The sequence below is a fragment of the Argentina silus genome, assembly GCF_951799395.1.
Source record: "Argentina silus genome assembly, chromosome: 8".
In the NCBI taxonomy this organism is placed as follows: domain Eukaryota; kingdom Metazoa; phylum Chordata; class Actinopteri; order Argentiniformes; family Argentinidae; genus Argentina; species Argentina silus.
The window spans coordinates 11,901,015-11,973,103 of NC_139662.1; the positions used below are offsets into that span (position 1 = coordinate 11,901,015).

The following is a 72,089-nucleotide window of genomic DNA, read 5'->3' on the forward strand; positions in this document are numbered from 1 at the left end:
TGGAGTATAATTTAAGTTTATGCCCCATACTTCACCTGTTGTGAATACTTAATTGTGGTGGTGGAATGTGAACCTGCATTTCCTTGCTCTGCCTGGCCTGGCTTATAGTCGTGGCGAAGGATACCCCTTCCTGTAACTCTGTAGGTACATGTTATAACATTTCAGGGTATGTCAGAATAAGATCTAAATTGTAGCATAAAGGTTACATCAAAACCTTTACAGAGCAAGTAAGCTATGTTTAACAAAGAATCTGCATATTAAAAATAGTCTAATTAGTTGGCTATATCGGTAGCTCTTTTGGAGGGAGTCCAATGTTGGCAACAACATTTTAGAAGGACAGAATAGCCTACTTAGCCTGCTTGTTAATGACTAACAAACTTTACTCCTGTCAAGTGCAGGAAAAACATACAAATAATTTTGGCATGATGGAAGTGTCATCAATGTCGAAATTATGCTTCAGTTACGTTAACTTAGCTAGCCTAGCTACATTGTGTAGTTTGAAGCACTAGGTAACCAGGTAATGTTAGCAAGCTGACTAATTACTGACAGAAATTCGGAATTCAAATAATCTAACTAGCTATAGCTAGCTGTCATAATTTATACTATCACTAAATATTATGCTGTGTAAAACATAAACATGCATTATTGACCCAAATCTCTCGCTAAAAGCTGCAGGGCCACTTACCAATGCACGCTAAGGCTGCTTGGTGCACTGCATATGAGTTGACTCAAAAATATTACGTAGAAGTTCGTCAGGAGTGGTCGTTAACCCACTAGCTAGCTTAGTGGCTAGCTTTTGTGACAAACCTTAGACCCCTCTAAAATGCAGAAACAGCATTTTGGCAAACGATAGCCAAATCAAATCTATAGTTGGCTAGCTAATTAGCTAGCCAACTATAGTTAGCTAACAGTTAGTTAGCTAATAATCACATTCCCCAATGCTTCCCTTGACATTTAAATTATAAATCCTAGCAAGATTACGGCAACACCAGTGTGTTGCAGTGTGAGATCACTGCATGACAAGCCACAAGAGAGATTCATGCAGCAAGATATGGGGGGCAGGGGACAGTGCATGGCCATCATTCAATACAAGTTAGCTAAAAGCTGCAATCGGTTTGCAGGCTTGTAATGCAAGCATGATACATCTGATCGTGTCTATTAATAATGTAGGCCGACTACACAGCAGTCATTGGTATATCACTTAATATAAAGTTGTATACGGTACATGGTTGGCAACCTTTTTTTTTTGGGGGGGGGGGGGGGTTGTCATTTTATAATTTATGCCAGAAAGGCCTGAACGCAAAATCGTCATTTCTATGACTGTTACGACTCTAGATCAAAACTCGTCTACGTCTAGGGGGGTGTAGAGTCGCAACAAAAGGGAGCACACCAAACTTAAACATGCTACAAGCCAACTAAATTTTAAGTATTTATTTGCTCTGGACAAACACAAGACACACGCCAAGGGGAAAAGGGAAGTACGAGCGGTGCCAAAGCAAAGAAATCATAAAGAAAAGTGATCCCCTAAACTAGTGCAATAGTAGGCTATACTATCAAGGCTATGCTATGCTACGCTACAATAGACTAATACATACAGAGGGAGGCACCCACTCCTAACCTGGTGAATTGTAACAGAGGTGAGCCTACGTGATGGAAATGTAAACCCATGGGTCTCTTACCTATTCACTTTACCCCTATGGCGTACAAATAACAAAGAGACAAACTACCTGAAAACAAGATGAGCACTAGAAAAAAGAATAAGTAAACAAAGACTTAAACAACCACTGACTACAACCTAACAAAAGAAAACACGACACAGATGAAGGTGATTCAAACAAACAGTGGAACAGCGAGTCTACAGCTAATACATGAGTACAAAGAAACAGGTCAACTCTCAAAGGGAAGAAACATGCAGTTCTTATGGCAGTGGCAGCAGAGGGCGCAGCTCAGTAAGGACAGTTAAAAGTGCAGTCCAGTGAAAACTGGAAACAACTGGAACAAGGCAGATGAAATTAGCATCCCCTAAGCATGGAAAATCAATTATTGCTGTGTCCTTTGAGCTTTACCTGAATGTAGAAGGACTTGTCCCAAGTCTGAATTGGTCAGGCTTTTTTGGCTGAGTGCAACCTGACATCATACAGTCATTAACATATACCAAAAACCTGTTGATCTCAGTTTTCTAATCCCTCCCATGATTGCCACCACAAAAAAATAGGATTTTCTCCAGGTGGATCAACATGACTTTGGTAGGCGAGCTACTTGTAAACTACATGAGACACATTCAAAATGCCCACTCAGGTTAAAACAAATAAACAAGCAGCTTTGAAAAGAATATTGATTAGTCAGGCCCATATGAACAATTGGAAACTCTGGATAAAAAGGAAATTGATAGCTAGCAGTCCTCATCAATGGTCGATCTGAGGAGAGAAGGATGACGTTTTTAGTGCAGCTGTTATCTAGCTAGTTCACATTAGCTCGGTATAAAGCTAGCAAGCATTTTGTTCACAGAGGTAGAGCTAGAGAGGTAATGTGATAGCTACCTTACTTTGTTTTGGGTGGTTAATATGCAGAAGTCTAGCAGCAGTTGATACCGCAATCGCCTATCATGTGTTCGGTTAACGTTACGTTGATGCAGAATATTCAATGCAATAGTCGACATACTCTGTTGTTTGTTGTTACCTCGGAAAAGTGTGTGGGTACATCTGAGGAACTGGAGTTGGCTGGACTGCCACTTTAACATTGAACATTGCTATCAATCAATGTATTCAATAACTGTGTGCCTTATGATTCCTAAATTATCTGTCCACTGATACAGAAATATAGATGATGCCCCATCTACCTGCCAATCAGTTTTCTGACCAACTCCTGGTACCTGTCATTCATGGCCAGCACATTCTCCTTATTCGACAGAGCGTCCTGTATCCACCACCAGTTTGCCAACCAGGCCCAACGCTACATTAATGTAAATCTACATTAATGTCGCCACGACCACTGTTGACTACATCCTGTATCATTTCACGCGGTGTGCCAAATGTGCACTGGTCAGAGCCAGATGCCTGCTCTCTCAAACCTAAATGCAACCTGGTGCCATCCTTCAGAAACACACCAATTGTGCCATATTTGTGCCCAAATTTACTTATTGCATCAGTGCAGAGAGTTAACTCATTTTCAGTAAGAAGGGCACTCTGAGCATGCTGTAATGAGACCTGCCGTGCCTCCAAAACCAGACAATATGCTTTGGTTGAACTAACCTCCATGGACCCATCTCTTTTGGGTACACCTGGGTTCTTTTTCCTCAGAACTCTCCACCCTACAATACCGTAAAAAAAAAGAAGTAGGTTTTAGTTACGATGATTGTTGTGTAGTTGTTCACGTACTTAGACAAATGTACTTATTGTGACTTATAAGTCACTTTGGAGGGGAAAACGTCTGCTAAATTACTTAAATGTAAAATGTACTCACCAAATCCATGTAAACTTCCCTAACAGCTTCAGAGTACCTACCTATTCAAAAGTTGGGACCCACCCCTGCAGAAACTGATCTAAATCCTCTGTTGCAGCTAAGCGCTCAACCTTCCAAAACTGAACATGCCGATTTAAATTCTCCACCTGCTCTGTCAAAGTACTCGCCTCACTGTTTGACTGTTATTAGCTTATTATCTTTATTACATTCTGTTGTTGTTGTTGTTGATGTTGAGAGCTGCTCTGCCCAAGGCATTTCATTACATTGTGTACTTGTGTTCAATGTATTCACAAATAAACAGAGCTTGAATTTGTTCTGTCTTCCTCTTGTCAAAGTGTGCCTTCATTGTCCGTTTTTTCTTGTCTAATCTAAGTCCCTGGTTACCTTGACCTCTAACTCTGCCATGGCCTTTTTCCAATTCCCTGTTTCTATTGCTAAGTGCTTTAGTTCCCGCTGTGTCCTCTTTATCTTGCTCTCCCTGCGCTTCAACTTTTTACACAGCAATCCTGATGATTGCTGAGACAATCTCTAACAACCTATATCTAATTTCGACTGCAAACCCTGAGTCTTTAGCTCTGCGTGATACAGCTTCAGCCCCTCACTTTCCTATCTCTGTCCAGCTTGTCTCTCTCTGTTTTTGTGGGGATCACGTCCTCCGTGCATTTCCTAATGAAGCTGGTCTGTGTAGTCATTTATGTTGTCGTTTGCTATCCTGAACATCTCCCAGTCCACGTGGTCAAAGCGATCTTGTAGGATGGCATCCCATTGGTCTGACTAGCGGTGTACAGTCCAATAGGTTGGGGGTTCCTTTTTCAGCCTTTGCCTTTCGGCGGGGAGGAGTGGTCTCCACTCTTGCTCTTTCCGTCTCCCTCCATCTCCTTTGTGACATTATCTCTTTCTTCCATCTCCCTCTTCCAACCCTCTTGCTCTTCCTTTCTCAGTTTGCCACTCTGGCCCTCTCTCTCGTGTGCCTGGCCCGTCTCGTTGTCCTCTGTGGGAGTAGGGTGTAGGCTGCGAACGCTGCTGGTCCTGCTGACTCCAACATCAGGGCAGGCTGGGCCTCTTTACACTCCTGTGTATGGTACATACAATCAACACACTACAGGTGCATCCATTCAATATCCTTTTCGTTCTCCTTCTCAATCTTCTCCCTCTCTCGGGGCGGCAGGTAGCCTGGAGGTTAAAGAGGCCGGCCAGCAATCGGACGCTCCAGGAGGGATCTGGATGTGAGCTGGTGACAGGAGGGTTGCTGGCATCATATCCAGGTCCCTACCACCTACCCTACCCCTACCACCTTGAGCAAGGCACTTAACCCCGAATTGCTCCAGGGGCGCTGACTTGGCTGACCCTGTGCCCAGAGCCCAGCGCTCTGTTCTTCCTGGGGGGGTGGGCAAAAAGACCCATTCCAACAATTGATGTGAATTGATTGCCTTTTGAATGCGACTGAGCAATCATTCACTTTCTCAGTGTCTCTATCCAACACTTTCCTCTTCCTCTCCATATCATCTTTAAGACGGTTGACTATCTCGCTCTCCACCGTTTCTCTGTCCTTGTCCACCGTTTCTCTGTCCTTGTCCAGCCTCTCCTTCTCTGCATCGGTGTGCTCCTTCGCCTTATGCAGAAGGTTTTGGGCTTCCTCCACCTCTTTCGCTCTCTCCTCCATCTCCCTTGTCCAACCCTCCTTCTCTTCCTTTCTTTCTTTAGCCACTCTAGCCTTCTCTTTCATATGCCTGGCCCGTCTAGTTGTCCTCTGTGGGAGTGGGGTGTAGGCTGGAAAAGCCGGCGGACCTTCTGCCTCCAATATCAGGGCAGCCTGATCCTCTTTACACTCCTGTGGACATACAGTGAACACACTACAGGTGCAGTCTCGAGAATGTCTCTGAATGTATTTGGCAAGAGGGAACCCTTGTCTTTTCTGAGAATAAAATCATTCAGTTGTCTCCACTCATACTTGCGTATTGTCTATGTTTAGACATCCTAAATGGGGTGATAGGGCAGTTATCAAATACACTAGCATAGTAACACTAAATTTATGTTGTTTCAAAAACTGAGCCTCAAGAATAGGCTATTGTGTTCCCAATTTCCCAAAAAGGGCTCTAGTTTTACAGTAAGTAATTATTGGCCCTTTGTAAAGTTAACTTAGTTCTGTCGATCACGACCTAATAGTGCCAACTATTTTTTGTTATACTTTTGATAGGCTCTACCTGAAAACATCAAATTAACAATTTTTATATTTTTCTGTCAATCATTGTTCTTCGATAGTCCCTTGTTTATAGGTTATTTGCTGCAGTTTTGTCAAGCTAAAAACAGGGAGTTGTCTGGATTTGGTGCTGATCAACCATCAAAATGTTTGATTTAGCAGCCACATTTCTCACATACAAACAAGTGTACAGTAAACATGTTGTCACCCACAAATGTCATCCCTCCTTGTGTGAATTGGTAACAGCTATTCAAACGTATGACTGAAAAGTTAATGGAACGTGTAGTGCTGATTTGATTCATTATCAGTCTTGCTTCTTATAGCTTTGCGTTTACTTGAAGGCAGTTTACGGATTTGAGGTGGGCTGAAAATGTACCTGAGGTTGTAGTACTTATTTGAAAACAGTCAAAAGGTGTGTGTGGTCTGAGGTGCGCTCTCCTCTTTGCACCCTATTATGACGTTTTAAATGATAACCTACTGTATCACTTGAGCCGCACCATCGCAAGATGAATCGTCATGAATCGTCACCTCGATTCAGCTTGACTCCAGTCAGTTCTTTCACAGAGCATCTTCATCTTTTCTTTCTTCTGCTGGGTTTCTACTGTCTCGCTGAGTGGCATGAATTTCACCTCCCAGTTAGCACATCCATAAGTATCCTGAACAACTGCTCTCTGTTCAGCTGGGAGTTCCTCAGTGTCACATTCATCAGACCGATGCTTGCGCTTCCTTATTTTTGGTGTACTAGATATTTTTGGTGTACCAACTCGGACTTGTAATTGTTTGACCAATGAGTGATATCCCAGACCAAGCTGGAGAGGAAAACACTGACAGACTGAGGGCTTCAGCTACTTTTCGCTGTAAAACACAAAACAAATCAATAAAAGGTATTCAGTGATCATGTGCTCTTGATTGTACTCTTACCACAATACATATCTCATACACTGACTGTATGTGGACTGTTCTGAGGTTCATTCTGAAATACATTGTTATATATTTAAAAAATGATATTGTCTATATACACTCACCGGCCACTTTATTAGGTACACCTTGCTAGTACTGGGTTGGACCCCCGTTTGCCTTCAGAACTGCCTTAATTCTTTGTGGCATAGATTCAACAAGGTGCTGGAAACATTCCTCAGAGATTTTGGTCCATATTGACATGATAGCATCATTGCTGCACATCCATGATGCGAATCTCCCGTTCCACCACATCCCAAATGTGCTCTATTGGATTGAGATCTGGTGACTGTGGAGGCCATTGGAATACAGTGAACTCATTGTCATGTTCAAGAAACCAGCTTGAGATGATTTGAGCTTTGTGACATGGCGCTTTATCCTGCTGGAAGTAGCCATCAGAAGATGGGTACACTGTGGTCATAAAGGGATGGACATGGTCAGCAACAATACTCAGGTAGACTGTGGCGTTTAAACAATGCTCAATTGGTACTAAGGGGCCCAAAGTGTGCCAAGAAAATATCCCCCACACCACCACCACCAGCCTGAACCGTTGATACAAGGCAGGATGGATCCATGCTTTCATGTTGTTTACGCCAAATTCTGACCCTACCATCTGAATGTCGCAGCAGAAATCGAGACTCATCAGACCAGGCAACGTTTTTCCAATCGTCTATTGTCCAATTTTGGTGAGCCTGTGCGAATATTAGCCTCAGTTTCCTGTTCTTAGCTGACAGGAGTGGCATCCGGTGTGGTCTTCTGCTGCTGTAGAGATGGTCTTCTGCATACCTTGGTTGTAACGAGTGGTTATTTGAGTTACTGTTGCCTTTCTATCATCTCGAACCAGTCTGACCATTCTCCTCTGACCTCTAGCAACAACAAGGCATTTTCGCCCAGAGAACTGCCGCTCACTGGATATTTTCTCTTTTTCGGACCATTCTCTGTAAACCTTAGAGATGGTTGTGCGTGAAAATCCCAGTAGATCAGCAGTTTCTGAAATACTCAGACCAGCCCGTCTGGCACCAACAACCATGGCATGTTCACTTAACAAGTCACTTAAATCACCTTTCTTCCCCATTCTGATGCTCGGTTTGAACTTCAGCAGGTCGTCTTGACCATGTCTACATTCCTAAATGCATTGAGTTGGTGCCATGTGATTGGCTGATTAGATATTTGCGTTAACGAGCAGTTGAACAGGTTTACCTAATAAGGTGGCCAGTGAGTGTAGATGACCAAGCCAAATCTGTTTATCGTCCAACAGTATCTTCAAGAGGATCCACTTACCAAACATATCTATTAGTACAGTTTGAACTATGGGATCAAAGTCTTTTTTAATAATATCGTCACTCCTTGTGATTTTGTTTGCCCACGATAAAAGTACCTTTCTCCCCCCCCCAGTCCCTTTTCCACACAACTTCATCTAACACTGTGGAATGTTTTTCTTGTAAACAATAAATCTGATACTCTTTCTCCTTTCTCCTTCTTTTCTTATGATCTGCTAAACTGTTACAGTTATAGGTAGCTATACTTATTTCTTCAATTACCATAATAATACACTGGTTTCTATAATAATTAGCATTAATTCTGCTAAAAACCTAGTGCTCAAACCTAACCAATTGTTCATTCACACAGAGTGTATGGGTTGTGGACCTCCATTGACCTTGTTCATTATGGGTAGTGGTGTGTTCAGGTTCAATGGAGTCTAACTTCAGAATGATTTAGGCCTACAATGTTAGGTAAGCTGTTTGTCTAATCCATTATGAAGTGAAACTTGTGCTCTAAAATGTATTTCTTCTTGGGAAATTGTGTTCCCCAGTCACAAATAGCTCCCACTTTATCTAATTAAACTAAGCTCAAACAACTCTGAAATGCAATAATCACATAATAGGCATTTATTAAGGTGATTTATCAACAACTGATTTGAATAACATACAAATCCCATATTTTCTTTGAGAGACCATAGTGTGTATGTGTGCATGCGAAGAAGGATCATGGTAATAATAACAGCAAACCACTTGCATATATTACAATGTCATTGAAGACCAGAAACCCAAGATTTGAAACTTCCATTTACTAGTGATCTTACAACAACGTTATCAGACCTTGAACTGAAAAAGAGAAGCACAGCAGAAAGATGACTTCTAAAAATAATTAGTCTATGTTGCCATCCAGTGGTTTGATTTAGTATGATATGTCTTAAACTGCAACAACAAATGAAACATTTTCATTCTTCAAGTTCAATGTTTGTTAAAACTAAAACAGTAAAACAGGTTAATTTACAAAGATGTCCTTCTGGAAAAATAGACATAAATATAGTCACAATAAGAAAAACACAATTGTTTGGTTGAAGAATGGCGGCAAACGAAATATTGGTTTGCATGAAGATTAATGAGAGAGACCTAGAACTAATTCTGTTTAGTCACCTATAATAATAAACCGCTTAATGAAGATCCATATTGTGACAAGTAGACCTAACCAGCCAAGCAAACAAACAGTGACTCAGGTACACAACAGTAAGCTGAAAAACAAACAAACAGGTAATGTATGCATCTCTATTAACTTAGCCTTCTTAACATAGCACACTGCTGCACACATTTCCACAGAAAAGATCTAGCTGATCTAGTTTGGCTCTATAGATAGTTTGTGGATTGTTAAAAATAGACTGAACTCCGCACAGGGCACAGGCACAAATGCACTCATTAGAAATCCACCAACAATATTATTGTCAATAATGTATGGAATGACTACACAGTCTGCAAAATGAATGACTGCATTACTTGACAACTGAACAATGTTTAGTGGGATCGAAACATTGCGTTTCAATGGATGTATACAGTGCCTATAGAAAGTCATCATACCCCTGTGAAATCTTTACCTTTTGTCACATTACACCCTGGAAATTAAAATAAATCAAATCTAACTTTTTTGAGCTGTATGTACACATTATAACCCTCATCATCAAAGTGAAAATAATTGTTTTTAAAATTCTGGACAATTATTAAAAATGAATTAGTGAAATACCTGGTTTGGTTAGTGATCAGCCCCTTAGAGTGTACCATTATAAACTTGCTCAGGTGCAACCAATCAACTTCCAGATCAAACACCAGGCTAATTGCCCCCCACCTGACATCAATTGTAGTGGTTTTGATTACTTCAGAATAAAACCAGCTGTTTCTTGAGGATTCCACTACTAGAAGTGCATGGTTCTGCAAAGAATTCACCATGGTTGGAAAAGTACAAAATTCCTCCGGGATAAAGTTGTAGGAAGGCACAAGTTAGGTGAAGGCTACAAAAAGATTTCGAAGGCTTTAGCTATCCCTCTGAGTACCGTTCAGAGCATCATTAAGAAGTGGAAGGCGTATGGCACCACCAACACCTTGCCTAGATCAGGCCGTCCGTCCAAACTGGATGACCGAGCCAGGAGGACATTGATCAGAGAAGCTACCAAGAGGCCAAAGGCAACTTTGAAGGACTTACAAGTCTTTATGGCTGGGACTGGTCTGTCTGTGCATGTGACAACAATCTCACAAGCTTTACACAAAGCTGGCCTTGTATGGCAGGGTAGAAAGAAGCCTTTTCTGAAAAAGTGCCAGACTCATTTGTGCTATGCAAAAACACACCTGGAAGATTCTGTTGCCATGTGGAAAAAGATTTTATGGTCAGACAAGACTAAGATTTAACTTTTTGGACTGAACTCCAAGCGCTATGTTTGGCGAAAACCAAACACAGCACACCACCCAAAACACACCATACCTACTGTGAAGCATGGTGGTGGCAACATTATGTTGTGGGGATGTTTCTCTTCAGCGAGGACTGGGCAATTGGTCAGGATTGAAGGGAAAATGGATGCTGCCAAGTACACCCGAATTCTTGAGGACAACCTGCATCCCTCTGCTAGACAGCTGAAGATGGGCAGGTCATTCACCTTCCAACACGACAACGATCCTAAACATACCGCCAAAAGAACAACGCAGTGGCTTAAGGATAGAAAGGTGAATGTCCTTGAGTGGCCAAGTCAGAGCCCTGACTTAAATCCGATAGAAAATCTGTGGATGGACTTGAAGAGAACAGTCCATTGCTGCTCACCACGGAATTTGACTGAACTCGAACAATTCTGCAAGGAAGAATGGGCAAATATTCTCCAATCTCGGTGTGCAAAGCTAGTAGAGACATATCCGCCAACAGATTGATGGCTGTAATTGCAGCAAAAGGTGGCTCTACAAAATATTAAATCAGGGGACTGATGACTTTTCCAACCCTGTTATTCTTGTTTTTCATTTTTTTATACATTTTCAGAACTGTTGCCTTTTTTTTTTTTTAATGGGTTTTGATTTCAGGCTGTACGACAAATATAGTAACTATTTCAAAGGGGTATGATGACTTTCTATAGGCACTGTAGCTCTGATTCCCATCCAATGGTTAATCATGATGTATGATAACTATAATCATAACTTATTAATATGAATCAATTATACTGTAGGTAACATTTAATCAGACACAGATTTATTCCACTGTATTTGAGGTTACAAATACATTTCCATTAAGACAGCCTGTCCAGGTCTCCCATACGCAATGGTGCGGGACAGGGGAAGTTAATATGAATATATGACTGGAAGTTGGATCAGGAACATAATGTTGAGTTTTCATTGTTTAGAGTTTTAAATAAAACTGTAAAATAACTTGTTTAGAAGACTGGAAAAGATAGCAAAAGATGAAGTTGAAGTAAAAAAGGTTGAGAAAGAGTTTAAACAGCAAATTCTGTTATTAAGAGAGAAAGAAAGCAGGAGAAGTCATTGCTGATAGAGGTTTTCCGTTGTTTTAAGATTTGGGGTTTGATTATTCTTATTTTCTTTAGGGTGATATCTGTACTGCAAGATTAAGAGATTCGTTGATCCACATGAGTTGATCTGCAGTGATGCGATGTATGTTTTTCACATATGTAAGGTCCGTAAAAATATTTGTTTGTGTAAACCTGAAAGTGTTTAGTTCGAAATACATATAATTTCCCCTAGATAGATTTATGTTTTTGAATACCTGAAGGAAAATGTGTCCTGTGTCTGTGATTCAAAACCTCAGTAGAACATAGGGGAATTGATGGAAATTAACCAATATAACCTGATGAATATGTGCCTCTGTATCTTTGTTACTCTGTATGTTAGACTCCACCACTTATACATGAGTCTGTCCTCTGAATGACCACGACAAGAGAACATCTGGTTTACATTTTTGTGACATCTTAATATAAATTGGGGTTCTTTATGGTGTGCCTTAAACACCATCGTCCCAAACGGACATCCACGGGCGTGATGTGACACTATAATATAATAACTCTGCTGTTGTGAAACGCATGCCTTCCTCCTTCCCTGACGTTTCCTAAATGTCTGTTTTTTTAAATAATAGCATTGTTACAATTTCAAAATCACACACAGAAACAAATCTTGAAGCATTTTCATGACTACCGCAGCTTTTTTATAGCTAACATCTCCAAGTCACATCCTGAGGCGCGATTGACACCTGCTCCCAATAGTCCATTTCCTAACCCTAACCCTCACAGTAGCTTTTACCCTCATCATGGTGAATCGAAACTGACCTTACAGACCCTGTATCATTTAGAATTGACTTCAAAGTCCTTCTTCTCTGATTTAAAGCACTAAATGAACTGGTACCATCCTACCTTACTGATTCGCTGACAATCTATACACCCTCAAGAGCACTCAGGTCCTCTGCTGCTGGCTTATTGAAGGTTACTAACAAAACCCAAAAGAAAGTTGGTGATGCGGCATTTATTAACTATGCCCCTAACCTGTGGAATACGGTACCTCAAGAAATCAGGGAAGCAAGCTCAGTAAGCATCTTGAAGTGCCAGTTAAATTGAGCTTTCAATTAGCATTTTATCTATGCTGCTATCTCTGCTGATTTTATTGTATTGATCAACTATCTATGCAACTAGATTGAGTGATGCTGCTTTTTATTGTATTGATTAATTATGTTATAGTTGGGGGGGGGGTTTAATCTGCTCTTGCACTGTATTGTACAGCACTTTGTTGATGTTTTGGTTGTTCTCATTTTTTAACCTGTTCCTTTTTCTTTCTTTTGCATGGTATTGTACAGCACTTTGAGCTGCATTCTTATGCATGAAAGGTGCTATATAAATAAAAGCTTATTAAGCTCATTATGAATGGCTTACCCATTTCAACCTTAACACACACCGACAACAAGACTAACAGTTATTTGCATGATCATAACGTGATTACATGTGAGTAGAATAGAACCCAGTACGCTCCCTCTAAAGAAGAGACACTCGTATGTCAGTTTTTCTCTCTGTCTATTTCGACCTTGTTTTCAGTGAGCATCCTTGGATCGCTCCTTCCGTGTGTGTATGTAGGCTACAGTGTGTGTGTCTGCATAAAGGCCAGTGATGTTGATAACAATACCGAAAGTGTGGATAATGTATGAGAGAAACAAACTCTTCTGTGTGTGTGTGTGTGTGCTTGTGTTTATGAAATGTACCTTACAGTTATGAATGGCTTTCCCATTTCAACCATAATGGCGATATCAGCAACATAGACAAACTATAATTATTTGCATGATCAAACCGATAACATGTGAATAGAAGCCTGTGCAGTGCCCATCCAGTCTGCGAAGAACAGACACATACCTTTCATCATACCCGTAGTTCAAAATGTAGGCTTATTACATTTGTTTTACTTAAGCCAGAATTTTGCTCTATTAGTCTTATTAGAACCACCATATTTTCTCCACCTATGTGTGTATGTAGGCTACAGCAGCCTGCAGGTATGTGTGTCTGATAAGGGCACGATATCCATTTGCAGGGAGATGTACAAATTTGCCCTGATTACAGACATTAGGAACACTTTCGTGAGTAACTCGATAGGTCAAATACAAAAAAATGGATATTCGAATGATTCTTAAGTCCTGACTAAACACAACCAGTTCATTCTTTTTTACAATAAGGTCAGGATGGTCAATTTTATTGAACTTACGGGAATTGAATACACCTCTTTCCTGTCTGGTTCCAAAACTGCAAAGCAAAGCAGAAAAGCCTGCTTAGAGAGTGGACAGAGAACAGTAAGGAGTCAACTAAAAAATGAAAATCGTCTGGTTGACTTAGACATTCTTATTGCTGATGACCATCAAGGAATCAGGTGAGTGTCTAAACACAACCAGTTCATTCTTTTTTGCATGGTATTGATCTAATTAAATGATTACACTGTTACAATAATAATAACGTGGGTACTTTGGTTAGTAATGAAGGTCCAGGCCTTCTAGTGTTAAGTTTTAACTAAGACATTTTAGAGAGCAATTCACATGAAAAAAATTAACAAATTAGCTTACACAATGAATGTATAAGAGACCAGTGCAATTTCAGGCGGCATGATTGTTACTAACGGCGACCATACATATTTGATTCAATGGTCTGTGCATGGGCCTGTAGCCTGTATTCCACAGGTAAGGGTTAAATGGGATGATATTGTGTACATCACATGTTGTGCAATAAGGTCAGCATGGTCAGGTTTATTGAACTTACGGGAATTGAATACACCTCTTTCCTGTTTGGTTCCAATAAACTGCAAAGCAAAGCAGAAAAGCCTGCTTAGAGAGTGGACAGAGAACAGTAAGGAGTCAACTCAAAAATGAAAATGGTCTGGTTGACTTGGACATTCTTATTGCTGATGACTATCAAGGAATCAGGTGAGTGTCTTTACCTTTTGCAATTGTTGTTTAAACAAACTCCTCTTATTACACATTAATAACTTCAATAGAATAGATTGTATATTCATTATCTCTTAATATATTATAATATATTGAATTGAAAATTAATTTACTACCTTTCCAAGTCACTGTTTGTAGATCTTAAATGTAAGAAGTGATACTGTCTGACTCCTTGATATGTGGTAGCGCTCTGTTAGAAAAAGACCTGCTGGTGGCTCTTCCTGGTCAACACCTACAGAAGTCCATAGAGGACATGTTGTTCTGTTGTTCTGTCATTCATTGTATTTGGACAGTACATTATGGTCTGTCATAAATTATCAATGGGAATTGTTCACTGAAAGTTCTGTTCATCACCCATAAAATAGGTACCGGGGCGCCTAACTACACACTTGCTGGGTCAAGATATCGGCAACTTCCTCCACCTCTATTTATATAGTTTATCTTGTGATCTTGACAAAACAACTTGTTGATATAAGAAGAGAATTTTTTTTTATTCATAGTCTTTATTCATATTTCCTGTGGACGTCTGTAAACACCATACTTTAGTTGTGAAGATAACTGTAGATGCTGCTATTCATCGATATGTTCAGTGAATCGAACAGAAAGCAGTACCACATTTTCATTACTGTTGAAATCAATCAACATCATCTTGCTTGAATCGACCGTCAGGACTATTCCTCATATTCCAATTCACTATGGCATCGTAGCCTAAAATAAACATTTGGTTTAATAAACTGTTACATGCAATAAGCATACATTCAGGACAATGTGGAAGTAGCCTGCCCCAGAGTGGATTAGAGCTTCAGGATTCATTGCCAAACCAATTTACCTAGCTAAAACCACCTTTGAGACATGGGTTAGCCCGAGTTGGGGCTGAATTTGACCCAAGTTAGCTTGTGACATACCCCTCTAGACAGCGCAGACAGACGGATTCCTACAAGCTACTCTATGTACAAGAATTTGGTGATCAACTGTATCAAATGCAGCACTCAGATCAAGGAGCACAGGGATAGGGAGTTATGGTCAGGGGCTAACAATTGCAACAAAAAGTCATTTAGCATTGATTAGGGCAGTCTCTTTGCTATGTTGAGGCCTTAGAAAACTTAGTAGAGCTCAGAACAGCTGTTAAGCAACAACTTGTTCTAATATTTTTGACAAGAATGGTAAATTAGAGATAGGCCAGTTGTTTTTTAAGACATCAGGGTCAAAGGTTGGGCTTTTTCAGCAGAGGCTTTATTATTGCCACTTTCAGCGAATTTTTTCAGTTGTCTGAGGAAGTAGAGCCATTGGTGAGCCTTTCTGTCCACAGGGTCAGTGTTGGAGTGTCTGAGTTGCATGACTATCCAAATAAAGTGGGACCAAAGGGTAAACATGTTCTCTGTTTGCAGTCTCCCAGGCAGTGCAGTGTTACAGCATGTTCAATGTGGATTCTGGTAGTTGTGTCAATCTCCTGGGAGACACAAACAAGGATGACTGTTGTATGAACCCTCACTATGGCTACCTGGATGAAAACCAAATATGCAGGGCCTGTAGGTGAGTCTTGATTGATTCCAAATATTTGATGATGTGCCTGTCTACACTGGCAACATGTTAGCAACCCTGTTTCAGAATGCACAGTACAACTGAGTTAGTGAGTCCAGGTTTCGCTGTCAATTTTCTGGATTAGGATACTGTGCACTTGGTGAAATTGCTTGATTTCTCTGAACTAGGACTGCAATAGCATAGCTAGCTGTTGTTTAATGCTGTTAACTAACAAGGTTAAAATATTCAGAACGGTGCTTGAACTTCTGGCACTGTTATTAAAGGAAGAGTTCAATATGTATAGTCAGATGGTCAGTTTTTCCTGAAAAACTGTAATCCATTGAAAAAAGTTCGACATTTATGGCCTCAATCACCTCAAATGCACTCTCTGACTTGGTTGGAAGTTACTTTGAGGTGATATTTTGTTCCTCAATCCCTCCCATTGTATTTTTGTTAGCGGCAGCTAAAGTTACCGAAAAGGAAGGTTAATCAATATACTGTATTTCCACTAATCTAACGTAGGTTGATGATATTGCATCTAAACTGTCTATATATCTACATACAATTAATGATCAGTTAGTTGAAGTTAGTAGTGGCTACTAAAACATTTCTGGACCATTCTGGATTACAGTTTATCCTAGCCCATAGACTACCAGCTGACTATAAATTGAAAATTATTCAACTAGCCCTCTATGTAAAAGTGGACTTGTAATGCCTCTGTACATGAAGTGATTGTTGTGTTTTTTCTAACATCTGTAGCCCAGCCTCGTGGTCTGAGTGGAGCGAATGGGACCGCTGCTCTGTAAGATGCAAGGAGGGAGTATCACAGAGAAAACGAGAATGCCACGGAATTGGAAAATGCCCTGACCCCGACAACCTTAAAAAACTACAGACCAAACATTGCACTGAATCAGACTGTTGCCCTGGTAAAGAGACCTTGGGAGCACTTTACTTTACGTTATTGTTGGTATTTACCAGGTACTCATTAGGAAAGGATGTGTTATGGTAATGAATATGGATATTGACAGTTTAATTTTCAGGTGCCAAATGTAAATAAAAAGAAATAGAAAGGATAGACACACAATGGTGTATGCTCCCATGTAGTTTATTGAAATGCATTGGTAACTAACTGCTTTGTACCAAATGGTACTTAGTGGTGTCCCTTTCAATGAACACCGAAGAAACAAGTAATTAATATGTTCTCAGTGTGTAATTACCATTTTACCATGTAATGTAAGTAAGTAAATACCTGGTTAGGTCTGTAAAATGAAGTGCTACAGACAGCAAAACTGATTTTTTAAATCATACGTGATGAGGTAATTAGTTAATTGTTTGGTCTTTATCTTACAGTACAAGGACAATGGGGAGAATGGAGTGAGTGGCAGCCATGCTCTGTGACTTGTGAAAAGGGAACAAGAATAAGAGTAAGAGAATGCACTGGTTCACAGTGTGGAGGCGACTGCGACGGGTCCAGTGAAGAATTTGAACCCTGTGTGGTAGATGGCATCTGTCCAAGTAAAGTTTTCAACCATGACAATGATACCCTTCTGCCTTCTGTCAATGCAATGATTACGGCACACTTAGAAATGACATTATCATCCGAATAAGTGCCCTGTCTCTTTTGGTCCACTTTTGGCTGTAGCCCATGGTGATTGGTCAAACTGGGAAAACTGGCAGCCATGCTCAAGCACTTGTGAAGGGGAGGGTTCCATACGTCCTACAAAGAAGCGCTACAGATCATGCACCAACCCCCCACCTTCCATCGAACCCATTGGCAACCAGTGCCTCGGCTTTAACAATGAGATTGACACCTGTGATAGCCTTCCTTTTTGCCCTGGTAAAAACTATTATTACTACTACGTCCTTCTGATGTTCTGATATCCTAAGTTGGTGTGGGTGCAGGCTTTTGTTCCAACTAAGCAGTAACACACCTAGTTCAACTAATATGATTAGTTGTTGCGTTGAATAAGGTGTGTCAGAGTGCAGCAGGAATTAAGGTCTGTACCCACACTAGCCCTGCTAAGGTCTGTACTCACACTAGCCCTGTGCAGATAAGATTGGCCAAGCCTGTCTTTAAAGCTATTGCATGCATGCACAAACAGAATATAAGAATAGGATTTACGCAAGATGCATTGCAAAAAAAAAAGTGAATGACTGATGGAAAGCAAACCCCTCCCTCTTTCTCCTCGACAGTGAATGGTCAATGGGGAGAGTGGGGCTCCCTCGGTGACTGCTCTGCCACTTGTGGAGTAGGGATTCAAGAGACACAGCGGCACTGCGATAACCCGGCCCCTAAATATGGAGGACAGAGTTGCTCCGGGGCCGAAACAAGAACCGGCATCTGCAATACCAAAAAACATTGCCCAGGTAAAACATTGACAGCATGTAGTCTCCCCCCCCCATCTGTCAACTTAGTCACTTATTAACCTTTGAGCAAACTTTTCTGAGGATGTGCCTATCATTTGATCAAATGGTAACCCTTTATTTAACAGCCCTGTTTAAGCTGGTATTTACCCAGTATTTACTGAGAACCTATGTTATAATAAGGTGAACTTTCTGGTGCAAACCTACATTCAGCACAATTAATAATTTATTAATCTGATGTGGAAATGTGAACATTTTCTGGCTTATTTTTCACCTTGGGTGGTCAGAGATGTTATTTGCATTTGTACTCAAGAAACCCAAAGTGGTGCCGAAACAATGAGTAAGGCAGTAATAGGGTATTTTACAAGTTTACAATGAAATGATTCCCATTCCTATAGATTAAGACAAAAGGGTGCTAATTGTTTGAAACAAGCTTACTTGGTACAACACTCTTGCTTACTTGGCAACAAGTCACTCACTCTAGCTTTAACTTCTTGTGTCTGATATTTAGAAATCCAATTAACTTTTTTCAAAAATGTGTAACCTACATTGATTGATGTTTGAAACATTGATCTTTGAATAATCAATTAATCTGTACAGCCCTATTAGTAACTATAACTATTGGTATACTTGGTACTAAATGGCGCATAGTGATGTTTGACTCAGTGAATCTAGAACCAGCAAGCATAAATAATATGCAATCATCAGGTAATACCCAGCACTTTTTAAGTACCTGCTTAATACTGAGCTGTAAAATAAAGGGTTACTGGTCAAATGTATGTCAGGAATGCACTGTACAATTGTGGGTGAATATGTCATACTATGTGTAATGACTGAAAACCATGTGAGTATAACAGAAACTGATTCATTAGCTAGTGTATTCTCCACCCCACATGAATTAAGGAGGGCCCTGAGGATCAGCTGTAACCACTTAACATATCATATAACACTACGCCATTTAACAGAGTTAGAATCTTGATGATTCATGGTACAGTGTGTACTGTACACACTGTGCATCAAGATTTACTCTATCTTAATGCAATGTACACTGCACAAGCAGACCCAATGGCAGCTCTCATCCTGGGCGACCAAGCGCCTTTTCAGCCTCCTCTTAAATATTTGTTCACTGCCAGGACAACGGCAGAAATGGCACTGGCCATGAAATACTATAAGTCATTTCAACTGTAGCCAGATAGTCCTCTTACGCACTGAGAAAAGGCAGAGAAAACACATAAGGAGAATTTGGAGACAATATCCAGGCACGGAGAGCAGGGGCTGTCTATACTTATTAATTTTATTCGTTTTTTTTCTGTATTTCTGTATATATATCAAAAAAGCAACTTTGGTCGTGCCAGAGCTCTACAAGTCTTTCTTCAATTTCATGGTTCCAAAGAGACAATGAGAACGTATTATGTAGCTATTTTTTAAGTATTCTCTGGTCCCAAATGCAACTTGTGCATTGTCATTGTTTACAGTATCCTGGATTCCCATTGGTTGACTTTCTTCTATCGCCCATAGTACCTCTCACACTGCACGTGTAGAAATGACCAAAATATTCAGTCAGAATTCAAATTGGACGCAATCATGTCTTCTCTTCATGTCCTTGACCAACTGTCACTGTGCGAGTCGAGGTGTCACGTTCTCCATAGACCACCTGCTTTTAGTCGATATGTACATTTAGTCGTGAGAACTTTGCTCATGTCAAATTCGTGGCTCTTCCCAGCTTTAATATTAGTACAATGAGAACCAAATAGGTGCTCAGACCTATCAATGCTCAGACAAGTATGGAATTTGCTTTGTGGATTGGATACAGCACAATATACAGTGCCCTGTGTAATTATTGGGACAGTGAAGCATTTCTTCTCCTTTTGGCTCTATATTGCAGAAGCTTGGATTTGAAATCAAACAATTACTATGAGGTTTAAGTATAGATTGTCAGCTTTTATTTGAGGGTATTTGTGTGCACTTGTACATAGTCCCCCTATTTCAGGGTACCAAATTATTAGGACAGATTAATACAATGTCCAAATTAAGCACTCATGTCTCATCTTCAGAAAATGAAATGCATGTCCAATTGGATTTAAATGTGGGACTTCCCACTTCTTATAAAAAAGTGAAAGATTTCCCATAGGACTAATAGTTATTGCTTTATCCCTGTGGATGGTCAGTGGATGGTCAATGGACGCAATGGGAGAGTTGGGAAGAATGCAAGACGAACAGAGGGAAAATTAACTGTCTGCCAAGGGGAGGACTCCAGAGACGAAAAAGACAGTGCCTTCACTTTGCTCATGGTGGAACCGTGTGCGAGGGAGACTTGACAGAACACAGGCCCTGCTATCACATTCAAAACTGCCCCTGTGAGTAAGATGCTTGTTCTTGGGTTGACTGTAATTGAGTTGTGTTTGTGACTCTTTCATGAACATTGGCATGTATTTCAACCTGTATGTTTTTTGCAGTGTCCCACATCTGAGTAAGACCACACTAACAGTAAAACTAAATTGTGAATATATAATTTTGGTTATCTCATGTCCCTCATGTAGAGTTTCCTCTGTGTTTAGTTAACGGCAATTGGGATGAGTGGAGTGAGTGGGGTCTGTGTCTGCCCCCCTGTGGAGAAAAATCTGAAAGGACCAGAGTACGCAAGTGCATACCAGATCTGTCAGAATACCCGTAAGCAAATTAAGACTTTTTTTAGCCTTGCTTTTAATAAGCCAACCCTTATTATATTATTCAAGAATTTATTTATTTTAATGTCTGTATTGTTGGGCCATACAGTTTCCTATTATTCCTATGATGTCTTGTTTTTTTTATTGGCATTTGATATTATTTATGAAAAGAAATGGTCATGGCATCATGGTGAGATTGCGGGTGCGGTGGGGTCTCCATTTTTTTTTCTCCTTAGGGCCCCATAATAGGTTGAGCTGGCTCTGCCTGCAAATGATATTTAGGCGCATTGCCTGGGCTCATAGTCATTCAGTCCATGTTCTGAAGCAGACCATTTTCAAATCTTGTGTCAAATCCATGTTTTATTTCGATGTGCTGTGCTTGAATCAGGGTGCACCTAATGGTAACCAACATCCACATTATTTGCTGTGTATTTCCTGTCAGGATCCATATTAGGGGGTATAATAAACGTTTGGAGGACGCATTGTTTTATGGGACACCAAACGTGAAATGCCCAGATTTGACGGAGACATCACAGAGTTTGCCCTGTCAGAATGTCCCTCCATGTATCGAACCATAGGTAATGCATTATTATCAGTGCTGTTTTCATAGTTGTGATTACAATTTCAAATAATGGTCTTTTAATGTGCTATTGTAACAAAAAATGTATCATATGTTCCAGAACAATTTAGTGTTTTAAGGGGGCTTCATCATCCAACAACTCAATGCAACAACCACCGAGTCGGATGGGAGAACCTGATACTGTTGACTATGAAAAAGGATCCTGTACAGCTGGCTATCACATCAAGTTGACATCAAGATGTGTCTTTCCGTATGATTTCACTATTTTGCAGAAGCTTTGGTCACATGTGCACACAGTTCTCCAGAGACATCTGTAACAAAATGTTTACATGACAAAACATTTCATGTCCTCTCAGACCCTGAAGAAATAAAAACTACCCTCAGAGTAACCACACACACTGCATCTACCCCACCAAGCTTCATCTACTCCTTAATTACAACACCATAATTACCCCAATCACTACAGTTAAGTAATACTTACACAAATATGCATAATTATGAATTCACTGAATTCACTAAAAAATACTTTTTACCTTTACATTCTATTCTATTTTCATCACACTTATTTCCATTTCAATTCTCTTTCATTAAAGTCATATTCAAAGGCAAACTGTGTTTCATGTTTGAATTGCTGTATTTTACAAGTTCCATAGCTGTGAACTATGTTGAGTGATGATGAGATTAGGAAGAAAAGTTGATCTTCAGGCTAGACTGAGGTTGGAGCACTTGGTCTCTTACACTTGTGCCATCATCTGATTTCCATTAAATATGTCAAATGATTCATAGCTTATATGATTGATATAACACATGCTATTTTCTCAACCTTCATAAAAACTCATAAAACCTATATTACTAAGTTCCCCTAATTGCCCTGAAAAGGAAAATGTATTACACTTGATAGCTCATGTTTATTGGATTGTTCAGGAGGTTATTAATACTGCGTTCCAGCAAATCACTGATATCAATATGCAGTCTACTGAACATGTGACATTTTTATTTGGCATAGTACAAGTAACTGTGCACATAATATCAATAAATGTTGCTCTATTTATCAATGGAGATCATTTCAGGTCATTATTGAGATATAGATGTTTGCTTAATCAGCATTAGGAGCATATTTCTTGCCATTGTTTTCTTATGAATGATATTGGTTATTGGTGAATTTTGTACCCCATAAATCAACTGTGCTGAGAACTTTACTGATTTGCTCAAAATACCTTTTTTATATATATAATCTGTGCTTTTTAGTGGACAATAGATGCAATAAATACCTTTTTTACATAAGAACCTCCAATCAGAATGGGTTAGCCCTAGCCTCTGACTGACACACGCGCGCGCACACACACACACACACACACACACACACACACACACACACAGGGTCACATTCAATGGGTACAAAACTGGAGCAAACGTGTGCAACACTGTACGCTAGGCTCCTTTCCATTCCAAAAGAAATGTGTGCATTCTTTTCCCTTCACTCAAATAGTGTGGATGACATGTACATAAAGCTACACACTGGTGCAGGTGTGATGTAATGAGAGCTTCAGCATTTAGCATTTCCTGTGTCCAGGCGTTCTATTCACTACAACCTACACTTGCCTCCTAAGGCTCATACTTGTTTCATTTGTCCTATTAGCTCCTACTGACCTCACTTTACACAGACACAGAGGAGTAGAGACTCACTCATTAAAAGTTTATTCCTGGATCAGTTTACAAAACAAAACAAAACTGCATGGAATGTACAGTACTGCAGAGTTTGGAGTACCAGACATGACCTTTTAACCCTGACGGTTTTTCAGGCGCTCAGTCAAACGTTAGGTGACTTGGTGAGCAGATCCCCCTGTGGGTCATTAAAGGTACTATCCTCCACTCATAGCCTATAAGCACGATGCGACGATCTTTAAACCAGCTCCGCCAAGCCATTGACGAACGAGTGTATGGCTAACTCTCGGTATATAATACTCCGGTACTCCCTAATATCATAATTAGTAGCCTAAACTTTCTATACTGTAGCGAACGGTTCGATACCCGCTTAAGGCAAGCTGCTCTGCCCCGCCGTTCGCTACAATACTATGAGAAATGAAGCCATTGCAAAGACAAAACTGTTTTAGCATCACTCCCAATTTTGATTTAATGTGAAAATACAACATTAAATGTCACGTAAGATGCCCGACTTTGATCATAAAACCGCTATGATATCATTTTAGCGCTAATAGTTGCCTAAGAGGTTTTTAAAAGCATGTTGTCATCTGTAGAAGAAAAGACAATAACATCGGTAAGGGATCTGGCATATATAGTTATGTATTTAACCGATGGTCGGCAAAGGAGCGGCTGGAGATAGAACTTTTCCTGACGTATTACTGACGGAGGTCCTCCAAATAAATATCTCCTGCATCACAATGCTATTGTCTTGATGACGCTGCTAGCAATGACGTAAATTAATGTAAAAGTCACTTTGGTCACTTGAACCACCAGTTGTTGTCAAATAGCCTTTGCTGATTGTTATTTGTAATGTGGTACGCTCATTAGTGGAAATAGATTCAATTACATTTCAACACAATGGAGAAAAACTGGTGGGACCCGCCGCAGGTAAGTTTGCCTTGCTCTATTTCAGGTTTAAATAAACGGGAATACTTTACATTAAATTGCCCCAATACTTGGCCCAAATGTGCAGGGACGTAGGAAGTATATTTCGCGAGGGGATGCTGCCTAAATGTTGTGAGGGGGGTGAAGGGAAGAGAATTCCTGTGGGCTGGGGGGCCGGTGAGCGACGCGATCTGTGGGATTCGCGACGATCCCCCCTGCGTTAATCAAATAAGCACTAGGTCTACAAGCTCCGGTAGATTTTCAGCCTACCTCAAATCCGTAAACTGCCTTCAAGTAAACGCAAAGCTATAAGAAGCAAGACTGATAATGAATCAAATAAGCACTACACGTTCCGTTAACTGTTCAGTGATACGTTGAATAATTGTCACCAATTCACACAAGGGGCGCTACATCATCTGTGGGTGACAACATGTTACTGTACACTTGTTGGTATTCCTATGGCATCATTCAGTCAAAGTAGCCTACAATTCAAAGAAACATTTTCCCCACAATCAGGGCCTAGGCCTACTGCGAAAAATACCCCCTTTCATTCATCCGACGCGGAAGACAGTTTGACATCAAGTCAAATCGCGGTAATTTCGGTGAGCGCGCAATTCCAAAAACAGCTGTTTGTCAGTGAAAGAGCAGCGTAACAGCCTAAAAAGTGAAAAGGGACGAGCTCAATCGTTATTACAGAGAGAAATGTGGCTGCAAAATCAACCATTTTGAAGATCAGCACCAAAACCAGACAGCTCCCTCTTTTTAGCTTGACAAACGCAAATACCCTATAGAGGAGGAACTATCTAAGAACGATTATTGACAATATAAAAATGGTTAATTTGATGTTTTCAGGTAGGCTCTATCTAAAACATAACCAAACATAGTTGGCACTATTAGGTCTTAATCGACAGAACTTTTCCTTTGAAAAGGACATACAATTACTTCCTGTACAGGCCTACCTGATTCCCAACATAAATTGTGCCGAATATGTTGAATAAAAGGTGCATGTAGGCCTATTTTAAAGGTAAAACTAGAGAGCCCCTTTTGTGAAATTGGGAACGCAATAGCCTATTCTTGAGAGGGAACATTGTGAGGTACCGCAATCTCTTTGCGGGGGAAGCCGTACAATACCTTTTGGTTATCTAACGCAATCATATTTCCTGACGTTTCCCTATCTGTCATTGTGTCTGTCATCTCCATCAGGGAGTTTCAAAGCACTATGCTACTGTATTTGATAACTGCCCACTCACCCCATTTAGGATGGCTAAACATAGAGAATGAGCAAAAATGACTGGAGACAACTGAATGATTTTATTCTCAGAAAAGACAAGGGTTCCCTCTTGCCAAATACATTCATAGAGACATTCTCGAGACTGCACCTGTAGTGTGTTCACTGTATGTCCACAGGAGTGTAAAGAGGATCAGGCTGCCCTGATATTGGGGGCAGAAGGTCCGCCGGTCTTTCCAGCCTACACCCCACTCCCACAAAGGACAACGGGACGGGCCAGGCATATGAAAGAGAGGGCCAGAGTGGCTAAAGAAAGAAAGGAAGAGAAGGAGGTTTGGACGAGGGAGATGGAGGAGAGATCGAAAGAGGTGGAGGAAGCCCAAAACCTTCTGCATAAGGTGAAGGAGCACACCGATGCAGAGAAGGAGAGGCTGAAGGAGGAGAGAGAGAGGGTGGACAAGGATAGAAAAACGGTGGACAAGGACAGAGAAATGGTGGAGAGGAAGAGGGAGATAGTTAATCGTCTTAAAGATGATATGGAGAGGAAGAGGAAAGTGTTAGATAGAGACACTGAGAAAGTAAATGATTGCAATGCAATACTCAGTCGCATTCAAAAGACTCAGGAAAATAACAAAAAGGATTTGGAGGAGAGGATTGTCCAGTTGGAAATAAAGGCGAAAGAGGTGGAGGAGGTGGAGAAAGTGACAAAGGAGATGGAGGAGACATTCCAGAGGGAGATGGAAAGAACAAGAAATGAGATGAAGAGGAGAGAGACTGAGGTGGAGGAGGGAGAGAGGATGGTGCAGGAGAGAGAGAAGGAGGTAAAGAAGAGAGAAGAGGATATTGAATGGATGAGAAAGGAGATGGAGGTGATGAAGAGGAGGGTAGAAGAGATCGAGAGAGAGAGAGAGAAAATCCTGGAGGAGAAAGAACTGGAGGTGAAACAAGTGAAAGAGAGGATGGAGGTGATGAAATGGGCAGAGGAGGAGAGAGAAAAAGACAGGAATAAGAAGGAGAAAGAAAAGGATATTGAATGGGTGAGAAAGGAGTTGGAGGCGATGAAGAGAGTAGAGGAGGCAGAGAGAGAGAAGGAGAAAATCCTGGAGGAGAAAGAATGTGACGTTAAACACGTGAGAGAAGAGATGGATGTGATAAAGAATATGGTGGAAAGGAGGGAGAGGGAGGTGAAAGAGGAGATGGGAAAGATTACAGAAGATGTTGTGAAGAGGATGAAGACAGAGAAGGAGAAGATTGAGAAGGAGAAAATAAAGGATATTGAATGGATGAGAAAGGAGATGGAGGCGGGTATGAAGAGATTAGAAGAGGTCGAGAGAGAGAGAGAGAGAATCCTGGAGGAGAAAGAAATGGAGGTGAAACAAGTGAAAGAGAGGATGGAGGTGATGAAATGGGCAGAGGAGGAGAGAGAGAGAAACAGGAAGGAGAAGGAGAAAGAAAAGGATATTGAATGGGTGAGAAAGGAGTTGGAGGCGATGAAGAGAGTAGAGGAGGCCGAGAGAGAGAAGGAGAAAATCCTGGAGGAGAAAGAAAGGGAGTTGAAACAAGTGAAAAAGAGGATGGAACAGATTAAATGGGCAGAGGTTGAGAGACAGAGGGAGTCAATCCTGAAGGAGAAAGAAGATGACATTAAACGCATGAGAGAAGAGATGGATGGGATGATAAAGAATATGGTGGAAGGGAGGGAGGCGGAGGTGAAAGAGTTGATGAGAAAGATTACAGAAGATGTTGTGAAGAGGATGAAGACAGAAACGGAGAGAGAGAGGGAGAAGACTGAAAAGAAAAGAGTAATGGCGGCGAACCTGGAGTTTGCCAGAGAGAGCATGGAGAGGGCTTTCCATAAAGGGAAACAAAATACAGGTATGCCCTCCATTATCTGCTTACAGAGCATTCTAAGCATGATCCTTTTGGCTCCTCAAATCACCTCAAAGTAATTTATATTTTATCTACACCAATTATAAGACAGTTTTTCTCTTTCAGATATTTCAACGCAGAGGCAATCCTGGAAATCCACAAGTATCCCGAACCTACTACCACTATAACTCAACAAACACCCCCATACCCTCTAATCCCAGTTCTATATCCTCTTATACCCCATACTCATTACTGCTCCACACGCATTACCTCACTATAAATACCCCCATACCCTCTAATCCCAGTTCTATATCCTCTTATACCCCATACTCATTCCTGCTCCACACGTATTACCTCACTATAAATACCCCACTACCCCCTTCACTACAACTAACCCACAACTACCCTCAGAGTAATCACACACACTCCAACTACCCCACCAAGCTTCATCTACTCCTTAATTACAGCACCATAATTACCCCAATCACTACAGTTAAGTAATACTTACACAAATAAATTCACTGAATTCACTAAAAAATACTTTTTACCTTTACATTCTATTCTATTTTCATCACACTTATTTCCATTTCAATTCTCTTTCATTAAAGTCATATTCAAAGGCAAACTGTGTTTCATGTTTGAATTGCTGTATTTTACAAGTTCCATAGCTGTGAACTATGTTGAGTGATGATGAGATTAGGAAGAAAAGTTGATCTTCAGGCTAGACTGAGGTTGGAGCACTTGGTCTCTTACACTTGTAGATTTCCATTAAATATGTCAAATGATTCATAGCTTATATGATTGATATAACACATGCTATTTTCTCAGCTTTCATAAAAACACATGAAACCTATGGAACAAAATTCCCCTAATTGTTCTGAAAAGGAAAATGTATTACACTTGATAGCTCATGTTTATTGGATTGTTCAGGAGGTTATTAATACTGCGTTCCAGCAAATCACTGATATCAATATGCAGTCTACTGAACATGTGACATTTTTATTGCACATAATATCAATAAATGTTGCTCTATTTATCAATGGAGATCATTTCAGGTCATTATTGAGATATAGATGTTTGCTTAATCAGCATTAGGAGCATATTTCTTGCCATTGTTTTCTCATGAATGATATTGGTTATTGGTGAATTTTGCACCCCATAAATCAGCAGACAATATATCCAATAAATACCTTTTTTACATAAAAACCTCCAATCAGAATGGGTCAGCCCTAGCCTCTGACAGACACACACACACACACACACGCACGCACACACACGCACACGGGGTCACATTCAATGGGTACACAACTGGAGCAAACGTGTGCAACACTGTACGCTAGGCTCCTTTCCATTCCAAAAGAAATGTGTGCTTCAGTGCATTCCTTTCCCTTCACTCAAATAGTGTGGATGACATGTACATAAAGCTACACACTGGTGCAGGTGTGATGTTATGAGAGCTTTAGCATTTAGCATTTCCTGTGTCCAGGCGTTCTATTCACTACAACCTACACTTGCCTCCTAAGGCTCATACTTGTTTCATTTGTCCTATTAGCTCCTACTGACCTCACTTTACATAGACACAGAGGAGTAGAGACTCACTCATTAGAAGTTTATTCCTGGATCAGTTTACAAGACAAAACTGCATGGAGTGTACAGTACTGCAGAGTTTGGAGTACCAGACATGACCTTTTAACTCTGACGGATTTTCAGGCGCTCAGTCAAACGTTAGGTGACTTGGTGAGCAGATCCCCCTGCGGGTCATTAAAGGTACTATCCTCCACTCATAGCCTATAAGCACGATGCGATGATCCTTAAACCAGCTCCGCCAAGCCATTTACAAACGAGTGTATGGCTAACTCTCGGATCAACGGAGAAACCAACATGAATCGTAGGGATTAGGGAATCAAGTAAATCATACTATTTTCAGGTCATTCATTCTTTATTTTGTCATCTATTGAGCTGGATAGCATGTTTCATCCATAAAAGTCAGTTGTTTCATCCTCAATATTGAATTACTTTTCAAACCAGGGGGTCCGTCTGTTAGTAAAGGAATAGTATATTAGTATATTACCTAATATAATTTATTCAAAAACATTCTAACAATAATAGCCTATGTATGTATGCATGTGGAGCATTGGCATGATTGATACTATATGATTAACATAATATATGTATATATATATTAAGATAGAATATAGACCCCGCCCTCTTCATTTGCTGTGCGACCACTTTAAGAAAAGGAAGAAATGACATCGAAGGGGAAGTGAGGCAGGGGTACTTCCTTGTCGTATCCACAATATTGTGCGCAATGATCTATGCAAAACAACCCAACGTAAGCTAAATCTTAACCCTCTTGAGTGGATAGTTTGGGCATTTTCTATAAAGGCAGTTCGCACTATGCTTCAACTGAACGACACTATTGAGCCAGAGAGTCCGGGGGCTGCCGTTCTCCATCCGGCGGAGGCTGAGGATGGGGTAGAGGTTGCGTTCACGCCGCCGGGGGCCGGAGGCAGCCTTGGGTATGGTGCCTCCGTTGCGTGTTGCTCCCCGTTACAAACATTGACGCCTTTTCATGTCCACAACCCAACAATGCAAGCAAAAGTGAAGGATTATTTCGTCTTCAGGGTAAGTTTATCACGTCACGTCTTTTTAATGTTTTCCAGCAGTATCTGGTATCTGATATGATCATTTTAGCACGTTAATAATAAGCCTTACTTAAAATCTGCTCGCTAGTTTGCGATCTGCAATCAGTTGTTATTCCTTTGCTGTCATTATTTCACTGACAGCCCATGTGATATAGAATTATATGAGGAGATCTCATTCGTTAATGCATTTGTATCTAAAGTATAACATTTTATTTTGATGACGCACTTTTGAAAAACACCTGCCATGTGTTGTCGATCATCCTGACCAATCAGTGACAGTGATGAGAGAGATGTAAGCCTACTGAAATAAAGTGTGTGTGTGTGTGTGTGTGTGTGTGTGTGTGTGTGTGTGTGTGTGTGTGTGTGTGTGTGTGTGTGTGTGTGTGTGTGTGTTCTTCATTTTAGCCAGGCACCATTGAACAGGCAGTGAACGACATCAGAACAGTGGCACTGCCTTCAGAGGACGGAGAAGTGTTGAGCGTGTGGCTTCTTGCTGAGTGAGTCACGAAGCCATGCCTGACATTTGACTTCAGTTAATTAATAACCTTTCACAGAAGAAAAGTATCAAATACAATTGGACTGCATGATGATATAGTGATGCGTTGCCTTTCGTAGGGTGTTCACGGTCCCACCACCATCCACCTACCAATTGTGTCTGTATTTCACTGTTATGACAACAGGGGGCACTAGTGACAGAGATGCAAAATAGAAACACCTGTTTCTTTCCAACTTTCGGTATCGCTGAGTTATACTGTAGGTTGGAGATTAATCTCTTGGCAATACCTGAAATAGCCCAGTAGGACATCTTTACCTTATTGTAATTCTAAAAAAAAAAAACTTTGTTAGGAAATACTGATGTGTTCAACTTTCTTGAACAAGAGCCAAGCAAGTTTATAGATTCACATTTTTTTTCAAAGAATAGACCTATAGGCTAATTGTCAGTAAAAATGCTGTATAATAAATTCTATGAAACTGAATTTCTATGGTAAATGTGTTTCCCTCAGAGTTGACCACTGGAACAATGAAAAGGAGAGACTGGTACTCATTACTGACAGGTAAGTTAGAGCTAGAGTAGCATATTATAATGTTTTATTTGGATGCTAAGTGACCTCAGCTGCCCATCTGTGGTTGTTGTTGCCCGGACTTCCCAGACTTTCTTTGTCTCACGACCCCAAATTGACATCAGTCATTTCCTGTGACCCCAACAACTTGGTTGCGGGCTATGCCAACACATAATGATGACATCATATATTCTAATCGCCTAAATGATGTTCTGATTGGTTGGATTTGAACCCCAAAACAATGCAATATAGGTTACAGGTGCAATACACAGACATTGTTTGTGTATCTAGTCGCTCCAGATCTGAGATGTATCCAAAGGGGTAGAAGGGGGTGCTTAGGGCAGAAATGAACCGGGTCTATGCTGAGTTTGTTCTGTACAATGTGCTGGTTGATATGATCTCAGACAGTCTCTCTGGTTTTGTGTGCAGGTCTCTGTTGGTGTGCAAGTATGACTTCATCAACTTGCTGTGTCAGCAGGTCGTGAGGATCTCCCTCAACGCGGTGGACACCATCTCAGTGGGCGAGTTTGAGTTCCCGCCCAAATCTCTCAACAAGTAAGACCCGCAGAGCAAAGATTCTCTATAGTCTCATCAGCAGGGATACAGTGGAGCGTAAATGCTGTTGTTGCACCACCTTTTTTCTCCTGGTTATTTCAGTAGTCAGTGTATGGGATGAATTGACTTTGTAAACAGGAAAGGCATCGGGAAAATAAAGTTTTAAACTGTCCAGTGTATAGATAGACACTGGAATTGTATCCAGTATTGTCTGTCAGCTGTTGCCAATGTTTGTGTGCTGTTCACCTTACTCCATCTTGCATTACGTTGCTCTTTCTCACTATATGCGATCACTTTGTGTGGTGGTGCACGTTGACCTGCTAGATTGTAGCGCAGGTTTGGATGAGTTGGGATTGATATACTGACACATGTATGCAACGCTCTCGTGATCAGAGCTGTTTATCGGGTCTGGACTTTTCACTCGCACTAACCACTATGTTATTCTCCCATCAAAATTGCTTGTTTTTCGGGTGAAATGTTCTCTGGGTCGAAAGGGCACAGCCCCCACTTCATCCCTCTCACAACATTTTAGGCAGCACCCCCTTGTGAAATATACTTCCTACGTCCCTGCCTGTCGGTCACGTTTTTACTTAGGACCAATGGAATGGCAATGGAGACACCTCTTACTGCGGTCTGCGTGACCCCTGCTGTGTCAATTTAGAATGGAATGAGGAGGCCTCAGTGTCAGACCTGGACTAGGGGATCATGTAGGAAGTTTTTTAAAAGAGAAAGCCTTCAGCGGATTAATTATCATTACAAGGGAATCAACCAGAATTGGACCAGCAGTTCTTTCTCCTAAAATGCAACTCCTTGGTCTGTGCACACCTTGAACAAAAGCCTGCAACCTCTGTCATTAACCAGGGTGGATGGTCCCTGCTGGTAGAGCCTGTACTCATGTTTCCAGTCTTTCAGCATACAAACTTGATTTGTTTTGTTGGTTTGTTTGTCTCTACAGGAGGGAGGGCTTTGGGATTCGGGTCCAGTGGGACAAACGGCCACGTCCCTCCTTCATCAACCGCTGGAACCCCTGGTCCACAGACGTGCCCTACGCCACCTTCACTGAGCACCCCATGGCCGGCGCAGACGAGAAGGTGGCCTCTCTCTGCCAGGTAAAACACTCTGACCCTCCTGCCCCCATCGAAGAAGCATCAACAGTTACCTAACAGGAAGAAGTACATACACCCAGTGTCATGTTGGATTCAACAGAAAGTGGGGTGTCACGCTGGCAACATCCACTTATTTTGTTTTCGGATCTACTGTTCACTTAAACACGAAAAGCTGTCGTCGTATGTGTCCACTCACTCACACAGAAAAACTCAACCTAGTGTATAAATCAGCAATACCAAGCAGTCAAGTTTTTCATTTTGGATTGACTGTTTGAAGGTAGGTTGCCGTTTTTCTACGGTAATCAGCTCTAACTTGTTTGTGTGGTGTTATAAGAGTGTTATTCTGTTATAAGATTGTATTCTGCTGAGTGGGAAGTTGAAAGATTGGAAGAGAAATGATTGACGGCGCTCCTTTTGCTCTCCTCTCAGATGGACAACTTCCGGAACCAGCTGGTGCAGGCGGTGAAGACGGCCCATAAGGAGTACCCCATCCCTGGGCGGACCAACGGCGTGCTGATCCTGGAGAGGCCCCTTGTTATCGAGACCTACCTGGGCATCATGTCTTTCATCAACAACGAGGCCAAGCTGGGCTATTCCATGACCAGGGGCAAGATCGGCTTCTAACACCCCCGGTCACTCTACCCCCTCCCTCCCCCTGTGTGTGAATCAACCAGTACACTTCCAACTGTGTGACGCTGTTACTACACAAGCAGTGTAAGCTCTATCAACCCTGTGTGTACATGAGTATCGTTTATATATATGTGTGTGTTGCATTCATAGGAGGCCTACTCTTCTCTTTGTGCTCCCATGAAGTTTCTGTGTCATACCCAGGAGCTTGATGAGTATGGCATGGCACCCGTGGGCACCCGCGCGCACCGTTCACTTACCATTACCACACACACTCCAATCAGTCATTTCCACTGTTTTCTGTTTAGCCATATTTGTTTGACCATGGAAGACTTTTGTGACTTTTTAGTGTGTTGGCAGGGAACACCACTTAGATTGTTGTATACAGTCTTATCATGCTGAATATAGTGGACTGTCAAAGCTCCTGGACTGCGGCTAGGATGACCACTGAGTGAGTGACCCTGGAGGCATAGCATAGCTGCTTTTGTCCTGTTGGAGGGCTTTTTACCTCAGAGAAAAGCAGACACACTCAGCATTGCCCAGCCAAGCAGTCTGTGGTGGTATTGGGCCCAAGCCTGTTTATTTGGGCCATTAGGCAGCTCTTAGCCCACCAAATATGACCTCTCATAACCCTAAGAACCAAAGGAGTGGGACTTAGCCACAATACCCTCAAGTTAATTTCCTGCCTGAGAAGCCTTGCAAAATGGCAGATGTCGGCAGTGGCACCAGCTGTCTTGTTGGTCCTAAAACCCATCACTTTTTTGCATGTGACAGATCAATTGGCTTTTACTGCTCAATAAGGTGACTTAAGTGTTTCTGTTGTTTTCTGTGGTAATGAGTCCTAAGGCTTGTTACGGTAGGTAAGTAGGTTTTCACACTGAACGCCTCGGTAATTACTCCTGTGCCACGAGGCCAGATCATGAGCTTCTTGCCTGTCTTTGTGCCATTTGGTTGAAATTGTATTTAACCTTTATTTTAAATGCCATTGTGTAAACACAAGGAAGCCACCAGTTTGAGCTGAATTCAGTTTTTTTTTTCACATGATGTTTGCCATAGCTGTGTGTAATGTAGCCATTGCTGTGTTGGTGTTAAGCCAATTGCCTTGATGCTGATTATTTTTGGTTGCCTTCCATAAATGAATATTTAATAATAATAATAATAATAATATGTATTCCCTCCACTTGGAGCTCTCATTCTAGATCAACAAAGGCAGCCCTTCTAAATCAATTCCAATTGATATTTTGTGAAAATATCATGCCTAGGGCTGGGAGTTTTTCTTGGTCAAAAGCAATATTTTGTTCACCGCTTAGTGATTCAATACACTTCTTGCAGCACTGCAAGGCAAGATATAAATAATGGCACAAATAATCAACTTAATCCAGGTCAAGCTCACCATTTATGAATCAGGGAAACCGATTTATAAATTGTTGCTGATATTTAATGGAAATACACCCACAGGACAGTGACTAACCTTTCCATCCATCCACCAGAGCTGAATCTGGTTGTTGTTCTAACAGGTTTCAGGACAAACTCCCTGTGCTGCTCCCCTTGCTTTTACAGCACTGTGCATTGTGCTACCAAAGGTGAAAGTGCTTAATTGCTCCAATGAACTGAGATGTCTGTCTAAATGTTATGCATGTCTTGCATGTTGAGTTTGCATGCAGTCTCTTTAGAACAGAACGTTTTATTCAATTTATTTACTGTTTCATGGACTACAGTGACCAAATACACTTCTGAATAAACATTACGTTGCTTTCAACATGCAGTTCCCTACATAATTGGACAGTGAAAACATATGTTTTGTTCTTTTTGCGATAGTCACTAAAAGTACAAACCGCTATTTTTAAGTTAAGACTTCCTTTATGGTCAATTCTAAATATTCATAGCACAGTGACCATGATGTCAGACAGATGCTTGTGTTATTTTGTATGGCAGATAAAATATTGTAACTGAAGTGCAATTTATAATGCCTTTAATTTGGGATTATTTATAACCCCCTTTGCAGACCAGTTTGACTCAACTATCTTACTACCGCCTACAGCTTATTCTGATTTTGAATCCTGTAAATTGCTTATTTAAAACAAATTCAAAACCCATTGTCTCATGTTATTGCTTCATACAATACTGTAAACCCTTCTCTAAATATGGAAACGGTAGTATATGTTCAACCCTTTCCATCTCTAGCAAAACATTCCAACTGTTTCAAAGGCCATTGGAAAGGGATTGTAGACAGTAAGGTTAGACAAAGTATCAACAAGTATTCATAGCAAAGTTTATTAAAAAATAATTATTCAACTTATAGATTTTACATATTTACACTGAACCACAAATACAAAAAACCTGACATTGGTTCCAGAGCAAATGCAAACTGTCTTCACAGATACTAGTGCATGCTTCAATACGACCACATTCATGGTCCCTGCACTGAATGCAAACCCTAAATGAAGAGTGTGTTTGTTGTTAGGAGGGCTGAAACTGACCAGTGAAAATCCATTACCACTGTTGGGGCGTCTCAATAAGCTGCACTTGGGAAATTATTTTGGTCATGGACAGATGACCGCTCTGATTGAGAATGCGTGGAGAAATGGGTCGGTCTTTGAGTGCAGATCTCACTGCTCTGGCCCCAGTGGAGGGAGGGAGAGAGAGTGTGTGTGTCGCCTTTTTCCTCAGTCTTCTTCCTCTGTCTCCATGTAGCACAAACACAACTGCTCTTTCCCCAAGAGGATTAGGGAGTCCCCGCTGCAGTGCCAACTCACTGACTGGACCTGGAACCCGCCTGCTGGGGGGGGGGAGGGAGGGAGGGGGAGAGAGAGAGACACAAACACACACAGTGGTTAGAGTATAGCGCTTTTTACAGATACTTATGTCACCAAGTGCCCAAGTAACTTGGGCCTAAACCCCACAAAGAACATGCCAAGATGAACTATAGTGCAGGACCTAAATATGTGCACTCTTCTTATATTGCCTGACTGATAGAGCCAGAAGTTTTTCCTGACCATATGACAATGACCAGGAAAAACGTGGCCTTAATGTGGAATGTGAATGCCAGGGAGTGTCACCTTCAGTAGGTACTTGCACAGACACACAGCCTGCGGGGGACCAGAGGTAGATCTTGGCGTTGCCCGTGCAGAGGGCCAGGCGGGGGCGGCGGGGATCCCACTGGAAGCAGCGGACGGCTGCTGTCTGCTCCAGCACTGCCAACAGGCTCAGCTTCTGCATGTCCCACACCCACACTGTGCTGGCCATGCTGTCTGAGGGGGTTGGCACGCACACACGCAAACACACACACTGCCAGAGTCACCACAACCTACCGGGGTCCGAACTGCTCAAACAGTGTTCCTCAGTTTATTAATATTCAAGCTGTCCAGTGACTACTTTTTGAAAGACTGTTTATTTGCCATGTAATCAATTGTTGGAATGTAATTTTTTTGCACACGCCTGAAACATGGTCTCGTAACTTAGTTACAATGGTTGCTCTTCAAGAATTACGAGTCATTACAGACAAAGTGACTAATCTGTGAAGTTATTGAACGGGTAGGTTCATGCTTCCGAATGTGATAACGCACCGCTCATACAATACCTATGGCGAAATGTGGAAGGAATTTAAAAGTGAAGCTGGCTCTTCGGTACTCTTAATGCTCAGCTCCACTTTGCTCTCTGATAGGCTATGTGGATTGTGATTGTGTGTCACATAGCTTACACCCTTGCAATCCTTTCAGATCTACAAGAAAAGTCCAGGGATGAGGGTGGATTTCTAATGGTCTGTGTGTGGCTGTTGATCCAGTGGTTTAGGACAGACAGTGGCTTACAGGGCTGCATCCCAGTGTGCGGTCAGTAAGTTCTGACCATCCCAGTGTGTGGTCAGTCAGTTCTTACCGTTCTTGGTAGCAAGATAGCGGTTGTCTGAGCTGAAGGCCATGGAGGAGACCCCGATTTTTGGGTTTGCCCGGTCAGGGTCGGGTTTGACCACAGGGATCTGGACGGGCAACGGACAGATCTCATCTACAGCAGGTCATGGAGATAAGAGATAACACATTCAGTTAACACACTTTCCTCACAGTTACGAAAACATAAATCTTTAGTGGTTGAAAGAAAACGTATTGTTTTCCTCAACATGTTTTTTAATGCTACAGTTCTATCCAACTGAATCAAATGTGAAATGTTTGTTCATGCTAGCCAACGCCCACTGGCAGGCATGCGGTGATGCTCACATTTGCTCTGGGTGTTGAAGAGGGTGCTTCCCATGGTGATGTGTTGGATGGACAGGTCCTGACTCCCAACCACGGGCCTTCTCTCCACCTCCTGGTAAACCACCTTACAACAGAAACCCCCCCGACAGTTGCATGGTCAACATGACCTCATCGACATCTGACATAGTCCAAAGTGTCCACCTGAGTACTAGTTCTACTTCCCATGAGTATATAAGCATAGTATACTAATATTAATGGACCTCATGAATCCGATAAGTCACAGAGCTGACATGAAATAAGGACCGGAGAAATTCTTGTTATTTAAAGTTTATCTTTAAGACGGCACACTGCATGTGCTTCCACACTCCAGACAGTTAGAAACAGATTCACACGTTTCACTTTAAATTTGCTTATATGATTGGAATCCTCCTATGAAGACTGTTAAAAGAGAAGTTTATATGCATTCTGGTTCAATTATTGTGAGTATTATGGGTCTCCAACTTGTGTATCAACACATGGTTTGTGAGAGTGCTAATGGAACCACAAGAGAAAGGACAAGTCAAGAATTCCTCGGGGTCCCTAGACGTAAATCGCTGGATATACTGTAATACTCACAGCTTTTGAGTTGTTGTTGACGGTGGCCGGGTGCTCAAACTCGATCACCTTCTTCCAGGTGATGTGGTTGAGGATCCGCACCTGAGCAAGACATTATCGAAACATCAATGACTCACCTCGTATGAAAGGCAGGATAGACAGACATGGAGCTAGAATATATTGTTACTCAGATAGGGTTTGGTTTAGAATCATAAGCACCAGGAGGCCAGACCTTTTCATCATAGCTTCCAATGGCCAGGAACTGACTGCTGGGACTCCAGGACAAGGACTTGATGCCCAGAGACCACTCATACGCACTGTAGGTGGACAGCAGCCGACCGTCCAGGGAATAGAGCAGCACCTTGTACTGGGGAACACAAACACACATACGCATGTGCGCGCACACACACACACTTCAATTTCCAAAAGTTTCCCCAAGTATTGGGAACTGTCTGTCAATTTGATGAATAGTCACAATGAGCCACAATCTAGTTTGTTCAGGAATGTTAAAATGAGTGGACATAGAGTGCTGTGTTTTAGATCATTTAGATCCACATGATCATGTGATTATTTAACCACCTGGACTTTCCCAGATCCAATCAATTTCAAGGATTTTCAGGAATCCTCCACACTTAAATATGTGGCCTTCCTCCTGGTTCATACCATTCCCTCAGAGTGTGCAGGGGTGACCCACCTCCAGACAACTGTCCCACACAGCCAGCACACAGCCGTTAGGAGACCACTCCACCCCCGCCAGGTCCTGGGTCTCCGTCTCAAAGTGCTACAGATGGTGGACAGTCGAATCACACAAAAAGGATAAGTAACATATTTTGGACATGTTAGATTAATCTTAAAAAAACAAGTGTACAGTAAACATGTTGTCCCCCTCAAATGATGTAGTGCCCTTCTATAAAAGGAGAGTGATGGAATGAAGCCTGTGAATGAAGCAAGGCGTTTATAAACTTTTTACGAAGACACTCTAGTTGTATGTTTTACAGCGCTGTGTCCCCGTTGCACAGAGGGAGGGCTTTTGTCTTGGTAGAAAAAATATTTGGGCTACTATCCTACTCACTTTATTTATATAAGACACCTTTACATAAAACACAAATTTCACCAATAGGCTAAGACAAAACATTTACACAGGAAAATTATTTGGCTATAAATGCAACTGGCTATAAACCTAGGTGACACAATTCTGGTTTCATATTGATATAGGACAAGTTTTGGTATTAAGTTATGCTGCATAACAGACCACTCACAAAACATTATTCCCAAATTCTTTAGGCTATAGGCCGACTGCATTAGGCTACACTAGTACAGCTGCATTCGCAGCCAGACTGTAAAGTCATCAGAAACGGTAGTGCTTATTTGATCAGTTTATCAGTCTTGCTTCTTACAGCTTTGGGAATAATATTTTGAGAAATCAACGCAAATTTGTAAGGCTATATGCCTACTGCATTAGGATACACTCCTAGCTCTCCATTTTGCACCCTATTATGACGTTTAAATTATGAATTGGTGTCACCATAGTTTCGGCAAAATTGGGCCAATCAGTGTAATTTCATAAATGTCGCATCTGTATGGCAAGACCCATCATTCACCCAAGTTTCATAAAAATTATCCCAGCAGAGAAAAAGCGTGTGACATACAAACAGACCGAGTCATAGTCCCCTCCCCGATTTCATCGGTGGGGGACAATTATGATCAAATAAAAAAGATTAACTACAACTTTCAGACATGATAATTACTGTATGCAAGCAAATAACATAGCTACTGATATTTTAAATAGACCATAAAGCAAAATATATATTTTTTATTATAATATTATATAATATTTTGTTTTGCAATGAAACTCTTCAAACAGACAGGAACAAACTGCTGAGGTGAAAAGGCCTGTAGTGTGGGTGGGCGGGCGCTCTCCTCTCCAGCTCACCCTGAGTAGGTGCCAGTCATCACACACAAAGACACTGACGTAGTCTTTGCAGTCGCGACGCTCCGCCAGAGCCATGTAGCAGCCGTCCCTGCTGAAGTCCATCCCTGGAACAGACAGACCAGGCTGGGACACTTCACAGACAACAACAACAACCAGCTACTGGAACACAATGAAAAATGAAGGTTTTTAACCACACCATGATCAAAACTGTATATTTTCCAGAACTGGTAAAGAAGTGCTTCAATGTTGGGGTGCAATTTGCTAGCAAACAAAAAAAAAAAAGACTTTGCAGTCTTGACTTTGCAGCACTGTCTGATATTGGCCTAATGTGTAATTATCAAGAGATTTGTCAAGAGAGGTTTTTTTTTAATATTAGACCTCAGTTTCCACTTGGAGTGTTGTAGGCTCACCCAGACACTTTTTTCAGTCGGATTTCATTTCTTGAGCTTTCTTTTGCTCCAATATTACTGTAATCATGTTAGTTTACACTTATTACTTATATTACACTTATTAGTGTAATTGTATATTATTCGAACTGAGAATACTTCCTGTTTTGCCCTCAGGTTTGGAACTCATTTTTTAATACATCTAATATATTTAATACATTTGTTGCTCACTTGAGCGGAATAACAAGGACAACGTCATTTGGTTCAAGTACCTAGTCCATTCTATTCAAACGCACAATGACAGTGTTTTTATAGAAATCATTTTTCGTAGGAACCCCCGTGTTTGACATATTGCATGGAGACCTTTTGAAAGCTGTGCTTTTGATAACAAACAAGTGATCCCATGTATGTCCACTGGTATGGCTAAATGCTAGCCCCAGAGCCAGCCAAAGAAAGCTCAAGAATGAAAACATGACCGAAAACAGTGTCTGGATGAGCCTACAACACAAGTGGAAAATGATGTCTAACATCGAAAAACCTGAACTATCCCTTTAAGCCCATCGTCTCAGCAACAAGTGGTTGGGATAGCTGTATTATTTATAAAAGTGGGTCTAATGATGCTTGGGTCACATAGGGGCAGCTTGGTGTCCCTGTTGGGGAGTGGCTGGAGCCCAAAACAATAATTTCACAGCTTGCTGACAGATATGTTATTACGAGCATGCACCATTTACTGAAGAGGCAAACAGCTGTCAGCAGATGCCCATAGTTTGGCTGGCTACCCAGGGCCAGCCCTAAGGTTAAAGGACAGAGCGGGACATGATTCACAAGCTGCTGTGCCAGTCCACGTGGTGGCCCTGTCCCCAGGTCCTCCCACTGGTCACACACACACGCACACAAAATAATGTACTCACCCTTCTGACATGCCTTGGGATACTTGATGTAAGACACAGCTTTGGTGCACAAGGACCAGACGGTAACTCTCAGCTGTTGAGGCACAGAAACAAAACAAACTGTAACTCATCTCGGATGTATTTCTTCCCTGTGCTTGGCATACTTTCACTCCAAAGGCCGACATCTAAAACAGACGTCTTTGATCTATGATCAATTTCTGAAGCCTGCGGCGTTTCATATCGCAGCAGATTAGTCTAATAACAACTGCAATCGCCATTTGAACTGAATGCCCTCAACGTTACACCCCCCCCCCCCCCCCCCAAAAGAGACAGAGCTCTCTATCTAGGCTACATTCTGTAAGGGGAGCTTGAGTGAGACTGTAGTGAGCTCAGAGACCGGGCGTCAACAGTGGCCTATTAATAAGAGCTCAATCAGCCGGGCCACTAATGAGGCCACTGAGAGTTCCTCCCCGCCCTCCGCTCGTCCGTCAGTTTGGGTTTATCCAGACGCGGCAGTGACCCTGTCGGTCTGCACACTGGCCCTGGAGGACCCCGTGAAGGGGCTCTCGTCTGGAATGTGATCTGTGAGGGCCTCCGTGATGGATATACAAAAAAAAACGCTTGTGCAAGCCATCACTGTGATCAATCACTGGTAGTGTCAGGCAGGGGCACCGGGTGTGCTAGGCTATCGGTATCATTACATTCCCTGTGGGAATGAGCACTTGACAGAGCATTACGTGACGAAGGGGACTCACACCAGGCTTCTCTTATGTTTAATTAGAGGGGCTTGATAAACACCCCTTATAATATTAAGACTAATTCAATATGCTTGTTAATGGGGAATGAACAGAGACAGATTTTGGAGAGGGTATAATATGGTGTACTTGCTGCCAGGGCAGGCCAAGTATCCAACCTAGTATCGACTTTTATGAGGTTGATAATCCAGCACTAAGTCTGGTGTCACAGTTCAGGTAAGTTAAAGAGATAGTTCACCCAAATTCAAAACCACATATTGGGTTCCTTACCCTGAAACAAGTCTGTGGACAAGGATAGACTTCAATCCACACTTTGGTTCTGTTTATCTGGGCGCTGTAACTAACAGCTAATTGTTAGCATTCAATGAAAACCCAATGCAAGCCAATGGACCCCAAGTTAGCATGTTTGAAATGTCATTCCAAATCATCTCAAATTATGTGAAGAAACTCTATTACTCGATTAAAATAACTTTGAATTGAGAATGACATTTCAAAAATGCAACAAAAAAAAAAAAATAGCTGTTAGTTACAGTATTCAGATTTATGGTCGATGTCCTCTCGTTCATGTTGAGGACATTGACAATACGCTGGTAAAGTGGAACGTCACTGGAGACACCAAAACAAGCGCTGTAACGCTGACATGATCATTCAGATATTTCCAAAAATCATTTTTTCCAGCTACGTTAGCAACTAGTCACATTAGCCACGTGACTTGTACCTGTACACATCTCAAATAAAATCTAAAAATAGCTAAAATAGTCTCCTATGGAGCTTCCCATACAAACTTGCTATGTTTGTCTCCAGACAGCTTCATTGTCATTTCATTCTTTGATTCTGAAGCAATCACTTTACCAGCGTATAAAACATAGTTCTTAAAATTGATAAATACTACTCTGTTGTAGGGATGGGTTGGCAAGATAGATAAACTGCCTGTTAGGGCCAAAGCATTCAGGAAACTCAGTCCTGTACATTTATGACCGCAATAGTCTAGTCCTGCTGGTGAAACTGATCAAACTCAAAGCACAGATCTGTCTGTCACGAAGGACGACTGACAAGAAACCACAAGTGTAAATGCTCAGCTTTGACAGGAGTCAGTCAAATGTCCCATCACCTCTTTTCAACCAGATTTACACCCACTGCGCAGCACAGGGCACCCAGCCAACAGCTCAGCATACGGCCACCAAAGGGACCGAAATATCAAGCGGCATCTTGCCCTCCGAGAAGCAAGACAAGCAGGTGATAGTCATTGGGATGTTACTAAGACAGTGCTGAGGGAGAGGCAGAATGTGGTGGAGAACCGGTAGGCTCAGGTTCACACCGCTTAGAAGCTCTTGCCAAGGGCCACATGGCTCACGTAACACTCTGTATTGTAAAATCAGATTACTTGGCCCATTTGTAACAAGGGTGTGTGTTAAATGGCTAACATGTTTCAAGAAGGATGACAGCATAGCAAATTAGGCATGTGAGCTGATAAATCTGTGCTGGACTCCCATCAAACACAACACCTACCATTTTTAGATACTGTTTACTGATGCAGCAATATCCACTTTTAGAGCAATGGTGGCAATATTCTTAACCGTTTAGTTTATTAGGATCCCTATTAGTTGTTGTTGCTACTGCAGCAGCTACTCTTCCTGCCCCCCCCCCCCCCCCCACACACACACACACACACGAACAAAAAACACAACAGTCATCGGCGCCGGAATAAATTTTAAAGTGCAGTAGCAACAACAACTAATGGGGATCCTAATAAACTAAACGGGGGGGGGGCAGATGGAGGCAGGTTATTGTGTTTTCTATTATTGATTCTTTGTGTTAGTTATAAGGTTTCTCTGTTTAATAAACACATATTTTACTCATTGATCATTAATGCAAACCAGTAGTCCACTGGCATCGCTTCAGCTGACCTAATATGGCAGAATTTATTTTCATATCCCCAAAATTATCTTTAGAAAATGTGACCTTATGTTGGCGCATTTCATGCAATTCTACATTGCTTTCAAAGCGCAGCGGTTCACATGCTACCGAGCCTCAACACTGGAAAAAAATAACAAACACAATACTGGATTGATACAGGGTTGATAAAGAATGCTGAAAACCATGTAGAAAGGCACGAAAAATACAAGGACACATTCTTAGGAGACTCCCAGAACCGCTGCCAAAATGTGAAGGTGCATTATTGTCTCCCCCACATTTTAAATCAAAACTAGGCTCCGCCTACGCCATCAAGATAGTTCAACTTGCTAGCCATTGTCTCACGTCAGATAGCGTAACTCCCGTCTGCATTGTCGATTGACGGACGAGTGTCACATGGAAATTACGCCGCCTGTCGGAAGACAATGACGTGCTAGCACAACGCATTGTTCTGTAACACTTTACAGTAAGGGTAGGTCCATTGTCATTAAACCCCATAAGAGATTCACTCCCACCTCAGCGAGGACAGTACTACTAGTAACTACTGCACAGCAATTAAAGGTTATGCATTAACTCTTAGCATTGTCAAGCGCAAACACCCTGCTTCAAATAGTGTAATATAATAATTCAAATGAACTTCAACCAGGTCATCGTATTTGCTACTTAAGGCTCAATTCAGACACAGCCAAGTCTGAACGCACTTGTAGGCATAAACCTGACATCAGGACTAACCCACAAACAGCCTGATTAGCAATTCAGGACCCAGTTTCCCAAAAGCTTTGTGACTAACATGGTCATTTCTTTCTTTTGACGCCTCAGACCTAAGCACTTCAGCAAAGTGGTCTGTTTAACGAATTTCGTTTGGTCATTCACAGAAGATTGACTGTCATACATCAATTTGACAATTGTTCCTCTTTTATGGCATTGTAGCTGGGTTATTGGGAGAAACAAAAGTAGTAACTTGGTGCCAGCATGGCTGTGTCTGATTTCACCTTGAGGGTCAACTGCAATGTGCATGCTGTAATCTTCTCACAATACAAGCCTTATTGTAAATTTCTATTCTCAGTAATGTGGGAATCTCAACTAATAAATAACACCTTTGGATTTATAAACAAGTGTACAGTAAACATGTTGTTCCCCACGAATGACATAGCGCCTCTCCTTGTGTGAATTAATGACAATTATTATTCAATTATTCAAATGTATGACTGAAAAGTTAACAGAACGTGTTGTGTTGACTTGACTCATTACTAGTCTTGCTTCTTAGAGGTTGACATCTACAGATTTGAGGTAGGCTGGAAAGTTACCGGAGCTTGTAGTGCTTATTTGATTAATTTCCAAAGATTTGACAGTATTATTTCAAAACAGTCCATTGGCTAAAAGTAGGGTCTGAGGTGTTCTTTAAATCCTATCATGACATATTTAATGATATCAACATCACATCAGCCACACCATCACAAGACGAATCAGCGTCACCTTGAAACTCCTCTACGGCAAGACGCATCATTCACCCATGTTTCGTCAAAATTGTCCCGTGGTGTTGGAGATAAAGCATGTGATGAACGAACGGAAACTAATTTTGTGACATACGAAACGGACAGAGGTTTCATCGTGGGGGACAACAAAACAATCGAAGGAACCCAAATGTACTTTGTTGAATGTAGCCTACATAATAAGGAGCACTACATTGTAATTGTACTTAGCATAGATGCTGTAGCCTAGTAATAGGAGCTCCTTAAAACCAGACAGTAGCCACTGTAAGAAATCCAAATAACATTGTGGTTGTGTACCCCGACCACCATAAGCATGTTAGGGGTGTTAAATGCAAGGCCTTCATATCTTCTTTTACAACCCAGTAAGCCAATATAATGTGCGTGCAAACACTGCTCCCAGTCCCAACCCTGTGTTATCGTGCTGTGAATATTAAAGCTGTGAAAATGTGGAACTAAACTGGTCTTGTCTGTCAGCCAAGATCGTAGCAAAGCTTCATAACATGAAATAGCGCGTCACACAAGTGACAAAGTCGAGGGGTCGAGAAACTCAAAGCGTGACATGTAACTGAGACTTTCAGCCACTGTGTGGCCTTGAGAGGGTGGCGAAGAACACACACACTCTGACATGAAAATGTCCAATCCAAATTGTAATCAGCGCAATCATTCATTTTGCTTCAGTAGCAGAGTAAACAACAGAACCACCATGGTAAACAATGCTAACACAACTCTAGATTGGCCCTACAAGTAATCCACACAGTCATATGTTATCAGAAAAGTGCTGTAGAGAGGATACATCATGTATTATGTCATTAAATGACCAATCAACTATGCACTTTGGACCATTTAAATAACAAGTAAACCAACAAACAAATAAACCAACAAACAAATACCCTTAAATAAAAGCTGACAATCTATACTTTAACCTTATAGTAATCGTTTGATTTCAAATCCAAACTTTTGGAGTATAGAGCCAAAAGAAGAAAAAAAAATGCTCCACTGTCCCATTACTTGCAGGACACTGTATGCAGATCCAGGATTGTACACGAACAAACCTCCTTCACTTCCCAGCCTTCCCCCCCAAAGACCCATTTGGAGTCAATTCTGAAAGTGAACCTGACAAGTAAAGGCTTTATTAGCACCATTCATGACAAGCTTAGCACTCTTAACCCTGAGCTCCTTGACTCCCTTAAGGGCCATTAAGGAAGATCTGACGAGACTTGGAATCGAACCCTCAAGTGAATACAGTCCTCCTCCATATGAGCTAGACACGGCGTGATTCAATTCAAAGTAGTACACAGTCTTCATTGGTCTAAAGCTAGGTTGGCTGAGGTAAAGCCAGATCTAGACCCAACCTGCAGTAGATGTAGACAAGTCCCAGCCACAATCTCACACATGTTTTGGTCCTGCCCCAAACTAAGCCTTTTTTTTTTTAATATGTTTTTTTAGGGCATTTCTGCTTTTATTGGGATAGAGACAGTAGAGATTGACAGGAAGGATGGGAGAGAGAGGGGGGATGACATGCAAGATAGGTCGAGGGTCAGATTCGAACCTGGAAGCCACTAAGCGCCCCCGGCATTCTGTTTTTGACTCAATGTCCAGCGTCTGGGGTTCCCAGATGACGCCTACCTGACCGCTAAGCAAACTGCCTGGCCTGTACCACTTGCCAGAATCCTATTTAAATGGCAGATGCTTCCCCACCTTCATTTATCCACTGGATGAGGGAGACTATAGTATCAAATCACAATACATCAAGTATCGCAATATGTATTAAATCGCAGCCCATGCATTGTGATATTGCATTGTGAGATCTCATGCAATTCCCAGCCCTACTGGTGTGATGTGATAGTGCTGCAGCTATCAGCTGTGTGGGGAGGGAGGGAGAGAGAGGGGTTGGGGGTGGATGTGGGCGCAGCTGTGTGTGTGTGGGGGGGGCATGTCATGTATGTACTTAAATTGCCATGTGTGTGTATGTTAATTGCCCTGAAAATAAAAAATAAAAATAAAAAAGGTACTGAAGCTGTGACCGCTCCTACCGAAACAATGTAACTGCAATAATGAAAGACATTTTTATATAATTTAAAAGCCATACTGCATACAACCGTATTACCAATCTTGCCGAGGCATCTTGTCATAAGAGGACCACAATGGAAATAAGTCCTAGACTTATCCCTAATGATTTTATTCATGTACGGTTTTTTTTAATGGTTCAACTCTAAAAATTAAATCTGTGAACCCCCCCCCCCCCCCAGCACCTGACTGTCTCATGCACTTCCCACTTCTCTAACCAGGGCTCATCATAGTCTTCCTCATGGGCCGTTCAGACAGACGTTTGACCTATAGGCTGTCACCTCCTTAGGTTTAACTGTCCACACTCCTGTTGTACCGAGACATCCAGCTGTGCGCCACCACGTCTCTTACACACACACACACACACCAACACACACGGCTCCAAGGAAACCAGTCAACAGAGCTCAAACACACTTCTTGGATACCTTGTGCCCACCACATGAACAAGGGAAGAGGGGTGTTGGGGAGGTGAGGGGGTAGGATCCCCATGCCATGGTGTAACTTTAACCACGGAGGAGGGAGCAGCACATAAGTAAAAACAGGTGAGAACTGCTTCTCCATGTTGCCTGGTACAGTATGTCAGTCTGGGGGTTTTGTGGCTGGTAAGCCTACACCTTGGAAGCTACTGTACCCCCACAAACCAACCGTGAGTGGCAGACCAGGGGGTGTCTCGATAGGACTGGGGAGGATGGACAGACAGGATGTTCTGAGAGCACACCACAGAACAGCTGCTGTTTATCAATCAGAAAAAAAAGGGAAACGGAGTGACCTACATGCTGATCTAGGCATAAATGGTCACGACCCGGTCAGTCTTAGCTTGACGGTAGTTTGTTGACGGGTGTTGTATGTCACTAATATGGGGATAGATTACTCACAATATTATTGTAAATAAATAGTGTACAACTCACAAATGTGTACCATGGTCCGTAAACAAAAAACACAAATATAAATGTACTAACCACACACCTTGATTTGTATTTGGAAACTATTATTATTATTTAATTTTTTTGGTTATCACTTCTCTGCCTTTTGGAAACCATTATTTTAATACATGCAAAATGATTAGTAAATACGGCTAAAGATTTGTGAATAAATGCTCTTACATTTGCAAACAAATATCAGAATGAGTGAATAAAAACAAAAGCAATGACAAACATCTTTCCAAAGTTGCTTTGCGTAGGTGTCCAATCATTTCAATAGAGCATTAGAACTGTCAAATCTGCATTTGCGGAACAAATTGGATTTGTTTTCGTTTACAGAATTTTGGCACTGACATTCTGCATGTTCATAGAGAAATGATCCACAAATGCATTGGCATTATCTTAGTTAACTAGATTTCACTAGGACATGACCGACAAGCTAGAGACTTCAGGTTTTTAGTAATCGAATTCGACAACCCTCCTCTTCGTAAGACAGGTTTAGGGTTTTTTTTCTAGGATGTATAGCACTTTTACTGCATCGCTTCGACCTAGAGACTTGCCGTCGCCGTGACGTTGTAGGGGCGGGTCTTTGTGCACAGACAGCCACTTTATTTGTTCTGATGGGCCAATCAGGGAGGGACCTACAGCTCTCCAAAGTCAAGTAGGCAAATCCGAGGAACCGTTCCACTGAGGGACAAGCGTTTTTTTTCCCCCCACTGCGTTAAAAGTCATGAATGCTTGGTACCGGATCAGAATACAATGTACATAACTCATCTTTCAGTGAGATAGTCCAGTCTTGAGTTCACAAAACCACACGATTGAGAAACATCCCCACTGGGAGGGCTGAAAGCCAACAGCTGATCAATGGTACCAGGGGCAACACGTCACTGAGAGCAAACCGCAAGAAAACCTATCCATCCGCTTCTCCTTTTCTATGCAAGTGTGTGAGTGTGAGAGATACTGGGAGGAATCTTTACACAGAGCCTGTCTGTCAGCAAAGGATTAGGTCATATCGCATACCACAACATAGAACCATCTCACACCGATATAGCCCATTTCTCCTGTTACAGCCTTATCTCGTCCATGGATCAGAGAGCAGGGGAACCACAGAGACACTGGTGACTGATTGTCTGCATCACCGCGGAGCTGAGGAAGCCGCCTACGTTCACAGTTTTCCTGATAGCCCTGTTGCCAACAATGCTCCGCATTAGCGGGGGGGGGGCTCCAGCGCCAACTGACCAAGCACGCTAACCTGATCCCAACAATGTCAAAATCATTAGAGAGGTATAGTGTTCAACAATTTCCTTGGGTGGATTTTTTCTCCACCCTATTTTATCGTTGCTCGGCTGGTAAAAGTGGATTAGTGTGGCTGTGTGCAGCATAGTGTGAGGCCTGAGGATCAGGGGTGGGAATTCAAACACGGGAGGTCTTTGGTTACAAATGTCTCGAGGTTTTGAATAGGCCTAGCCTCCACCATGAGAGAACACTAAAGTAAAGGGACCAATAACAAACCTATCAATCAACAGTGTTGTCATAATATAATTCAAAGAGAAATTCCATATTCCTTTCTACCTCAAAGCCGGTACGCATTCAGAATGGTGCTCTTGGTTGGTCACGAGAACAGTATCTGCAAAAAGCCTCACTCAACTGGTGCCAGATCATCATTAGTAAAATGTAGGCGGTCAAACATTTAAAATGGATGCTATTCTTGCGGAACCTCTTGTAAACTATTCAAAATACTCCCAATATCTAAATGGATATGCACAATGAACGTGTCGTGTAATATTGTGAACAGTTGAGTTGAGGGTTGGAGGTCATTTACAGGCTAAGGCGGAGAGGCCCATTGTCCCAGCTAAAGCTCAAATGATACACTGCCTTGAGTTGGCTACCCAACACGAGTTGGCTATGGCATATCTATAGAGATTAATGTAAATCCATACCCTCGTCCAGCATTGTCAGCTGTGAACTGACAAATTACACCCATGTATCCAAACAGTCAGTAGATATTCTGTTCTCTGGGGTGGAAAAGAAAACACACACAAACACAGTCAGTATTCCACACAGGCAGCTGTCCCTAAACAAGTTAATATAGCATCCTGTTTATGAGCGATCTGAAACTGAGCCCTGATACAGACACCCGTCTGGCACAGCCTTAATGAAATCTTGGGAGGGTTGAAGGTAAGGTCAGCAGCCCGTTGGCAATTGGGCATCACCCCGACTTCTGGTAAACTGGCTTGGCACCCCACAGGAGAAAAATGTGGCTTCTCACATGAATTATGACCCCCCCATTTCATCACTCTGTGAGAGATGTCCATTTCCTGCGGGGGGGGGGGAAGGGGGGGCGGCACTGGTTCTCCACGGCCCAAGTCAGGGTCCACCCCGTGTAACTGAATAACTAAAACATTGTTAAACCGTCTTCGCTCTACAATGGACACCACTATCAGATCATCAGACTGTCATACAAATACACAGCCAGATTCCTCCTCGTGGAAGGGTTAGGGTTAGGAGGGCTAGACATAAGGAGTCTACATTCTATTCCTGTTCGGTTGAAGATGCAGACAGACACAAAGCAGAGATGCCAGACGCACTTGCCCTCCCTGCTCCCTCCTACGGGCCAGACACAGTTGCGCGCGGGGGCTCGGCACCTGTCAGTGATTCTTGGAGTCGGGTTTAGGGGGCGACAGACGAGGCTCGCCGTGGCACGGTGCCCAGGTCATAATCCAAACAGGCAGGCGGGTATGAGCGCTGCCATGCACCGCCATCACAAACTAATACATTTGGACAAATATGCCCACGGCCAGGCCAGACGGCTGCCCTTTGACCCACACTGAGTGCAGGTGTGCAAAGCAGATTGTGCTGACGCCCGCAAGGCAGGTTTGGGGTTTCCAATGTTTGTGCGCCGAATAATTGGGAGCAGCGCCGAAAGATCCTAGAAAGTTCTGTCAGTCATACGAACTTCAAAATAGAATCACAAGATAACACACATTTCACTAAGGTATACTTTTTTCCCCAGCATACCAAACCAACAACATTATGGGCCATGCATTTGAAAGGATGCCATCTTCCACTAATACACAAATGTTCGATAACAACCTAAGAATCCAGGCATAAATTATATAACAGAGCAGCACTGGCTAGCATTGCTATGAAATTAGGCTGAATACATTTGTCAGGTGGGAGTTGAGACAGTCTCTGGTGTCCGGCTATTTTCAGGTCTCCTTCCTTATGGGCAGCAACAGTTGACACCAGACAGACAGACATACATATAAACACACACACACACACACACGCCTGGTGACTTCACACTTACATGGAACTCGGTAGTGTTGAGAATGTGACGTCCGTCAGGGCTCCACCGCGAGGAGACTAGTCCTATCGAGCCCTCGTCAATCTTACAGTGCCAGTCGGGCTGCTCCAGAGACCACACCTGAAGAGAGAGAGAGAAAGTGAGAGAAGGACAACCACTCAACACAGACACCCGCCCTAAGTGTACCTGCTGTCAAGCCCAAGTAGTACTCAACAAGGCTTTAGCCACCCCTAACCTGCTGCAGACAACATGAAAGACTGGTGTTGGTTACCTCTGCAAAGGTAAGGTGCTCTGTATGTGAGTTTAATGTGGACCGTATGTGAGTTTAATGTTTTTAAACGCAATTTACAATGATACAAGGGTTTCCCTTTTGTTTCATTTAACCTAGCTGGGCATGATGTGTTGTTAGTTAGGTTACACTTGATACACTGTTTCCAGTTCATTTCCCACCTTTTCTGTAATCTAATAGGAACATGAGACTTGTAATAATATTCAGTGGCAGTGAGAAAGCTATCACCGTTCCGCAATGAAATCGGCCTTCATTTCCACTAGCCTAGTATTCAACTAGCCTAGTGTTATTTTGGGCTAATCACACACACCTGCACCAGCCCCCTCTTGTACATGGCACAAAGAATGAAGAGGGAGTCGGAGGACCACTCCATGTGGACTATCTGGTCAAGGCAGGTGTAGAGGTGCAGGATCTGCAGTGTGTTCACATCTCGCACCACAAGCCTGTACTGCACACATGTGGCCTGGGAGGAGCAGACAGGGGACAGGCAGACAGACAGATGGACAGATGGTTAGACAGACAGACAGACAGACGGTTAGATAGACATGCCACTCCATGGTAATGATTGACAGCAGGCCCAGCAACTGTCAAGTTGCTGATTTTCAGCTTGACCTTAAACACTGGCCATAGATGAATAGCCATCACTTGGGTTTTATAACCCTAAGCACACTACAGAGCCTAACAGAGTTCAGTTGAGCTGTACTGTGCTGGCCTGGTCATGTATCCACCATAGTAGCCCTGTTAGTAAGCCTCATTCAAAACCGAAAAGACGGTTGTTGGAAAACAGCAGACGTGTTCCTCTTTTTTGCACACGTATAGGACCGGTTAATTCAATTCAAAGATTATGAATAGCACGTATTAAAAGAGAAAGAAACATTTTCCAAACAGTCATCTGTGCTCATCAAAGTGTAGTGCCTGTCGGGTAAAAGTTTATTCTTCATTTTTGGATAATGAAACAACATTAGATGGATAGAGGATGTTAGTAATCCAGCAATGCCTCTTCAACAATGCCTCCACATGTCGCTAATCATGTGATGGCCTCTAAGTCATCATGTCGGAGATGACCGCTTGAGATGTTTGCGATGTAGCTGGGAGTCATCTTAGCTTCTGGTTACCTGGTTAGATACTTGCATACCAGCATTGCCTGGGTATCAAGGCGTAGGCCTAAAAAATAAAGTCTACATTTCTTAATATATTAGATATTGCATACCAGGTATTTCCCATCGGGTGAAACTCTGCACAGCTGATTGGACTGCTTGAAGACTTCAGAGAAATTCATCTTGGATGGAAATATTCCTGCGTCAGTGTCAGCAATTGTCACTATGAAAAAGGGAGACAAAACCTAAAATAAGTCACCAAGACTACCTCCGCCGAAATGGGATTAAAGACGGTTCAAATGAACATCCATCAACCAATTCCACTCACAATAACATGAACAAAAACAATATTGCCGTTGGTTGTGTTACAACATTTCTGAAGCCAAGCCAATGTACCTAACGACCAAGCTCGACAACTTCCCCGGCAAACTGACGAACCAACCTGGCTGAGTTGAGTCCTTCCCCAACAACAACACATGGTGGCGACCTAGGACCATGAATGCAATGCATTTCATGCCCAACTCGATTTGGCTAACAGTTAAAGTACTAGGAAACAAACGTAACAAGAGGTAGCATAAAGTAAAAAGCCTCTTTAACATTATTGTTTTGGAACATCAGCGCGTGTATATATATAAAAATGCATTTGCAAATAATGTAGCTGGCAATCTATAGCGACTGAACTACCAATTTCTTACTATATGACTTAAATAAAATGACATTTGTCGAATGGCAATGTCTACCTACAAAACAATGACTGGGGTATGATTAAAATCGTTAGCCAAGTTCTGGAGGCTGATGATGTTTAGCAAGCTTCTGACAATCTTGCTAGGCAGCTAACGTTAGCCTTACATGTAATGCATCGCGCAGTTAGCAAAAATCACTTTCATGCCACTTGAGAGCGTTACATTAGATCAGCAAAGGGGCAAGTGTGCAATATATATATTCACTCGTATCCAGCAATTTTGGAAAAACTTACCTTGTTTACATGCTGTCCAACAAGTGCTAAACAAGCGTACCAACTGTCTGCCTTCTGAAGCTGTTTGAGCAGATGGCGACGATAGGAGCGCCATCCAATCAGCATCTGCACAGGTTTCATAGTACTCTGGGAAATGTAGTTCTAATTTGTGAACGAGCATTTACAGCATAATACCCCACTTAATATTATTATGCCACTGAAACATTGTTTAAATAATATTTTTTGTACAAATGTGCCATATCTACGCTATGCATTTTCGAACACGGCCCTATTTCTTACCTTTCTCGCAGCAAGTTTGATTGTAATTTTTCAGACACAGGCTGGTAAGATAAAAACAAAATAAAAATCTCTCCAAGCTTTCTTAAATAGAGCTAATTGACATAGCATTTCCCAATTGGTGTAATAGGCTGCTATTAGTCTTCATGAGCCCCCCAGTGAGTTGTGGAGAATGTTTCCCGCTTGTGTGCGTCCAAAACGCGGCTAACGCCTCCTCCTGCAGCCTAAACCCTGCTTCCCCCAACCCTCCTCCTCAACATTATCTCCTTGAAGAAAGCTTTGACACTTCTCTATTCGAAAAGTTTCCTTTGGCTTGGTTATCTAATGATTTTCTGGTCATCTAATGATTTTCTTCGACTTCAGAGGTCATCTTTTTCTATCCATTTGTTTGTTTTAATGGATTGTTATTTGACGGGCCACATTGCCTAACCTTCATGTGAGATTGGCATATGTTACATAAAGGATCACTGCGTTCTATTCAATCCTTCTTGGACGATTTCAAACGATTTTCAAAACTGGACCACGATTATTTTGTCTGGTAAGTCATTTGTTTGTTGCTATTGTTTTGGTGATTGTAAAATGAGCAGTTTCTCAATTGAACGCTCAATTGAACAATGCTCCTACATTTTCTATGCCTGATTATTTCCTCATATAATGAGCATTAGAAGGAAGAAAATATGGGTCTTTAAAGCATGTAGCCTATTCTTAATCAGATGTGATGTCTCTAAAAATATCATATTGAACGTGATATTAAAACTCTATAGGGTGGTAAAAATCAATATATATCTAATGATATCAAGCCTGTAAATGCTTCTTATTGTTGTAATAAAAAAAGAATCTACAAGGATGGCAGTAAAAACTACTTAAACGTGGCATATCTTTCCTTTAGTTGTTTGTGAACAATTCTCGCCATTAATCAAATAATTCAATACTGCACTCAGGTGCAGCGCTGACCAGAGAACAGTTCAACAAATAACAATATTTTTGTCTGTCACGATTCAACTTGAGAAGCGATGCCATCTTATTATTGTTGTTATTATTACTGTTATTATTATTGTTATTATCATCTTTATTGTTGTTAATATTGTTATTGTTATTATTATTATTATTATTGTCATAATCATCATAATCATAAACGGCTGATAATATCCTTCATAAAAAGTAATCTGTAATCTATAGGCTGTAACATACATATTGCTGTCTCTTTATCAATTATAATTTAGGTCTATAATAATAATAATAATAATAATAATAATAATAATAATAATATTGTATTATTGTTTTTATAGTTGATTTGACGACTATTAAGCCTACCTTTTTTATTGATATTGATATTATGATATTACTGCTGTGTAAGCCTATCATTTTGGGCTTTTTTGTTTTCTACTCAACTTAGATACACTGAAATATTTCACAGAGGCCTAGTCGATTCAGACAAATCTCAATCAAGAAGCTCGACATAACCTATACCTTCATGTATACTTGAAGAAATATGGGCTCGACATTTGGCATTTTTCAGATTCATTAAGGATTGTATCCCCTCAACACGCGAGTGTGTGTTCTTGGGAGAGAAGCTAATGACCCGCGGGAGGAATGACTGGTATTGTGTAGCGGGTCGTTGTCATGGGTGCTGCTGGTGTTTTATCTTGGGCGTGGAGGTGGAACAGGTGAATTGAAATCAAGATCTCACAAGCAAGTGAGTGTCTTGTTGCCTACTACTTATTTCAACACATAGGCCTAACAGATTATGTTGTACTTAGATAACGAAATTGATTTAGTAGGGCCTATATTTCATATGACATGTTTGATATGCTTTCCCTAATCATTGCTGCCTAAGGACAACTTACAGACTTGTCTATCACACATTAACCTCGTAAAAATTGCTTCAATTCTGATTCAATTCTGGTCAATAAATCCCTATTGAGGTATTGTGTAAGTGAAATGTGTGTTGACTCCTCTGTCCAGGAGGAAATCTAATGCTTCGTGCTGAAATCCCCTGCCATTCCTCAATTACTCTAACTGCAGTTCCACGGTGCCCTCGAGGCGGCAGCTATCACGGGAATAGCGGGAACATACACTCACCGAACACTTTATTAGGAACACTGTACTAATACTGGGTAGGGTACTCCCTTTGCTCTCAAAACAGCATCAATTCTTCGTGGCATTGATTCCACAAGATGTTGGAAACATTCCTTTGAGATTCTGGTCCATGATCACATGATTGCATCACGCAATTCCTGCAGATTTTTCAGGTGCACTTTCAAGCTGTGAATCTCCCGTTCTACCACATCCCAAAGGTGTTCAATTGGATTCAGATCCGGTGACTGGGAAGGCCACTGAAGAATACTGAATTCATTGTCATGTTCATGAAACCAGTTAGAGACGACTTTTGCTTTGTGACATGGTGCATTATCATGCTGGAAGTAGCCATTAGAAGATGGGTAAATTGTGGCCATGAGGATGCACATGGTGAGCAACAATATTCAAATAGGCTGTGGCATTCAAGTGATGATTGATTGGTATTAACGGGCCCAAAGTGTGCCAAGAAAACATTCCCCACACCATTACACCACCTCCACCATGAAAAGGTGTACAGCGTAATTTAACCAGCAAGCAGCTGCTTCAAAATAAGGTCCCAGCTCCAACATGGAAATTCATCCGCACAGGCTCTATACCTGTGTGTGTGTGTGTGTGTGTGTGTGTGTGTGTGTGTGTGTGTGTGTGTGTGTGTGTGTGTGCACGTTTGCGATGACATAAACTGCCGTCTTTTTCGTTAATAAATCGATGCGCGGTGGGAGGAAGAAGCCAACAGTCAAAGTGGACTCCGGTCTTCAGGACTAAGCCAAAACGCTTCAATCGTTCTTCAGATAGCGTACTGTATGTGCGTGCGTCTGAATCGATAGGCCTATATTAGGGTGAGCCAGACCCCAACCATGTTGACCTAGACACAAATAGGAAAGTTAGGCGATTATAAACGTTTTATATTATAAACGTTGTTTAGTTTGTGTGCGCATTTTGTGCTGGTTGCGATGCGCACGTGGGTTCATTATCGGCCCGTATCAATGAGCCTGTCTCCAACAGGGTTAACATGGCTCACATTTGTACGGTGCTTTCAACCCAAACCCACGAACCTTTGCCACAGTTTTTCTTTTCAGCCCTACAAAGGTGTTGCTAAGGAGATGTGACGCTTCATGTTGCGCACTAGTAAATATAGTAGGCGAAGTGCAGGGCCAACAGAGTTCGAGGGGACGTGTTCAAGAATGGATTGGAGAAACTATCGACAACTCAGAAATCATTATTTTGCGGTAATAATTAATAGACTTTGCTTAGGCTACTTACTTTACTTACCAATGTTAATCACTCTATACATAATCAAAGCTGTAGGATGATGTAGGCTATAGGCAATTTGCTTGTGTGCTCATATTCAGGAGGTGAACAAATGTTGAGTTATTTGATGGAAATTACATTATTGATGTGTTGACAAATAGCCTCTCTATTAGAGCATGCGCAAAGCCATGCATGACCGGACATGAACTAGTGATGGGCATTTCGAGTCTTTTCAGTGAGTCGGATCATTCGGCTCCGTTCAACAGACGTTTATTCGGCTCCCAAACGGCTCTTCGTTAAAATCATCTCAGTTGGAACATTTTAATTTGTGATTGGTGTTTGTGCACATTTATCACTCACAATGTTCAGTGGAATACAAATGTACCTTCTTCTAACTATCAAAATAACAGATTTTTAGATACGTGTAGGCTATTATAAAAACTAGGCAACAATTAGATGTAAAAGTACATACATGCATTGAAAGTAAAGGGGATTCTGTATGCGGGTGTCATAAAATAGGCTGTGCATATTAGAATAATTACATTCTTATGTTAATTTTTTAACCCCAGAAAACGAACGGTTCTTCATATGCGACTCGGTTACCTTAACCGAAAAGAACCGGTTGGCGAGCGACCCATCACTAATGCAAACAGCTACAACTATTCACGACATTCAACTATTTTGCGTCGCAAAAATGCATGGTGAATAGTTGTAGCTGTTTGGTATACCAATACATGTTGGTGTCGCAAAAATGCATGGTGAATAGTTGTAGCTGTTTGCATTAGTGATGACAGTATATATATGTTCATTAGTGCAGACAGTTGGTCATTTTTTAAAATTAATCTTGTGGTCAATAATCGCTTATCTGCTCGAAATGATCACATCCATGTTTGTCCTTGACGAGCTTTGCTATCTGTCAATGTATAGCACATTTCCAAAAGCTAACTGGTCTGTCATGTCATGATGAAGTTATGAAGGGAGGGGCTTGAACAGTACATTTATGGCAGAAAACTAAATTCGTTTTATTCAAGCACTAATGCCAAAATACACTCCAATCTGTTTATCTATTTGTCCAATGATGACACACCGGCACGGACGGCCTGGGTGAGTGCACCTTATTCCTCCCAAAATGCCACAAGGGGGAGTCGTCAATTACATGACACGCATTCAAGGCGATGAGAGGAGACCTGTTGATACATCATTTGAAATGGATTGGAACGAGTACAGAAAATACACATGAAGCATAGGCTATGTATAGTTTACTATCCCACTCTGACTGTAGTTCCTCGTTTATTATGATCTCGGTGGGTATATACCCAATCATTGGAAGTAAATAGGAGAAGAGAGACGTGTTTGGTACCACGTGTTGGTGCTCTCTTGGGGTGAGAGAGATGATCAGGAGCGGGCAGGTCTGGGCACGCCTAGGCCTCCGACACCCCTGCTCACTGGCCCAGTGTGATCACACCTGGAAAGAGCAGGGCCCTGAGACAAGGGTGTGTGTGTGTGGTGCGGTGTGGTGTGGTGTGGTGTGGTGTGGTGTGGTGTGTGTGTGTGTGTGTGTGTGTGTGTGTGTGTGTGTGTGTGTGTGTGTGTGTGTGTGTGTGTGTGTGTGTGTGTGTCAGCACATCACCAGCACACTCAGCCCTTTTGGTCGTTGCACCAGCCATCCATTGGCCATCAAACATAACCCTGAGTGTATCGCTCCTCTTTTAAAGCAGCTATCATTTAATTCTGAAAAAATGAAATATTATGATTATGATTCATAAAGCAATAAGGACTTATTAGAGTCAGTTCTGCAGGTTGTGTGTGTGTGCGCGTACGTGCGTGTTTGTCATTTATCGATCCTTATATTTACTGCTATGTATGATGTCAGTAACGTGTCGCAGATTGCTCATGGTTTAACTCAGGTCGTGTGTGTGTGTGTGTGTGTGTGTGTGTGTGTGTGTGTGTGTGTGTGTGTGTTCTACAGAGTGATCTACCCTTCGGTGGATTACCCCTCTGCTAAGATGTCCCAGTCCACGACTGCAGACGAGGGGGGAAACTTCGAGCACCTGTGGAGCTCATTGTAAGTGTTTCTACTCTCTGCCACCGTCTCTATACTCCTTGTTTCCTGACAGGACATTTCTGATACAGTATCATCATTTCATCTTTTCGGACTGGACTTGTCTCACGTCTCCTTACAGGTATATTGTATCTAGCTGTAGCTTGCTGGAGCTGAAACCTTGTGAATGTCTGATAGAGCTTGGTCTCATTCTGTAGATGTACCCCAAATAAAACTTAGTGAAGACAATTTTGTTGATTATTTAATTTCAATTATACTGATAATGACCAAGTATTTTTATGTTCATGATGATGATGATGATGATGTGGCCTAATTGCCAGAACATTAGTAGGGCCCAACCTTTTACCTAGGCAGGACAAACTCAGGACCGTTGTGCCTCTGTTGACCCCTCCCCCCCCCCCCCAGGGAACCAGACAGCACCTACTTTGAGCTCCCCCAGGGGGGTCACTCTGGGGAGCGGACCACCCCCTCTACCAGCGCCCCCGGCAACCGCTCTGAGGTCTGCATGGACGTCTACCACATGAGGGACATGAATGACAACGTCATGGTAAGAGAACGCAGTTGGAATACATACACGGATCAATTCACACCCACTTTAAGGGCTGAGTCCCAACATGTAAATCACACTGATGACAATGGTAGATTTGCAGGAAAGTACAGCACACATACCGCTATCTGAAGTCAGGATTAGGATAGGATTGTGTAGCGGGGGTGATTCAGAATCCTACTTTCGTGATAAGGTAGCCCTGTCTGAGACATAAACTCAAGTGTCGCCCTCAAATAGAAAAAACACATTCAAACATGCATCCTTCTTTTCCTCATGTTGACTTTCAGGACATTAGTCCAGAACCGTGTCATGGTCAGGGTGTAGTGGTAGGGAAAAAGGCGGGTAAATGCTGGACACCAGAGAAAACAATGAAGATACACACAACTGTGTAAACACAGTTTAAGTGGTTTGAATTTGTGCGACCAAATATACAAAAAATGTGGCATATGTATGTAGGCCACCCAGTGAGACTTTGTCCCCTCCAGAGTGGAGGAGATTCCCTCCTGGTTTCCCTCTCTTCTGGAGCCCTTTCCCTCCTTGACTGCTTAGTGAGGAGTGGACTTATACTATGAACGGGGGAGGTTAACACCTTAATTAGAGACCAAGCCAAGCCCGAACACAGGACCTGCTGCTCTACCATCTGTGGCACAAGGAGAGAGAGAGAGAGAGAGAGGGAGAGGGGGGGGGGGAGAGAGAGAGAGAGAGAGAGAGAGAGAGAGAGAGAGAGAGAGAGAGAGAGAGAGAGAGAGAGATGTGTTCTAAATATCGAAAATGTCTAGACGCTGGCTCTATAATGAGAAATATATGTATTTGGTTAGCATCATTTAGTTAATGCTTTGTAGGCTGATTGAGGAGGACAACAGCAATGGACTTAAGTGTATAAAAAAAAAAATAATAAAGCCCACACGGTGAAAAAGATCCATTCAGAATTTCAATCAATCTATAGAGAAGGAAGAAAAGTTATTCCATTTGCAACATCAACAAACCCCCTCTGATCTCCAATTTTGGTACAGTCCAATATATTATTGGGCAAGTCTGGGCCTGCCTTGCGGGTTAATGAATAGTCATAAGGAAAAAATGGGAGGTCCAACATTTGTTGTTAGATGCAGGAGTAGTTGAGAGGGCCGAGGACGGCAGCCGAGGAGGAGAATCAAATGTGTCTTTTTTCTCTCACATCCCCTCCATCCTGACTTGAGACGGTCCTGTGAGCGGTCCACCTGACCCTGTAACTACTGGACAGTGCGGTCCAGAGCTTTGACCACACCTGACCACTTTCAACCTCTCCTCCTCTCTCGGACGTATGAGAAGCAGGTCAGGGGAGCCACCTCCAACCCTATGGGACGTCTAAAATGTTGTATATCAGTGACCCTGCACAGCACTACAGCACAGTAGGTGGCTGGGACTTTGGCTTTTGGGACTTTCTTCCTTCCTTTTGGTATCATATATCGTCTGTCTGTTCATTCTACATGCGTTTAGGAGTGTAATTCGGATGTATTGTTTTTCATGATATTTGCAAAGATTTATTTGAGTTGGATTGTATCATTGATTGTATCTGGGAGTTAGTATCGGTATTATCCAGCTATTCTGCTCTAGAGTTGTTCAGCTCCTTATTAGGAGTGGAGTTATTACCTTATTAGAGTGGGCATTTGTTATTGGTTGGCTTGAGGAGGAAGATGTAAGGAGGTCAGTGATAGGTCAGGTGCTAATTTGCTTGTTTCAGTCATTTCACTGTGGTAATCTCTGATAATGATGGGGAAAGAGACTTTTTGCATGTTTGTATTCCTTACTTCAAAACAAAATATGTGGTGTGTTTATTAATATTTTCTGATAATGCACAGGAACAGCTACAACTACAGCTTCTTACTGTACAATATTCCATTGTCAATATTACATATATTACAATATTACAATATTACATTGAAACTACTTTGAGATGATATTAACATGCTGGTGAGCTAAATGCTAAACTGGTTTCCATTTCCTCCAAATGTTGCTTACTTTAACCGTGTGCTACTTACAGACATGTCGTTTCATAGACCCCATTTTCATCCTACGGACTACTCTCCTGGTTGGTCAATGCTAAAAGCAATTGCACATATAAGTGAATTGTCCCTTTAATTAAGTATTTTGTTGTACCAATCAAGGGTTGATTGTATTTGTGGGTTAATTATCATAGTCATTATAACAAAAAATCATCTTTATAGATAAATATACCATTATAATGCTCACGACAGGTCGGCTACTTTATTTCTACTTTTAATCGTCATTGTGTTGACGGTCTTAGAACCTGTTTAATAGAGACGTAGAGATGTTTTTGGTGTACAGTTGACTCTTTGTATAAATGTACTTTGAATAATGCAAGCTCCTTTTATGTGCAATGCACATTTCCAGTTCTCAATGCTATGTGATTATCTATACTGTAATTGCTCTGGTTAACTGCATGCTCCAGTTTATTGTATGCTGTCATGACAATCCTTAGTTGTTGCATTTATCAGGAGTCCACTGCAATTCCAGTCTGAATCCATGACGTTTTGGAGAGGATCCAATCATGATTTGGCCATGTTGTTATTGTAACATGTGACATTGTCAACAATATCGTAACATGACAATAATAGAATATCAGTATCTTAATAGGAAAAATAGTTTCACGTTATTTACATTGTATTCTACAATCACGATGAAAATTTGACCTGTATCTCATATTTAACAGACAGCTAGAAAAGGTATTCAAGTACAAGGATCATCAATAAGTGAGCATGGATAAGTACTGATGATAATACACACCACATACTGTAGGTCCTATGAGACAAGATCATTCCAAATAACACTTTGCTGCAACTTCCCATTGAACCCCCAACAGGGGGCAGTCTTTTTACACATGGCTCCATGCTAATACATGGGACTAGACCTCTCACACACACAATCACAGGTGGTCATGTTCACTTCATAGAGTCTGACTTAGCCCAGACTTGCCCCAAAATGCATGATGCCATGTTACTCTGTATCATCCTTTTGGTGCGTGATGATACACAGGAACCATGATTAACTTTTTTATGGTTTCATTTCAACCCTGAATGCTTTGATAGAGCGTTCGATGGAACGCATGATGAGATCCGACTGTTACGTTTACATTACATTTTTGACATTTAGCAGACGCCTTTATCCAAAGCAACTTACAATAAACACATTTGTTGAAGTAGGTGAATCATCTATCCGTCAGTCATCATAAGATAAAGTAATCAATGCTCGGACCAGGGGCCGTTGGCAGTCACAATGCTAGAAGAAGGAATTATTATTATTTATTTTTTTATTAACAGGAGAGAAACTTGTACAGGGGGGTAGTGGGGGTGAGGTCTTTAGGAGGGACCGTTAGGACTGTGTGATTAGTGCAGAGAGCATGGGTAAAAACAGAAGGGCACCTAGGCTCTGTGAGTTCAGTCTATTGTGTTTCAATCATTTTGACGAGTGAGGGTTGTTTTGGCCAGATTATCCACATTAGTAAATGTTTTGCACCCCTTAAAGGCGTTTTTTGATTGGCAGGTACTGGGATGCCTGCCTCAGGGGACGTTGTTGTCGGGGTGGGATGCTTAAATGTTAACATACCAGTAAATACCAGTACCGTGCACACACACACACACACACACACACACACACACACACACACGCACGCACACGTCCACACAGTGGCAATGGGGCTTTTTGCTCAGTTTGATCTAGCTACAGAGTGTGTGTGTATGTGTGTGTGTGTGTGTGTGTGTGTGTGTGTGTGTGTGTGTGTGTGTCTGTGTGTGTGTGTGTGTGTGTGTGTGTGTGTGTGTGTGTGTGTGTGTGTGTGTGTGTGTGCACGGTTTGACTTCATTCCCCAGATCCCTCGATTTTTCAGTTGCAGTTTTCAGTGCGGACTAATGGGGACATTGAACCAAAGTCTGATTTAATCAGAAATTGTGTCATCAGAGCAAACATACTGTATTAGGCTTTAAACTGAACAAATAATAGTGTTCTCTATCTTGCCCCACTTTCCTACTCTTTGTGAACCGTATCTATGTTGTGAACCTTGGTTACTGTTGGTGGATGGGGATATAGACATCTAGGGTCAGGTGACTGTCCCTATATGACTGAGTTAGTTTGGTCAGGATGAACCTGCTGTGTGCACGCACACACACACACACACACACGCACGCACGCACGCACGCACGCACACACACACACACACACACACACACACACACACACACACACATACACAAACGCACGCACACACACACACACACGCACGCATGCACGCACGCATGCACGCACACACACACAAATGCATGCACGCACGCACGCACGCACGCACGCACACACACACACACACACACACACACACACACACACACACACACACACACACAGGCCAGATGTAATCAATAGAATCTACATTATGGCAGGGGCTTTGACTCATTCACCTGTATCTTAACCCATCTGTTTTCAGCATTGACAGTCAAGAAAGTTGAGTCAGATGAAGAAGCCTTTCCTTCTTGTTTGTTTCTCTGGAGGTATTACCTCAGTTAAGATTACGCAGTGGTCCACGTAGAATGTCTTGACCACTGAAATTGGGAACTTCATTTACTCCATGTCACCAGATTGAATGTCATCAATGGCTGATGGAAAGGTCTATGATAAACCTTCCTTGTGTGGCCTTCTCTCAATATGTGTTCCAAACAGTACAGAGTAGAGTACACACAAGTATAGCAGAGTAGGAGAGTAGGGTAGGGTAGATTATAGGTAGATTATAGGTAGATTATAGGTAGATTATAGGTAGATGAGAGGAGAGGAGAGGAGAGGAGAGGAGAGTATAGAGAAGGGTAGAGTAGAGTAGAGTAGAGTAGAGTAGAGTAGAGAAGGGTAGGGTAGAGTAGAGTAGAGTAGAGTCATCTAGTCTCTGTTGTCCCAGCGTTGGAGTGAGCCTCATAGTGCAAAAACCATTACATTAGACATTCAACGTGCATGTAAGGAGAGTGAAAAGGCTGCCAGGTACAATACTCTACAGGACACCAGGAAGCATCGTACCCTGCACGGGTATAACAGTCAGAGAAACATCTGACAGTGAAGGGAGACTTGGTCGGAGTCTATGAAAAGGTTAACAGTTCTGGCTCAAAGTAAATCCAATATTCAATGTCATGGAAATCCAATATTATTGATATTGAGTCATGACGAAAGTAACTACACCGGTATAAAACATCAAGTCAATGCACGACTGTTTTCCCACAACAAGTATTGATACGGTATGCTGAGGCCACAGACAGAAAAACCATAGTCCTCCTTATATGGAATCCCACTATCTCTCCTGCTTTAACCTTTGAACCGTACTCCTCATTCTTTTTCAGGGTTTTTTTCCTCTCCCTCTCTCTCTCTCTCACTCTCTCTCTCTCTCTGGGCCACGTCAGACCAGACAGTGTTTACCTAATGTAGCACAGGCCTTAACAAGGTGCTCCTCCAGCGTGTGTGTACTTGTGCCGGTGTTGTCTTCTGCGTCCGGGCATGCCGTAATTAGAACACCATGCCATTTTTTGAGTTCCCATCTCTCTCTCTCTCTCTTTCGTCTCTTTCTCTTTCTCTCTCTCTCTCTCTCTCTCTCTCTCTCTCAGTACATCCTCTCTCGTTCTCTCTATCGGTCTAAGTTTCCTAACTTTTGCTGGCTTTGAGGGTTTTTGAGAGAAAAGTGTGTGTGTAAGTGTGTGTGTGTGTGTGTGTGTGTGTGGGTGCTACGTTCATTGATGCTCACTTGTTTTCTCAGACCTTAGGGAAAGGCTATGTTCCCCTTTTTTTTGCCTTCTTTTGTTGTGTTGGATACTTCTGATATAACAATCAGTGTCTGAGAGACACGAGCCAGTTTGGAGGATGTACTACGTGAAAAAGAAGGTAATTGTTTATGTCTTTGATTCTATATTCATGTGTGACGCCTACCATTTTGGCTCTCCGTGGGATCAGATCATTTATGTCGTTTGTGATGACGATCAAGACGTCCTGCAGTTCAATCACACTGGGACATTTCTTTCTGATGTATTTAGTTGGCTTGAATTCTGTGTGGTCTCACTGTCCGTTGGGGAAATACTATGGATGGACTGATGCCATCAATCGTTTATCCATCGTGTGCCAATCTTCAATGTAACTAGTTACTCGTTAAACATCACTTGACAGTAGTCTGTGACGCTGAAAAGAGTTTTCAGGACGGTCTCGCTCTGTGTTGTCCGTAAGGATGTTGAGTGTGTCTGCGGTTGACTTTCGTTCAGCTCCTCTTCTGAATTGCATCGTACTACCCGGCTGTATCGCAACAATATCAATGAACAGTAACCAAATAAGTAGGTCAATTCAACTGGAAACTGAATCCAATTCTCAGATCATCGAGCAATCAATGAGAAAGACAGAGAAGCAGAGCAGACTGCTGATTGTTCTGTCTACCTGTGTGTGTGTGTGTGTGTGTGTGTGTGTGTGTGGGGGGGGGGGGCATATTCTGGCTAGCCCCAACAGAGTAGCGATGTGAAGTGTGTCACCACTCACCGCAGAGCTGCAAATCTTCCCCTCCCGAACGGATGGATGGGGGGGGGGGGTGAATGGCAGGCAATTAGGCAGAGCACAGTTTTACACATGTGTTTTACAACCCCACACTGCTCCCCCTGGGGGGGCTACAAAGGGGCTGCAGCCTCTCTTACACACACACACACACGCGCACACACACACACACACACACACACACACAAACTCCCCCTCAAATCTCCTTACCCCTCGCAGAGTGTAACCAGATCCCCCCCCCCCCAGACAATTTTCAAAACCCTTGTGTCTCTCCAGGTTGGTCTTTACCTGTATCCACCCTTTCTCCTCCTCCTCCTTCTCCTCCTCCTCCCTCCTTCCCTTCCCTCCCTCCCTCCCTTCCCTCCTTCGTTCCCCAGTCCCAGTACAACCTGCTGAGCAGCAGCATGGAGGCGAGCCTGGCCAGCCGAGCAGCGTCCACCAGCCCGTACAGCTCGGAGAACACGTCGTCGGGGTCCGTGCCCACGCCCTCGCCCTACTCCCAGCCCAACTCCACCTTCGACGGCATGTCGCCGGCGCCCGCCATCCCCTCCAACACCGACTACCCGGGGCCACACACCTTCGAGGTCACCTTCCAGCAGTCCAGCACTGCCAAGTCTGCCACCTGGACGGTGAGTCGACGAGAGTTTTTTTTGTTGTTGGGGGGGGGGGGCTTGTGCGTGCATGCATAGACACACACACACATGTACACACATACACATACGGTGTATGCGCATGTGGCTCGCGCACACATACACGTGGTAGACACAAATGGGGCTGTGAGGGGTTGGCTTGTCTTTTTCTCATGTGATGCAACTGTCTCTCTCTCTCTCTCTCTCTCTCTCTTTCTCTCTCTTTCTCTCTCTCTCTCTTTCTTTCTCTCTCTCTCTTTCTTTCTCTTTCTCTCTCTCTCTCTCTCTCTCTCTCTCTCTCTCTCTCTCTCTCTCTCTCTCTTTTCTCTTTCCCTCTTTTTGTTGAGTGTCATTGTCTCTCTTCTTTATGTGTTCAGCTAGCTTGAACAAACCTACAATAAAAATCCCAAAGTAAAGACTGCTCTAAGATCAGTGAAAAGCTCTTTATACGACACTAAAAAGGAGTGTTTGAATCCGTTCTATGCTTTAACTGTTACTGTCATGTTTAAAGGCTCAATGTGTCATTCAAACAACAACAAAGCGGGCTCCCACCCACTTTTTTGGTTAACAGCTGAGGGATGGGGGTTGGAGAAATGTAACAACTCTCATTTTCATAGACAGAGCTATGGATGCAAGGTCTGACCATCCATGAGATCAAAATCATAGTTTTAACCATGTTTTGAAGCTATACAGTGGTTGTTTACAATTGCTTTGTTTACAAACAATGGAGTTAAACAAGCTTATATTTTGTGTTGAATTATATTTTGGGTTGAAGACAGTTACTAACCCCATGAGACATTTAGAAGTTATGTTCTTCAGGAATCACTGGCTATGTATCATTAATTTAAAAGTCAAAAGTCATTGATGTACCAATTCCAGATTGCACATTTAATATCATAGAAATATCAATCTTAGAATTGAACAGATACTGATACTCAAAACATAGGTAACATGTCACTAAGTATAATTAGATGCAAAATACTTCTCAAAACTGTTGTAACATCATGTAGTGCACACATGCAATTGTGTGTGTGTGTGTGTGTGTGTGTGTGTGTGTGTGTGTGTGTGTGTGTGTGTGTGTGTGTGTGTGTGTGTGTGAACCTGAGATTATGTGTGTTCATTTTACTAACAATGATTACTTACTAGCCTGAATACTCAGATCAGGCGTGATTCTCACATTTCTCAAAGCTCTGAAAATAAATCAATACACATTGTAGTTTCACCGTAGGAACCACCACCATGGAATTCAATCGAAACCCTGATAAGACATTTTTAAGCACTTTCTGTCTTTACAAATTACTGCCCGTACAGTAATTCTGGAACCTGAGAGCATCTAGCTGAGGAGAGTCTATGTGGTAGTAGTTTTGCAGGGTCAGACCTGTTGCCTCCTAAAAATTGCATACTGTATGCTCCAGGCATACTTTCTGGAGGCTAACTGCCGTCCACCTCCTATAGACAGATGGGGATGGGACATGCGCATGCAGGAAATCCGCCTATCGTTATTCGTCTTCCAAATTGATTTATAGAGAGTGTTACACCTTCATTCTAAGCCCCCCGCCTACCCAAATCTGTGATGTGTCGATCGAGGTGTCTGTCTGCGGAAGATTTTTTTTCTCCCTTCTCCCAAATTCTCAAAAACATTCTTCCCAGACGTACAGGTCCACATTAGCTGGTACGGATGGCTCAAGACGAATGTGGTGGTAAAAGTAGCCCTGTTCTTCTCTTGTACAGGGCTCCAAACCATTCTGTGGTTTTATTTGACCATGGGAAAAAGGGCGGTTCGGTGAATACCACACTACAGGTTTGATTGAATTAGTTGCAGTGAGATACCATCACCGAAAAAGAGCAGCTAAATGGAGAGTTAAGTCCAGGAATGTGTCTGAAATGGGAGCTGCCGTGTGATTTGTCTTGGCTCAAATGGAGTCACCTCTGGAAAGGTGTCAGCTCCGGATTGTCACAAAGTTGACCTCTTTGAAATAGGAGCCTGCACTTCCTGGCAATGGGTGTGTGTGTGTGTGTGTGTGTGTGTGTGTGTGTGTGTGTGTGTGTGTGTGTGTGTGTGTGTGTGTGTGTGTGTGTGTGTGTGTGTGTGTGTGTGCTTTTTGGCTCTGTTTGGGGAATGTACTCATGCGTGAGGGGCTTCATTCAGGGGCTCGGTGATGTTGTAAAAAGATCTTCCCTGGCTTTAGAAGTGGTGGTCTCTGACCCTCTTATTCTCTTCAGACCCCCACTCTCTAAGCTATCACCTCTGGCACCCGAAGATCCACTCTGATCCCAGGCGGACAGATAGCCCTCCTGTCATCCCAGCTTTTTTCTCACACACCCTTCCATTGTCATATTGACCAAGGATACACTCGGAAATCACAAGCCCCTGGAAACAAACCAGGGTTGCGGTCAAGTTCATTTGAGCCCATTGCCGGGAACACATTGGAATTCTATTCATTGATAAAGCAAAAATCCTCATTGGAATGAATGAGATGATTTTGTCAGTCAATTTCCTGAATTGCAAGAGCTGAAATGGAAAATTCGGAATTCGCAGAGACACTGTATCCTGCTGTTGTATACTCAACTAATGATACTTTAATCAGATGAATATGAAAATAATACATCTAGATCATTTCATTTGCCATATAGCTCTTGGTTGAAACTGATGATCAAGCCACAAATTTCACAAATACTTGATATTTGAAAGTATGATAACACTGATAACTTTGTTTCAAAGTATAACTGCCTTGATACGTCTCTGTCACTATTTATCCAATCATATGGTGCCTAACTAACTGTGCAAATGTTTGAGAATGACACCAGTATGAGACGGTTAAGTTAGCATGTAGCGTGACATTACCGTAATAGTAGTAATATAAATCCTTTATTATGCCTATTCCTAGATTATGCCAGGGGAGCCCATGTTTGTGTCACTGCTTGTTTTTTTTTTATCTCCTGGGATTAATCACCTCACGGTGAATGAGAATGGCTCAACAATGTCTTTCCAAATGAAGACACCAGACTCTATTCTATCACAGAAGTCAGGTAGCATGCAAGTATAGCCATAAAATAGCTTGACTTGGTAACACACTCACTATAATGCCACACACGCTAACGCTAACTAAAACCGATAAGTTTGCTTGATATTGCAGAAGTGATGTCACTTGGGTGAACACTTGATATTTCCACTTGACATGGCTGAAATCAAGTGTCAAAGTAAAGAACAGTAACTGAATGCGATAACCCAATGAAGGAAATCTATGCATGCAGAGAATGAATATACAAATCAAGTGCATCTCATTTGAACTACTGCATATTGTGTACATGACTTTTTGTTTTACTGCGTGTGTGTCATAGAAAGGCCAATATTGCAGCTTCTTGCCATGTGAATATTCCACATCATATTGCACATCATATTACACATCATATTGCACATCATGTGGGCCTCCGTGGCTCAGTTGGTAGAGCATGGCGCTAACAACGCTTAGATTGTGGGTTTGATTCCCGCTGGGACCATATATACTGAAATGTATGCACTCACTGCAATGTAAGTTGCTTTGGATAAAAGTGTCAGATAGATAGATAGATAGATTCATATTGTGATATTAATGATGATATGATGCATTGTGTCCCCCTACTCCTCACTCTTGAAGAGAGCACGGGGAGAAGGCTCGTCAAATGTGCTAAGCTGCCTTGCGTGTCTGCCTGATGGAACAATTAAGGCACTCTTCATTGTTTTGTTTCCTCAAGGCAGTAGTTACAGGGAGTCAGAACAATGTTTAGTGTCATGGCATGAAAAGATACACCGTTATTACATGACGTTCTTGAGTGTCGAAACGTTTCAAGTGAGGGAAGATGACCCAGCAGAAAAAAAAGGGGGATTTGGATGGAAAAGATGATTGCCTATGATTATTGTAATTCCTCCTCTATTATAAAAGGGGGGATTTGAATTTGAATTAGGCCTCTCCATTGAAAGCTTGTGCTTTTTCCATTATGTTGATTAGTGAGACATAGGGGACAGTAAAGATTATTCAGATCATTATGATCAGTTTTTGTAATTTTGAATAGGAGAGTACTTTGTGGTTGGTTGGTTGGTTGGTTAGTTTGTTGGTTAGTAAATAATGGAATTATTAATGAAAAAAATGGATAATGGAACCATATCTATCCCTTTTGATTGAATAGCACCATTAGTACTGGTGGAATTATGATGCTACACATTGGTTGGTCATGATTATAGTACATTTAGGATCAGAGCCCTGAACATTTATCCCTGCAGATCTAGGTCAAATACTATATTATGCTTCATTTAGCTCTGACTTTGGCATTCTGGGACTATTCCATCCGATCCATTGTACCAGACAAACTAAATCCAGTGCAGCTGAAATATTTGAAATAAGCTTCACCAAATTTAAAGTTAGGAGCTGGCAACTGTTAACTGACTCTAGATCTGAGCATTTGAACTGCAGGAGAAAAAAACGAAGCAAAGAAAGCCCCAAGATAGGGCATTAACAATGTTTTGTGAGTTCATTTGGAGCCATTTGAAACACAAATGCTTTTTTGAGAACATGTCAAGCATTGTTTAAATTGAAAAGGAGAAGAGATTACCGGCAAACCACCTGGAATGATGCAGGGAGATTCCCACCAACGACAAAGCAAGTGTGTGTTGCAACTTTAAATCCCACGTGCTCAAGGCCTGTGCATGAACATGAATTGTGCACTATGGATCAGTGTCTGGG

General features: G+C 42.0%; 4 protein-coding genes across 6 annotated transcripts in view; 3 read left to right on the forward strand and 1 right to left on the reverse strand.

The window, feature by feature from the left end:
• Positions 1-14,277: 14,277 nt before the first annotated feature.
• On the forward strand, positions 14,278-20,909 carry LOC310808936 (properdin-like; the record flags this gene model as incomplete). Its single annotated transcript, XM_083676035.1, has 8 exons — positions 14,278-14,329; positions 15,739-15,883; positions 16,631-16,797; positions 17,222-17,386; positions 17,514-17,684; positions 18,065-18,238; positions 20,404-20,592; positions 20,794-20,909. The coding sequence occupies 8 exons, from the start codon at positions 14,278-14,280 to the stop codon at positions 20,907-20,909; spliced, it is 1,179 nt and encodes a 392-aa protein (XP_083532161.1).
• Positions 20,910-29,427: 8,518 nt separating this feature from the next.
• Positions 29,428-35,241, forward strand: tprg1l (tumor protein p63 regulated 1-like). The gene is made up of 6 exons (XM_083675016.1): positions 29,428-29,792; positions 30,218-30,309; positions 30,817-30,867; positions 31,303-31,428; positions 32,384-32,537; positions 32,964-35,241. The coding sequence occupies exons 1-6, from the start codon at positions 29,565-29,567 to the stop codon at positions 33,156-33,158; spliced, it is 846 nt and encodes a 281-aa protein (XP_083531142.1). The 5' UTR covers positions 29,428-29,564; the 3' UTR covers positions 33,159-35,241.
• A 172-nt stretch (positions 35,242-35,413) lies between these two features.
• On the reverse strand, positions 35,414-54,055 carry wrap73 (WD repeat containing, antisense to TP73). Of its 2 annotated transcripts, none has more exons than XM_083675044.1 (13): positions 53,973-54,055; positions 53,110-53,219; positions 52,210-52,362; positions 51,614-51,730; positions 41,176-41,248; positions 39,879-39,982; positions 38,640-38,726; positions 38,178-38,312; positions 37,967-38,047; positions 37,373-37,475; positions 37,038-37,163; positions 36,221-36,412; positions 35,414-35,937 (listed from the first exon to the last, which is right to left on the reverse strand). In XM_083675044.1, the coding sequence occupies exons 2-13, from the start codon at positions 53,176-53,178 to the stop codon at positions 35,828-35,830; spliced, it is 1,350 nt and encodes a 449-aa protein (XP_083531170.1). In that variant the 5' UTR covers positions 53,179-53,219; positions 53,973-54,055; the 3' UTR covers positions 35,414-35,827. The 2 variants fall into 2 exon arrangements, with proteins under 2 accessions (XP_083531170.1, XP_083531169.1); XM_083675043.1 differs by having other exon boundaries at positions 35,414-35,940.
• Positions 54,056-65,826: 11,771 nt separating this feature from the next.
• The window catches only part of tp73 (tumor protein p73), a 22,365-nt gene continuing 16,102 nt past the window's right edge, over positions 65,827-72,089 (forward strand). For both annotated transcript variants that reach the window (XM_083675041.1, XM_083675042.1), the window contains exons 1-2: positions 65,827-66,088; positions 67,117-67,368. In XM_083675041.1, coding sequence (XP_083531167.1) covers positions 66,068-66,088; positions 67,117-67,368 — 273 coding nt within the window. In that variant the 5' untranslated portion in view covers positions 65,827-66,067. The remainder of the gene's footprint in view (positions 66,089-67,116; positions 67,369-72,089) is intronic.

Coding starts and splice junctions, on each gene's coding strand:
- tprg1l (XM_083675016.1), top strand. CDS start 29,565: ATGCTTCAACTGAACGACACTATTGAGCCAGAGAGTCCGGGGGCTGCC. Junction 29,793..30,217: donor AGGATTATTTCGTCTTCAGG/GTAAGTTTATCA, acceptor TCTTCATTTTAG/CCAGGCACCATTGAACAGGC. Junction 32,538..32,963: donor AGGTGGCCTCTCTCTGCCAG/GTAAAACACTCT, acceptor CTCTCCTCTCAG/ATGGACAACTTCCGGAACCA.
- wrap73 (XM_083675043.1), bottom strand. CDS start 53,178: ATGAATTTCTCTGAAGTCTTCAAGCAGTCCAATCAGCTGTGCAGAGTT. Junction 38,313..38,639: donor TGTGGGACAGTTGTCTGGAG/GTGGGTCACCCC, acceptor TGTGTTCCCCAG/TACAAGGTGCTGCTCTATTC. Junction 37,164..37,372: donor CTTCAACACCCAGAGCAAAT/GTGAGCATCACC, acceptor GACCTGCTGTAG/ATGAGATCTGTCCGTTGCCC.